The 70,521-nt window shown below is 43.6% G+C and overlaps 4 protein-coding genes and 2 non-coding genes across 9 annotated transcripts in view; 3 read left to right on the forward strand and 3 right to left on the reverse strand.

Annotated features, from left to right (window-relative positions):
- Positions 1–337: 337 nt before the first annotated feature.
- COG3 (component of oligomeric golgi complex 3) lies at positions 338–25,195 on the reverse strand. The gene is made up of 20 exons (XM_026040440.1): positions 25,064–25,195; positions 22,886–23,032; positions 22,314–22,375; positions 20,154–20,319; positions 18,874–18,948; positions 18,661–18,753; positions 18,237–18,362; positions 16,310–16,390; positions 16,087–16,130; positions 15,751–15,877; positions 15,121–15,212; positions 14,020–14,159; positions 12,948–13,108; positions 10,682–10,787; positions 8,547–8,671; positions 7,256–7,345; positions 5,255–5,375; positions 2,830–2,918; positions 2,595–2,729; positions 338–1,339 (listed from the first exon to the last, which is right to left on the reverse strand). The coding sequence occupies exons 1-20, from the start codon at positions 25,193–25,195 to the stop codon at positions 1,211–1,213; spliced, it is 2,241 nt and encodes a 746-aa protein (XP_025896225.1). The 3' UTR covers positions 338–1,210.
- Positions 25,196–26,056: 861 nt separating this feature from the next.
- SLC25A30 (solute carrier family 25 member 30) lies at positions 26,057–52,430 on the reverse strand. 3 transcript variants are annotated; one of them, XM_026040432.1, is made up of 11 exons: positions 52,364–52,430; positions 51,020–51,144; positions 34,301–34,379; positions 33,287–33,434; positions 32,623–32,717; positions 32,324–32,409; positions 31,175–31,270; positions 30,185–30,309; positions 29,521–29,656; positions 27,778–27,858; positions 26,057–27,019 (listed from the first exon to the last, which is right to left on the reverse strand). In XM_026040432.1, the coding sequence occupies exons 3-11, from the start codon at positions 34,362–34,364 to the stop codon at positions 26,978–26,980; spliced, it is 873 nt and encodes a 290-aa protein (XP_025896217.1). In that variant the 5' UTR covers positions 34,365–34,379; positions 51,020–51,144; positions 52,364–52,430; the 3' UTR covers positions 26,057–26,977. The 3 variants fall into 3 exon arrangements, with proteins under 3 accessions (XP_025896217.1, XP_025896218.1, XP_025896219.1); XM_026040433.1 differs by lacking the exons at positions 51,020–51,144; positions 52,364–52,430 and adding an exon at positions 37,476–37,537; XM_026040434.1 differs by lacking the exons at positions 51,020–51,144; positions 52,364–52,430 and adding an exon at positions 37,191–37,207.
- A 1,200-nt stretch (positions 52,431–53,630) lies between these two features.
- On the forward strand, positions 53,631–57,449 carry TPT1 (tumor protein, translationally-controlled 1). Its single transcript, XM_026040431.1, has 6 exons — positions 53,631–53,797; positions 54,070–54,143; positions 54,237–54,427; positions 55,181–55,286; positions 55,725–55,841; positions 57,256–57,449. The coding sequence occupies exons 1-6, from the start codon at positions 53,770–53,772 to the stop codon at positions 57,256–57,258; spliced, it is 519 nt and encodes a 172-aa protein (XP_025896216.1). The 5' UTR covers positions 53,631–53,769; the 3' UTR covers positions 57,259–57,449.
- LOC112948217 lies at positions 57,058–57,189 on the forward strand. Its single transcript, XR_003249564.1, has one exon. It is a non-coding gene; the product is annotated as a small nucleolar RNA SNORA31 (small nucleolar RNA).
- Positions 57,450–58,227: 778 nt separating the features above from the next.
- Positions 58,228–58,363, forward strand: LOC112948218. Its single transcript, XR_003249565.1, has one exon. It is a non-coding gene; the product is annotated as a small nucleolar RNA SNORA31 (small nucleolar RNA).
- Positions 58,364–61,678: 3,315 nt separating this feature from the next.
- GTF2F2 (general transcription factor IIF subunit 2) overlaps positions 61,679–70,521 on the reverse strand; it is an 85,108-nt gene continuing 76,265 nt past the window's right edge. For both annotated transcript variants that reach the window (XM_026040438.1, XM_026040437.1), the window contains 2 exons: positions 70,156–70,299; positions 61,679–62,105 (listed from right to left, as the gene is read on the reverse strand). In XM_026040438.1, the coding sequence (XP_025896223.1) occupies positions 61,986–62,105; positions 70,156–70,299 (264 nt within the window). In that variant the 3' untranslated portion in view covers positions 61,679–61,985. The remainder of the gene's footprint in view (positions 62,106–70,155; positions 70,300–70,521) is intronic.

Raw genomic sequence — 70,521 nt, forward strand, 5'->3', positions numbered from 1 at the left:
AGCTTCACAGTAGTCTCAAGGCCTCTACAGATCATAAACAGGCTGTGAATCTTTCCTCCTCTTATACACTCAGACAAGCTCGTGTTGCTTTACTGCTGAGTATTTTAATGCTTTTACAAGATCTTTCCTCAAAGAACAGGACAAATATATATTTCATAGCTTTAAATTCCCAAAGTTAACATATTACATTTTCTTCCTCATTTCTACAGTATCTAAATTTCATTCCTCCTACTCCCGCTTTCCAGACAAATGGCCCCAAGAAACACCACGAGCTCCGCTTACATCTGCTTCTACACACGTAATTATCTCCAAAGAAATGTTAAAAATACTCAGGAACAAGCCAGAAATAAGCAGGAGCCCAAGTGAGCCCTTGGGATCGTGTGAACCACGGAGCAGCACTGAATTATGAATGAATGTGGCTGGCTTTGCATTTTAAGAACGTGACACAACAGAAGGCTCCAATGAAGTAGCATAATAAGATTTCTCAGTGCCATGTGTCAGCATAACTTTGTAACATGAACAGTAAAACAATCCAGGAACATCTCAACTCGGCCACAGAACCAAATCTCCTATGGAACATTTGCATTTGATTTCTTAGGAAGAGGGAAGCAAAGCTGCATTTGAGACAGTCACTGAAAAACTGAAGAGGAAATGGTCACCGAATGTACCGACAATATTCACTGTTCACTCACTTTTTCCTATCAAAGCAGAAGATTTATCTTAATGTGATCACGTAATATCCTAAGTACATTATGTATTCAGTTATGGAAATGCTGTTTTCATGCAAGTACAGGCCCAGCCTGAGAAATGCTGAAGTCATTCATCTTCCCCACCAACTAAGTGCACACTCTGGAGTTCGCCAGATTTCATTCCGAGGAATCTTAGGGCATTTTAACTAGAATGCAGGTCAAAACATAACCCAAGACTTTCAAGAAAAAGATAATGCTTAGGTGTCAGTTATAGGTTTTTAGTTCTTACTCTGAAATTTCCACATCTCATTGTCAAAATCCACCCTAACATGCCCAACTTTTCAGATTACCGGCTTTTTTTTCAGAAGTCATGCACTGAAGTGACATTCTGAAATAATCCATCTCTATATAATGCAGCTCATGCCACTCTATCAAAAATGATGAGTGGAAGAGGTCTTTTTTTTTTCTTCCACTTCAGAAGAAGTTTTCAAGTCTCAAAAGAGTAAATGAGTGGGGCTTTATCAACACACAAGCATCCTGGAGGTAACAGAGGAAGGCAAAACACAGCAAATACCTGGTTGTGCCCACGGCTGCTGGGACAGGCTGTATTTGGGACCTCCTTGAGTGGCCATTGTTTTTAAAGCAGACACCTAAAACAATCACAATCAACAAACACAATCAACATTTATTAATTTGGGTTGAAATCACAACAAAAAGACCCAGTAAAAACTGTAAAAGCCTCTCAGACACTGCAGTTTATCTTACTGAATCCCCGCCTGCTTTCTCGTTTCTAAGACTTGGCTTAAGAATAAAGAGGGGAAGGTGCTTGACAGAAACGCAATTCAAAACCCATCACGAAACCCATCAAAACCCATTCTTCAAAGTAAATTCAAAATTGGTTCAAATTTACAAAGACAGACATGTGGGGAAACCTCAATAGGGATTTATAGTCAAGAAGCTTGGTTAAACTACCCAAATTCTCAATAAATCAAATGAAGATGATCTGGGCAGCTCTATCAAACCCCCCAGTTACTCATCTATATTTTAAGCATCTTAATGGCTCCTCACTCCAGTGCTACAGGGATCAGCAAAATTAACCCTGAATCTTCTGAATTCCCACAGGTCAGCAGCTGGCTTGTTTCTGGCACCCATGCAACACCACAGCCCCAACTGCTGAGATATCAAGCTACAAACCCACTTCTACTCAGTGCACAGTATCCACAACACACTTCTCATTTTCCAGAAAAGATCCTGCTGTGCTATTCTCTCCAGATGTCCAGGAATCCTAAATTCTAGAGCAGGTTCTAGGAACAAGCCTATTGGAGCCCGATGCTTTTTTGTTCCTGGTCCCTACAGCACGTGATCTTTCCAGCCACGTCTCATCAGTAACTTCTGTTACAAACTGGAGGTAGGAGGAAAGTCCTGTCCATCTCACTGCTCTGAGGCTGACTGAACACTGACAGGCAAATGCAACAACAGTCCAGCTCTAAAATCTTCCTTAAAAGCTGCATGACCTGAGACTGTTTTTGGAGACTTATAAACTCAGCAATAGGACAGAAGTCTTCCTGCAAACAGGAAAGCTTCTGTCAAATTTCACAGACATCTTTCATTGAGTTGAAAAGTTCTTAATGAAGGAGAATAAAGATTCACTGAAAACAAACAAACTGTGATTCATTCCTTTATTCCTTTAGTCTCAAAAAGGCCTGGACAATTCTCATTGAAACTTCCAGGGGATCATGATCTTACAATGGGAAACTTTCAAGGGATCATGATCTTACAATGAGAAATGTGATCACCTTCAGCTAGCCAGAGAGCACCAGCACACTCTTGTATCCAATTTAAGAACTAACTCCCCAGACTGACCAGTTCTTCAGTTAGGTGAATAAGCACAGAGCAGCTTTGTACCTTTGTCATGAACTCCTCCAGCTGTTCTATGAACTGTTTGGTCTGCTGCTGAATAAACTGCTCGCAAGCTGATTTCAGGTGACGATCTACGTCTTTTTTAGAGTCAATATAATGTTCTCTGATTTCTGGAGTACCCTTGAACAGAAGACAACAATTCTCTCCTTTTTATTTGCCAGAGATCACCACCCACTTAAACAACGAGTTTTTTCTTATGCAGTTAAAGACCTCATGTTACCTCCAGTAAGAACTGGATCAAGGCGTTGTTGCTGTTTAGCCTGAAGAATCTTGACACTGTCTTTGGGTTGAGGATTTTAAATGCTGCATCTGTGGAACAAAATCACTCACATTGTAAGTAGATGTGATTCAGCTAAAGGAACCTAAAATATTAATCACTCATTTATTCATTTAAATGGGACAGCAAGATCACCTCTAAAAACATGAGGGATGACACTGCTGCTAGGTGCACATGCACAGAAAGGCACAGACACTCATGCAGTTTGATCCAGGTGTACATCATCCTGGAGACAGCAAACCCAGCTCCAGTGGTTGTACAATCGTTTAAGGTAAATACTTAAAGTAACAGCTAACTAAATCATACTAAAGTACTATTAATATAGTGATATTAATACTAAAGTAACAGCTGACTGCTACCAGCTGAAATGCTACCAGCGGGAAATTCTGCAAAACCTTTTCATTTGTAACTCTACTTAAAAGTGAAAAAAAAAATCACTAAAGTAACAAACTCAGCAGCCTAGGGAAGGCAGAATTTGGCCCATGTGGCCTTGGAATACCAAACATGATTGCACAAAATCACTTAGAATTGGCACCATCTTCCTGTGCAGTTCATTTCTGTAGTTAGGACTAAGCAACAAAACGTTGCTTCTGGTCTCTGCAGACATCTCAGGAAGGAAAAGCAGTGGTGACTGCAACTAGCACAAGATACTCAAACTATTCCTGTGTGTCAGAAGCACATCATTAACCTTAAATCTAATCAAAGTGGGGGAAAAATATCAATAGTTATCAATACATTTTCAGCTGTGCTTTCAGTAATGCCTGTGACCCCAGTATCTTTCATTTGTCCTCCTACATCTCAAACTTTTTAAAATTTTATTTTAGAAGTAGTTCTCAGCCCCTGTTGCTGTGTAAAACCAAGGGAAGTGACATAGATACATGCCTTAAGAGAGTGCTGCCAAAGGCATTAAACAAAGAGCAAATACCGGGCACGTAGGCTTGGCACTAACCTAAGAGTCTATGGAGTTACAGGAGAGAGTAGAGGAAGATTCATTTCCTTCTCTGACTTAATTCCCAGATATTTCACCAATTCCAAAAAGAGTCTAAGTTCCCAATAAGGTGCCTAAGAGCTAATGAGTGTGAAAACCTCTCCCCACTATGTCTTTCAATTATAATACCTTAGTATTGTCATATTAAATTTTTTTTTTTTATTTCTTTGGAAGCTTGATGTCTACATTAAGGAATGTCCCTTTATCTATGAATCCCAAGTTATACCTATATGCAGAAAACTTGACTACAAGACAGTAAAACTCCTATCAGTCATGTTATTTTGCTTCCACAACTCAACACAAATATGAAGTCTTTAAAGCCCTACTGGCTTAAGCTAGACTACATTAAGCACAGCTTACATCTTTCTCAATCCCCATACTTAGCACAAAGTGTTTTCCATTACTTACCACCATCAGCAGCAAAACCCTGGCTGGCACAAAAATTTATTCAATTAAATAGAGAACAAACTTGTATGTCAGCCAGGAAAAGACACCAAAAGGACTTATTTACCCTTCAACCTCCAGGCAACTAGAAACTACTCAACAGGTAGGAGGTTTCATTGATGTTCAAATGCAATAGAGGAAATGGTTAGTGTAAGAATTTCTCAGTTCAAGGTTAAAACAGCAGCACAGCAGATAGCAGGTAAGAAAAGTTACTTCTTCAGCTTTCTCTTCTGGAAAGAAAGTAAAACCTGACAAGTTTCTGATTATTTTCCCTTTATATTTATAGACTTAAGGATTCCTCAACCTTTCAACTTTTCCACAAGAATTCTTTTCCCCGTGCATTCCACAAAGCAAGCAGAGTACAGTTTTAGAAGCCAGGCCATCATTCTTTATTTTCTCTTCCTAAAGAGGCATGCTTACTTCATAAAAATATTCAGTAAGGCTGCTTAATACATTTGCAACAAAAGAGCCCCTCTCCTAAACCAAAACTCACAGAAATTTTTGATTTATTCTATGCGAGTCAACTATAAATTTTTAAATTAACCAGCAGCAATAAAAGCTTTTCTCTTAAAAGGTCAGCAAAATGGAGAGACATCTCTGTGAAATGGAAATGTAAGGATTACTTGGCTTTTTTTTTTTAAAAAGAAGATTGCAAACACAAGTTAGCTCAGCAGCAGAAAGCGCAGGCAAATGCATTTCACTCACAAAGCAAGGAACTCATTAGAACCATCCTGAATTGCCCTTATACAGGTGCTTATTTTGTTGGGTTTTTTTTTTTTGGATTCCTTTTTCTTCAGAAAAGGCAAGACTAAAGCAAGAGATTAGAGCAAGCCCACAGGGTCATTGCAGGTGAACATAAAACAAACCCACAACTTCTGCTAGCACATTCAGGGAGGACAACCCCATCCCATCCTGCTGCCAGCAACTGTTCAGTACCTCTAGTTTTCTTAAGGTCCAGGGAAATTTCCTTAATGGTGAATTCAGTGTGGAAAGGAGCAATTTGTTCGCGAAGAATCAAAAGGTGTTTTATTAAGAAAAGTTGTCCATCCACCTGGGTCTACAGCAGAAGAAAAAGAACATGCATCACATCTTTAAAAAACATTAAATGAACAGCACAGTCTCAATCCCTCCACTTTTATCGGGTGCTTACTCTAACAAAATTGATTGCAAAAGCCTTACAAGTTTTTCCCATTAGTCTGCAACACCATTAACTGCACCCTGGGACCAACGAGCCCCACTTTGGGACTACTCCTAATAGACTGTTCTACTGAAGCAGATTGTATTCATGCTCCTTAGAAGAACTAAATTATACAGCAGTATTAGCAAGTCTACTTTATACATAGGTTTGAGAGATTATTTGAGATACAGCCTAATTCCTCATAACTTGGTTGCTTTGTATAAATATTTCTTGTATGTCACAACTTACAGTGGAAAATCAGGATAACTAATCAAGGTGACTGCAGAAACATTAACTGTACTATTGTGCAAAGGTCTTACAAGGCACTTCTCTCATATCTTTAAATATAAAGCTTAGTTAATCTCTAAACAGTATAGCAGAGACACACAGAATAAAGCAGGGCTAAGTTTTCACCACTGTCACAATCAGTTCTGGTTATTTCAGCTCTGTGGTTTATGCTGCATGCAGCTTTGCACCTTTAAAGTTCACAGCTTGCTGAGGTAAATGGAGCAGGATTCACAAACACTTATTTGCTTTGCAGGAGAACTTTTCCTGACATAATGTTACAACAGTAAAGTGATTAATTTTCAATCTACAGCTTTAATAAATAAGAGCGCTACTAAAAATAAATGGTGAAAGGCTTTTGAGTGCTCTTTTGTTCATTTTTAATTTTTACATGTGTGATTTCACTCACTAACATCAAATTGTGTCGAGAGCAAAGGGGCACAGACCCCAGTCTTGTGTCAACCAAGACAGAGCCCATTGCTGGGCCAGTTTCAGCCTTCACAGTCAAAAGCAACCTGATGTTCAGTGCTGCAATGGATAATTCTCTTTGGAGCTCTGGATTCCATATGACGGGGGCAACTGCTCAAGTTTTAAAGGAAATGTTTAGATTTTTCTTTAAATGATGATTTATCACATTATAAAAGGATTTTTGTAATCCTTTATTTAAATCCAGATTATTTAAAAGGACACAGTCAGAAGAAATAACACTTCAAAGCAATTTTTCACTTCTAATGGCATCTAGAACTTTTTTCCTCTACTAAGTATTTACTGTTTATATAAAAATCACCAAACTTAGCCTAATAAACCCGTTTTTTGGCTGCCAAGAATTAGCAAATTAGTGTTTTTATTAAAGAAACCACAACAGGAAAAAAGGGTAATTAAAAAAAAAAGGGTTTAATCTAATTAAAGTTACATTAAAGTTACGTTTCAGGTTCAAATAACTTCATGAAACTGCTTCAAACTCTGAGGAACAGATCAGAGGAAACCTTTTGATTTCACAGAGATCTAATCAATGAAAATTTTAAAAAATCTCCTCATCATATAATTGAAAACTAAATGTATAGAAATATTCATATAAAAATATGTATATATATAAGAAAAAGGGGTAACAAGCAATGACAATAAAGAAATACCAGGAGCAGAGATTTCTCTCAGAATTTCTCTTTAAGCATCACTTGCCTGAATTCTTGTTGGCAGCCTGTAAGCATGAGCTGCAATTCTGCTTTTCAGACGGGCTTATGTAGGAACTTCTATCTTGGTTTTATAATATCTTATTGTAACTAAGAGCTAGCAACTCCTTCAGAACGCTGGGGACAGAGCAATGCACTTTAGGAGTGATTTCAATAGAATTTAAAATAAAAAAACACTGAAATCGAATAGCTTTTGGTGTGTATATATATAGGAAATAGGAAATTTCATATATATATATATGTAGGAAATAAGGACAATCCCGTACGCAAAGCCCACACTCTGACCTTGTTCTTGCTGATGGCATCGGCGGCTCCGAGCAGCGAGTGGATGCAGGCAGACAGAGCCTCTTGCGACAGCCCCTGAAACACGGCCCTCTGCAGGGAGCAAAACAGACCCAAAAAAGGGGTTTGCAAAGCACGAGGAGACCCCAGCACACTGCCTCGTGCAGCCCGGGCTCCCAGCACCCCAAAGCTACGGACCCACTTGCCAAGAACACACAGTGAAGCAGGGAGGAAATATAACGTTTGCTCGGGCTCCCTGTGAGCTGGATGCAGGCAGGCACCTACCAAGCCCTATGTCATGATCATCACTCCAAATATTCACTCACCTTAACAAGGCTCGTGTATTAAGTAACCAGGTACCAGCATTTTCTAGTTTGCTTTTTAGCAGATAATACTGTGGCAACAGTTCACATAACGCCTCAAAAATATCTGTAATGCATTAATGGATTTAACACAGGAAAACAAAAAGTATTTGCAGCAAGTTTGTCAGAGGCTTGCTAGTCTTTTATGCTGGTAGATGACAAACTAAATCTGATTTTAAAGGGGAAAGTCAAAATAGGATGAAGCAAACACTACATCTGTTTATGTTTGATGTGCAGGTGAAAACTGGATAATGTGAACAGCTGCTTACCATCTATGTATCAGTTTCCTATATTTTTAAGCCTGTAATAACATGCCACAAAGTACTGAAGACCTCTCGAAAACACAGAAATAGTCATTATTTTTAATTCCAGAAACATCACCTTGTGTGATGGCCTGCAAAGCACAGAGCAAGCAGCAGCACGCTGAGACACTGGGTTCAGCAGCAAGTTTTCTCTGTAATGACCTAGAATTTTCTACTTTCTTCTGCCTCATTCTCTGAATCCACCATGACAAGCATCAGAAACTGAATTATCTGTATAATAACTAATACTTTATAAACCAGAGTCTTCTCTCCAACTCTACAGACACAAATTTGTCTTGGAAATCATGACCTGTGTTGGGCAGTTTAGTTGGTTTACATAACAACACCTGCAAAAAGACTAACAAGAAATAGCAGGGACAAGGAAATATCCATTATTCATTTCACAGAATCACAGACTGGTTGAGGTTGGAAGGGACCTCTAGGGATCATCCAGTCCAACCCCCTGCTCCAGCAGGGACACCCAGAGCACAGGGCAGCATCCAGGCGGGTTTGGGAGACCTCCAGAGGAGGAGACTCCAATTTACTCTAACTTAGCTTAAAATATTTAAAACTGGTACTAGATGCTTCACAACTTCCCTTGAAACACTAGACAAAGAAATGTTTGCGTACATCTATGCATCTGTAGAGCTTGGAGAGACACACCAGAGTCCTTCTGACAGTAGGATACCACATCCCATGCAGATCTGCTGGTGAAATCGTCGTCTGGTGCCTGGGATTGAGAGATTCTGCTGAACCTGTGTAAAAGTAAAACACACACGTGAAAAACCTATCCCATCTGTCCTATCCAAACCTATCCATCAGCCCTTCCAAGTGAAGGAGGCTGCAACATGGACTGCACTTTATATTGATCCCTACAGCAATATCACATGTATTATTGCACAAAAATTACTCAGCTTTTTCCTTCTCTGCAGGGCAGAACAAGATTCTGTGGAAGACAGGAATTTGCTTTCAGGAAATGTGCAGCCTTACTCTTTTCTAATGAATTAGTTTTACACGGCTGTCTCCAGTGACCCTCACCTACTTAAGCCCAGAAGCTGCAAATTGTCAGACAAACAATTACCGATGAAAGGTGTACAGGAGAAAGGGATATCCCCAGGGAACTGTGGAAGAGGCTCAGGAAAAAGAACAAATATAAAACGAAAAAAAAAAGAAAGAAACTCAGCCATTCCATCAATTTTACTTTCTCATACTTTTCTTTTTGCTGTGGCTGATCTTAGAACTGCAGAGGTGCACAGTTTAGGCATCATAGGGCAGAAATGATTCAAAAGTAAAATGATTCAGACATGGAGTTTTCAGTAAGTATTTAAAAAACATCCCAGCTCCTGGACAACTTTATAACATCCCTGTATGCTCAAAATGGATTTTTCCAGAAGACAACAGATAGATACCTTGTACTATTCTCATTTTCCCCTTAGATGCTGGGAAATGGCTAAGCCAATAGCATGATAACCTTGATCTCAATGTGCAACCACTCAAAAAAGTTTTACCTCTTGATGGAGTAAGTGCTTATGAGTTGATTATGTGATGTGGGAGTTGTCTAAAAATAATCCTGCAGCATCTTTTCCTGTTTTTCAATTAAGAAAAAATGTCAGAGTAATTGAAGGTCTGTCAGACCTTGGGTTTTCTGCCTGAATTTCCTAAGCTACTTACTAGGCACTTCAGTAACTTCTGCAGGGACTGAAAAGGGAGAGGCAGACACCCCTGAGGGGTGACCGACCCCAGTGGTCTGGGGCATGTGGAAATGGGATGCAGGATATTTAAGGAAAAATTTCGTAATGGTGAGGGTCACAGAGCCCTGGCACAGGCTGCCCAGGGAGGCTGTGGAGTCTCCTTCCCTGGAGATCTTCCAAACCCGCCTGGATGCCACCCTGTGTCCCGTGCTCTGGGTGTCCCTGCTGGAGCAGGGGGCTGGACTAGATGATCTCTAGAGGTCCCTTCCAACCTTAACCCGTCTGTGATTCTCCGATACCAGAGAGGTCCCTCCCTTATCCTGGAGGTTGGTGGGGCCTGTGGGACTTGTTACCTGCCTCAGGCTGGGCATGCAGTGGATGAGCCCTGCTCTTCACAGGGTTTGCCTGCTCTAACTAGAGGCACCAACAAGATCTGTGCCCGCCTTGCAGGCCAGAAGAAAGAGCAGGTAATGAAAAGGAATATCAGAACCAGCTGAAACAGAGCCAAGAAAGATGCTGCTGGGAAACACCACCATTCTGACAGGGGACAAAATAAAGGGTGATACTCCTTGTGGGTCTTAGCCATAAACTCCTAGGGTTGTAACACACAGTGACTGACACTAAAAGAACCAAAACTTGATGAAAATTGCTCCCAGTTCACTGTAATCTACTGGCCCATGGGCCACATATTTAAAAAGTCAAGGACTGTGTTTTGAGTTATTGCAAAAGCATGTAAAACTACTACATAGAAATACATTCTAAGGACAAAGTCATTTCTCCAAATAAAGGCCCAGACAAAAACTTCTGAATACCCAAAGTATTCATTTAAAAAATGGATTTTGTTAAATATAACAAGAGCCACACAAAAATATAAAATTAATTTGCTCTTCATTCCAAAAAGCCAGGAAGCCCTAGATAAATTTCACCTCTCAAAATCTCCTCTGAAGTTCTATAGAAAATGAACCCCTTAAGATGCATGCAAATTTCTCACTGATAAGTCAAGTTCATCCTCACTTGCCATGAGCTGTATGCATTAATTTGTCAGTGTGATAGGCAATATATTTCAAGGCATACCAGATTTAGCCAGGCTGCAGGACTCTGGATCTTCTAGCCGGACATCTGAAAATGAAGCCTCAGATGACAGTTTCTTCTGTTCATCTTTCAAGCTCTGTGCAATTTGCTGCAAAAGAAGAAAACTGGTTTTTTTGTTTGTTTGCTTGTTTTTGAAGAAGCATTACACTTCTGTTTATAATTAAAAAAGTACTAACAGAAGTCTGCTATACTCAGATCTCAAAAATTGAGATCTAACAGAGATATCAAAGCAGAGCAAAGACAGCTTCTAAAACAGCAGCAGAAACACGTTAATATCAATTTAAGACCTGGAAGCATTATACAGATCTGCATAAAATGCAATACTTTCCATTTTATCCCTTTTTACTGATCCGTAAAGAATAACCAGACAAGCACCTAGAACCAGAAGCTCAGACCTGGGGACCCAATTCAACATTTGGATTCAACCATTGCATATAGATAACCTCTGTGACGGCTTTATTACTATAAATACTATGTGCAGACAGTCCTGAAGTGCTCTCTCATTTACTCCCCATGGGAGTTCAACAAAAAGCTTTCTAAACAGTACTTAACATTTTTACATTTCGCCCTTATTGGTCTGCTTCAAAGCAACTACATAGAGCAAGAATGAGGAAAGAATTGCATTAACATTTGAGCAGAGCAGCGTAAGAAATGCCTCTGCCCTCTGCTTTCAGCATTTTAATAATTCAGTTATGCAGAGAAAAGGTCTCTAAATATAAAAGTTTGGAGGTTAAAAAGCAGTCATGCAGCAAAATGAATCACAGACCAGGTAAAAAAGAAAGAAAAATAAAGGAGTCTTAGGAGGACATACAAAAACCAGCATATTTCTCTCACTGGAATGAATGGTAAAACTCATTTCCTTTTTCTCCCTAGGAGTGTGGACATAGAACCCTAATCAGAAAACAAGGCCTGATGTAGACTAGGATGCTGCCCTGCTTGTCTATACAAGCATCACTAACATGATAAAATTCTCACTGTTTTTTATTTCTCCAGTTATATTGATGCAATAATAATAATAATCAAAACAACCCACCCTGCAGTCCTAGAAGTTTTAAGAATATAGCTTTTGATCTTCATCTATCATTGACAGAGAGATGACATTATCTGTCTATTCTGTGGTGGACTTCTTGATTACTTGCTGTTGCTTTAAGAATTTTCATTTGTCATTAAACTTTCATAAAAAAAAATTATGGATTCCATAAAACTCACTAGCTTAGAGATTATGTGCTTTCCTAAAAACCTATGAATTTCATTTACAAACACCAAAACATAAATTGGAACATAGTAACAGTTCTCTAAGTTTATAAAGATGAGATTTTAGCAATGTGAACTCGCTGCTGAGGAAGCTCTCCCAAGGCTTGTCAGGGTAGGAGTCAGAATTGCAAACAATAAGATACAGTTACATAAAGGCAATTTCTTCAAGACCACAGGCAACGCATAAAACAAGCTTTCCTATAAAACAAGTTTTATAGGAACAAGTTTTATATTGTTCCTAAAACAAGTTTTATAGGAAAGATACGCTGATTCTGAAATCTCTTTTTATGAAATGAATAACAACAGTTGCTGTTCTGGAGGATTTTTATTACATCTAATCCCTTTCATGTAACACTAGCTTTCAGCTGCTTAGCAAATGCAGTTTGCTCTGGTCAGAAACTAAAGATCTTTATTGACCACTGCTTTAATTCTGCCAGTAGTTTCTTTCTAAAATCTTTTATTGTTCTAGTTTTCACCATGTAAAATTAATATAATTGTTTGATTCTTTTCAAAAGGAACAAAAATTCAGAGGGCTTAGACTGACCACTAAAATGGCACTGTCTGTGCACAGAGGGCTTACCAACACTCCCTGACCAGTAATTCTGAACACACACCTGTAGCACAGTTATAAAAGTCTCTCTCTTATATATATATATAAATATTTGTATCCTGCAATAGTTACTACTCATGGAAGTAAATAAAAAATATATTATAGTGAGAGATAAATTCATGAAATGTGAAAACTATGGCCAGCTTGGCAGAGCTGGATGTAAAGTGTCCTTTGACACTGAGCGTGAGTCATAATTTAAATTCAGCAGATGTCACTGTGATGGTGGCAGTAATTCTACACGCAGATAAAAACTGGGGGAAAAAAAACAGCAGAAAAAAATCCACACATGTGCAGTGCACTATATGCTCTACTATATGCCTGTTTATGCTATCTATATTAAAAAAAGAAAGAAAAAAAAACAAGGAAAACAAGATGATATGATACCTCCATCATTTCCAACTTGTCAGGATATGCAAGGTCCCCCGGAGCAGGCTTGTAGCCTATGATATCAGTCTGAATGTAAATGTGTGTCCTGTAGACAAGACGCTCTTGAACATCCTCTAACATCTGCTTGACACCAGCAGCAAAAGCACCCAGTTGCTCAGCTGGAAAAAATAAGAAAACCAGAATTCATTAATGTCACTCCAAAAATAAATTTAGGGATGTAAAGGTTTCAGTAGCTCATACAGAACTGCCACAAAAGTGATCTGCTGCAGAAGTCAGAACATTTCTGCAACAGCAGCAAACAAAAAACGCACTTGCGACGCATCAGGAACTACAGAACTTCATTTTGCAGTCACGTCAGATCTCAAGCTTTCAGATTCAGGAAATTCAATTTCAAACTGAAAACCTCAGCCAGAACATTACGTATTTTGATTATTTGAAGGACTTATCAGAACTAGCAGCATAAGAGCAGCATTTCTACCTATACGCTTCTTTGTTTTCAGCCTACCCAGTGTTGTTAGGGTGCCTGTCAAGAGCTGGCAGTCAAACTCATCTATGTATCCCAAAAGAGATGGTGACCCAAAGCAGCTCAAGTCCAGCTTCAGAAATATTATATCAGCCTAAACTTAAGGAGTAGAAAGTGTCTCCTTAAGATGAGCCTAAAGACCATGCTACACCTTCTTCTTCATTCCCAAGAGTGCTACAATTGCACTCCAGGCAAATGAACAATTCATGATACTTCAAAAGATGCAGAGATGAGGTCTCTGCTGTAGGCACCAGCTATCAAGTATGAATTACTTTACATAAAGCTAAAACATAATCCTTGAAAATACAGACCTTTCTACTATAAACAGAGAAACAACTTAATGCAAATAAACTTAACATCATTGAGATGTTTAAGGTATTAAAAGGTATTGTATTTTTAATACAAGGTATTAAAAGGTATTGTATTTTTAATACAAAACAAAGAAGCACAAAAAAATTCAGAGAGTTTGCCTATGTGATTCAGTAACACTTTTTATCACCAACTAGGAAGACGGTTTAAAGCCATCAGAGTCCACCTATGAGTTACCATTGTTCTGTACGTGATCTTCAAGCATCTCATTCTTGAGAATCCCACAGAGTTCAGAGAGAGTCTCCAAGTGAATAACGTGGATGATCATCGGCCTCAGAACATCATACAATGAAAGACACAACTTCTCCAAGAGTTCACTGGGAAGAAAAAGTAAAACACAACCCCGTAAGCCACACTTTCAGGACCTCAAAGAGTCAAACTAAAGTCATATCACAGACATTTATAAAGTGAGGGCAATAAAGCAAAGCAACAGAGTATCATAAAGGTCCTAGAAAACAGTTGTTTAAAAAAAATACCTTCCTGAGAGGTCTTTTACAGAATACCAATTGCTTAAAATTGGGAGGGAGTTTTGAATTCATCAACAAAAAGACACTTGATCTATCACAATGGAAAGATGCTGCAAATTGATTTTCCTGGCTTCTTCATACAGGAATGTGCCTGCTAACCTCCCATCTACATCCCCATTCCCCCCTTGAGCAAAGTCTCATCCACCTCCAAGTATTCAACAGTTTAACAGAACCAGGAACACAGGAAGAGCAGCTCGGTAACCTCCTCGAAGTATTGTCAGCATCTACTGTAGCTATTCCTGGCATTCATCTTCCAACCTAATTCCAGTTATCAAACCAGAGCAGAACACACCAAACATTCCCACTCCCATTCACTTGTTCATTTGTTCATATTCATTTCTTGTTTTAAAGGAAGTTTACGTAAGGATATGGAATACTCTAGGTCATTTTTGTCATTCTGAATGCTCTGTTTACTAGTTATCTATCAGCTGAAATGCTCTCAATATTATCTGAAAGTTTAAATGACCTCCCTGTTTAAACAGGGCAGTATCAAACAATAAATTAAGTACTTGGCACTTTCATTTTTTTAAAAAAAAGTACAATTTGGTGCAGTTTCTATGCTTGAAAAAAGAACCCCAAGATCATCAAAATCTGAAACATAGTAAAAGTAACTTTTTTTTTCTTGCTGTGTCTCAACAGGCACCTACTGCCTGTTCAATACAGGTATATTTGCCATATCACAGTAACTGCTATTATCACAGCACAGTAAATACTAGATGCAGTAAAATAAAAACCAGCATGTACCACCTACTCCAGTTTTGGTGTCGGTTTTGTGAAGAACTCATTGTAAAGCTGGTGTTCATCTTGGCAAACATGGACCATAAAGGCACAACCACTTCGTACCTGTGTTCAGAAAAATACATATGCTTGATTACTACATGTTTTTCCGTGCAATACTACATGATTTTCCCTGCAGCACTACTAAGGGAAGCATTATAGATATTATCACTACAGCTGGAATCAAACTGAAATTCTATGAATTTCAGAATTACTGAGATAAGTATCAAGCTAAGGACTTAAAAGATTTTATTAGTCAAAAAGGAGCTCATTGTGCTTTTTTATGCATTAGGATAAAATTTAGGTAAACACAATTTACGTTTTTGCAAACACCCCTTTGTGAGGTTTATTTCTAAACAGATACAGAAGAACTTTCCACAAAAAAAACCCATCTTTCACAATACTGAAGATGTAATCTTCCAGAAAACACACAACATTACCTGAAAATACTCACAAAAAAATCACGTGATTTTAAGCCATAAACAAAGTTGACACTTCTATAATGATAAGTGTTTGAATTGAACACATGAATTTTGCTGGGAGAGAAACAAAACAAAACAAGAAATACGACAACACACCCAAACAAGACTACTGCTTTTCCTACCAGAGCACAATGATCCCTGTTGTTCTGACTGGTTAATTCTGTGACGGTGCTTGCGATACTTGGACCAAGTAGAAGCTCCCTCTGGTCAAGGTAACACTGATGGATTTCATTGAGAAGCTGTTGATACCTGACCAAAGAAACAAGAAATTACATTAAGAGGAAATTTCCTCTTTCGAATCTACAATTATGTAGACTTGATTTTTTTAAAAAATCAATTTTTAAAACTTTCTATTTATATTTTTTCTTTAACGAAGCACATGTTAGACACGATTTTTTAATAAAATATGAAGACTCAAAAGTTAAAATATTGAAAATAACTTATGTAGACATACTCACTCTGGCATTTTCTCAGATCTTTGCTCTATTTGCTCAATAAGAGTCTACTCAAAAAAAGAGAGAAAACAAAGAATCATCAAATTTCTCTCATCAGTAGAATTAGTTTGGAAAATTCTTTTTTTCATGAACAACTAATATGCACTGATCTTTGCACTCACTAGTAATGAATTCAAAATCCATTTTCATGCATTCCTTATTAGCAACTGGTTACCAGTTTACTTACTCTGACTTTGGGAGCAGCTGCTCTGAATTTTACATAAAACAGCGTGAAGGCATTGTCAGTATTTGGCACAGCTGAAGGATCCTAAAAGGAGAGATTAACAATTCATTAGAAAGGAAAAATGCTGCATTTGGCTTCTAGTTACAACTGACTGAGAAAATTAGGCTCTAAAACAGGAAATGGGTTCTTCACATTTACATTGGCAGCTGCATTACTCTTCCCTGCTTTCCGACCAGAAAGCCAGACGTGTTTCAGAACTTGGATAAAACCAGATGGAAGAACAAAGCCAAAAACTCAAGCAAAGGTCTCAACACCTTCAGTAATTACTAAGCACTTCCAGTAACTACCGAATTCTCTGCTAGAGATAACAGCTTTCCCTGGACCTGCTACATCACCACGTTAAACAGAAAAACAAAACAGTTGAGATGAAATATGGCAGAAATCTCTCTTTTATGCACCAGTCTCAGAGTTGAGAAGCAAGTTGCAAGTGGAGCACCAGGTTTTGAGGCAGTGGCCCCTGCAGCTACTCAACCACCCACTATAGCTACCCCTTAACCTTACTCAGCATACAGAGAAACCACATCACCTCCCTCCCTTTAAACACAGCAAGGACAGAAAAACTCCTGCACCTTCCCACACTCCTCCTTGCATCCTACAGTCCACTTGACCATTCCCTTCTACCAACACGGATCAGAATTCCCAAATGCTCACACGTTAGAAATAATAAAGTCAAGCTAACAAATGCCAACACCTCACCAGCCCCTCTGCAGTCCTCACCAGACTGCTGTTTTCCAATAGGAAATCAAATCACATGACTGCAGCTGACATCTTGCTTGGGTCAGTACTCCAGTTCCAGCAGAAACAAACACTGGATATTTCAATCCAATATGCAAAACCCATGTAGACAGCAAAGGGAGGGTCATCTGCCTCCTACGAGAGCTTTTCTCCTTGCCTTAGCAGCTAGGTAGCAGTTCAAACCCAGAAGTGAGAGGTTTAATTACTTTCTGTAGACATCCTTAGAGATATCCAGCCTCACCCGAACTCAACTCGGCCACAGCAACTCACTGGCATCAAGCCAAGTCCTGCATCTACAGCAGTGAGTTATTATATATATATATATTTTAAAAGTATCAAACAAGAGAAACATTCTGGGCCAATTAACCAACATCTTTAATCAAAGAGTATTTTTTTATCAATCGTTTCTAAGAATGCTAAGAACTCTTTATTTGTATCAGTGCTCAATTTTAGCACTTTTCGTTTTCACTGATTATCCCTCAGGACACTTTGAGTTTAAATAGGCCCAAACACAAAGTATATAATGATTTGTTGGGGAAAAAAAAAATAAAGGAAAGCTAGAAAGAGAACTCACTCTCCTGCTTATTCTCTACTAAGATACTGCAGCATGATTAATAAAGTTTTGAGGAGACCAAAAAAATCCCTACTCCCACTGGAATTAGTGGGAGCCAAGGACCTACCTCTTCCAAAGGGCTCTCAAACATCATTGTTACTATTTTACAACTCACTGAAAGATACTGCCCAAACCTGCAGGAACTTGCCACGCTCTGCACCCAGCACAAACCACTGCATCATCCCAAAGCACTTGCCATCTCATACCAGGAGAGTCCCATTTTGAAACAGTTCTTATCCTACAATTTCCCTGTTTTTGCTTTCATCCTTCAAGCATTCCCTGCAATGCTCCATGTCCCCTGAGCTGCATCTCCAAAACAGAACCCCCACAGAGCCACTTTTTTTTTTTCCTTTTGCACAGCATTTGGCAACACTGTGGTATGGAGGACAGGACTGACTCATTTTCACATGCAATTGCTGACATCTCCCTTCTTCCTCCCTCTTTCCCCCAGAAAAAAAAGAAGAAAACTGTCTGTACTGGAAGAGACATCTGAGAACAGCTCCAGTTCCTGACTTTCCTTACCCTTTTCATTAACTGGCTTGTGAGGTTCTGTAGTGTGTTCACAGTGTATGTCTTCATCAGGTGCATAGCTTTAGAAAGGCATTGCTTAAACTTCGTCAAATATACAGGATAGTCTTTAAAGTTTGGCTGAAAGAAAAGACGTAAAAACTTTAAATATTATCAGCAAAATATTGCTGCAAATTTTATCACAACTTCAGATACCTGTTTACTAGCTAGAAATGCTGTTTTGTACAAACTAAAAGTGGTATTTTGTAAATATCAAGCAGAACAAAAGCATATGCAGTTAAACACGTCAATGGTATATATACCAATACTCTCTGTATTTAACAGAGAGTATGTTACAGGAAAAGAAAAGCAAAAAATGTGAATATATGGTTTCAAAGCAGTATTAAGATTTAACTAAAAGCAATACAGAATTACTTACATGTGAAGAAATATATGCAATACAATCATCGAGCTTAGCCAGCATGGGAATGAATCCTTCACTGTTCACAGACAGCGTAGGGGAGTTCAATTTCTTTGGAAAACAGGACAATCCATCAATTACAAGGAACCAAAACAGCTTACTTTGACATCAAGTTTTAAAGATTGGCATATTTGCACATTTTAAAACTATTAAAAGTGAAATATTACTTACTGTGCTAACATTTTCCAGCTCATTAAAATAAGAAAGTTTTTGCTGGATGTTTTCAGCCAGGTCAACAAGCTCTGACTATTCAAAAACAATAAAAGAGATGATTAGTAACCCAGCAAGCAGTTTATACTTTAAAAATGAAGTCTTCACCCTCCCTCTCCTCAAACTCATGACATAAAAAGTTCTCAGGACACCCATGTTAAGTAGCTCTAAATAACCTGCATCCAAATAAATACAATAAATAAAAGTGTAGATTTTCAGGGACAGTAACTTTGAAGGCTTTGATTTACTCGCAGACCCTGCTTCTCTGTGCACCAGCACAGCCCCCCTGCAAGTGCCCAGCATCCAAAGGGTCACAAACCACGTAGAACAAACAGTGAGGACGGGCCAGAACTGTGGGGACTCTATTTTAGACTGCAGATTATTGTCTTAATAAAAATTCCTCCCAGCCTCCAAAACGAAGGACTTCACAGCCGATTTCAAACATGTAGCTAGTGTTTCTAACACTGACTTAAAAGTTTAAGGCCTTTCTTTTAGTAGCTAACGTGGAAAACTGGTGGTTCTTCCATAAAGATGGACAGTTACTACAGCAGCTGGGGATGAAGGCAGCACATACTAACAACAATTCACTTGTTTCCATTTTCCAAAAAGGCAACTAAAGTATCTTCTCTAGCACCATCCTATTATATTTCTTTCTTTTAAATATACATCTGCTCTGATTCCACTGTGGTTTACAGGCTTATTCCTAACTACTAAGAATGTGATATTTCTATCATTTATTAAGTGTATTTGTATCATCTTTAAAAGGATTCAATAGTTCATGAGTAAAGACAAAGATGACAACAAAGTCCTGTGATTCTCACACACACAGAGAAAAAAATATGAGTGATTTTGAAGCAGGATCTTTTATGATCACAAGCTCTAAAATGCTCAGATTTTGATACATGCTGGATCACGCTTCAAGAAACCTTATGCTACTAACATTTTGAGGCCTAAAAAAGTCATCTTTGTTACACTGCTGTTGGAACAGCTCATGAGGAGAAAGTATCTAGGAGAGATAAGCTGGTAATGTAAAAAATAAACCTTTCTTTCTGAACCAAAAAAACAGCTCAAAGTACTCCCATAAACAATATGAATTACTAATCTCAATACAATTTGCATATGTTGGTATAAATTAGAGAAGTCCTCATTCACTAGGCAGCCTTCTTGATTAAAGTGTAAATCAAAAGGTACTGAACATTTTATGTGGAGAAGCTCCCGGGAACCCTCCCAGCAAAGATTACCTGCTCCTTCAGAAGTTGTTCACAGGCTTCATGTAGTGTTCCTGTCTTTGTGGACACAAAGAGATACTGCTTCTGCAGTGATTCCAGGTGCTGAAGGGCACTATTCACGTCATTCAGGATAGCATCACACTGCTCCTGAAAGCCAGACAAGTAATCCCTCATCTGTCTAGAGAAAGAGAACCAGAAGGTAACAAAGGTCAAATTTCACTTTTTCTATTTGCAGCCTCAGTGGCCTCCAGTGACACCGACAATATCTTTCCCTGAGAGAAACCAATTCCAGGAAAATAAAAGGACCACGTGCATGAAGAGAGCCTGCACAATAAGCAGGCACTTCCTGACCTGCAGAAGTCACAGGGTTTTGAAGCAGCCACTGCAGTAACTCTGCTTCCCTGACATTCCTGATACCAAACCTGCCCAGAGAGAGGCAGGTGCCCTGTAACCAGTTTAGAGATCACTTTGTGCTATCTAACACTGACCACAGCATTGACCACTGCAGGTCACTGCTAACAGCTGAATTCTATCTGCTTTGCTTTCAATAGTTTATAACTTGGTTTCTTCTCCTATACAAGCCTCAATTTTCACTTAGAAATGACTTTTACTTTTCTTAAATAGCTATAATTAACCAGAGGGTTCAAAAGTTATCATTCGGATGGAAAGAGGTTGAAGTGAAACTGAAATCCTTCTGAATTAAGACTCAGTATATAATGTTACCAAGCCTGTCTAAAGCTCAGCGCAGAGACAAGCTCTAAATTCACAGATTCACAGAATATTTAAGGTTGGAAGGGACCTCTAGAGATCATCTAGTCCAACCTTCCTGCTCAAGCAGGCACACCTACAGCATTAAAAGTTTAAATTAAAGTTTAAAAAATGATTGTTAAATATTTGCCAAGCGAACATTTAAATATGAAGTACTATAAATTGAGTTAACTCCTACATGTCAGGTTAAACCACTGTGTTATACCTTGCCATGCACAAAGCAGCGTGTGAAACACAGCTCTGCCTTGTGCAAACCAGTGTACAACAGGCAGAGAATTAACTCATTTTAACTCATCTTACGCCTGTCCCTCTGGCCTCCTGCAGATGATTTCAGATTTGCCATCCTACAAACCAGTCTGCAGCCGTTATACAGCAAAGTATCCACATGCATTACAAATGCCAAGTGGCCTGGTGTCCCTTTTTTAAGGTTGCTCATGATCCAATGAGCAATAGAAGCTTTGGTTGGGGAAATACCATGTATGCAAGCATCAAAACAAGAGGAGAAGAGGCAGACTAGAGCAGAAAAACAGCACAGGGTTTCTTTGTAGCCAAGGGCAAGTTCTTAAGACTGCAAAATATAGGCCAGTTTTCCAAAAAGCCACCAGCAGATTCAGCTGGGCCCCTTGGCCTTGCTCACAGGGGACTCCTGAGGACCCACCCAACACAGCTGCAAAGGCCTCGCTGGCCGAGCGGAGCCGTGCGAGGAACGCCGGGAACGCAGATGGAGCCGGCGCTGGTCTAAACAGTGACAGTGGAAATCACTGTCACCTGCACCCGCCTGCCAGAGTCCCCATCAAAGGAGGCCACGTGGACAGCGGCCGTTGCAAAGGCACAGAATATCCCTACCTCTGCCTTTGCCTACAGCCCAACCCTGTGTCAAAATTAATTTCTGTTTGTCTTAATAAATCATCAGGTAGGTCAGAGAGAAATCTGTGTTCCTTTTAACTGCCCTGTCTCAAGGTCAGCAACCTCCAGGATGGGGGATATAGCTGTGGGAAGGAAATACTTCAGCTGCTCCAATACATTTCACAGAATCACAGACCAGCTGAGGTTGGAAGGGACCTCTAGAGATCATCTAGTCCAACCCCCTGCTCCAGCAGGGACACCCAGAGCACGGGGCACAGGGCGGCATCCAGGCGGGTTTGGGAGATCTCCAGAGAAGGAGACTCCACAGCCTCCCTGGGCAGCCTGTGCCAGGGCTCTGGCACCCTCACAGCAAAGAAGTTCCTCCTCACATGGAGATGGAACTGCCTGTGTTGCAGCTTGTACCCATTACCCCTGGTGCTATCACTGGCCACCACTGAGAAGAGCTTCCTGATGATTTAATTTGAACGTGTGCAAACATCATGCAGTCTCTGAGGTTTACATTGCCAACAGTGAAAGCGAATGAGGAAGAGCATATACCTGTACTTTGCACCTTCATCTTGATCCATCTGCGTCTGCAGTTGGGCAAACCACGAGAAGAACTGAAAGAGATTTTATGCAGTCAACAGCAATAGATCTCACATACAATGAATCAGGAAAAAATAAAATCAGATGTATAAAACAGAAATTTAGAAGATGAACAGCATCATTTCTTTTGCTAAATACAGTGAGATTTAAGAGCTTAATTGCTAAGCAAGAATACTGAAGAATAACTCCACCACTAAGCAAAAATAGGAAAAAACGAATTTCATTTGTTCTTATTTGTGCAGAAACAAGGCTGTCATATTAGGAAAAAAATGTCTATTACAAGCAACATCACACTGTCTTACCATGAGCAACATCTACTGAAGTGATGCCTTACGACTGCACTCAAAAAAGGGAAAGCCTCTCTTCCCTAAAAGCTTCCTCCTTTTTCCCCCCAAGTTTCTTCTTACACCTTGAAGACCGACAAAATAATTTCACTAACCCACCAAAAGCTAAGGAGGAGAGACAGAAACTCCTGCTCTCTCAGAATGGTTAGGGTAGCTCTGCGGGTATCGAGCACCACTCACCTGCTGGGCCGTCTCAATTCTCTCGCCCTCCATGCCCAGCGTGGCAAATCCCTTCAGGAGAACGTCCTCCGTGGAGTCCGGCAGCGCGGCCGTCAGCGCCACGGCGAGCGACGGCGCCGTCAGGCTGCCCAGGTCCTCGATGGGGAGCTGCCCGGGGAAACCCACACACTCAGTTACATTTAGATGGTGTTTTACGCCAGCACGTGTTTGCCCAAAGAACTGAGCCGAGCGCACGGGCACCTGGCACGCTGAAGTGAACATTCACCCAGACAACTGCACTAAAGTATCTGAATACATAAGAATTCACACCTCGTGTAGAACAGGAACCTGCCACTTGTTTGCACTGTGCCACGTCACCACAGCACAGGAGCTGTCACATGTTGCTGCTGGGTATTCAGAAAAGCTCAAGACTTAACCATGCTACAGTTTGTTCAGGATGTTCATGTTCCTTCAAGCATTTCTGAATGAAGAAGTTCAGCTAAAAAAAAAGGCTCTTCCAGAAAGGCTCTGCGGAGTGGGAGCTACGAGCTACATCATTTGTTTTTAAGCAGGAAAAATACAGCGAAAGTAACTTTCAAGTAATCTTGTTTTAATGTAATTAGAAAGGGTTTATTAGTTTATATTGCAAAAGAAATTTCATATTGCAAGAAATCAAATACTGTTACATAATTTTAATTAGCAAAATACTCCTTGGTTCCTTGACAATTAAAGGGAAATTTTCAGCATTGTTGAGAACGTTAGTAACAGAAAACACTTAAACCAAATGATAATAGAAAGAAATCTTTATATCTCCCTAGACAATTACACACTTTGTAAAATATTTGCTTAGTAAAATATTCATTGCCTAAGAATGCTATTCTGCTAAAGAAAGAACGATCAGTATTTCATGTATTTGAGTACCTGACCTATCTTTTTCAGTGTCCTTGTCTACTCCCCCAAAATGTTTCCGGGTGAAAAATAAATGAAGTCAGGATGAAGAATCGCCAGTAAGAACTGTGATTTCAGCCGGATTTCCGGATGCAGAAAATGAGCAGGCAGCACCCTAATGTGAAGCCAAGAACTGGTTGTCTTGGAAAGAGAGAAGCAGAGCTCGTTTTCTTCTGGAAAAGCCGAGTGCTGCCACCCCAATCCACTTCTGTGGGAGCCAAGCCAGGCTGCAGCCCTCAACATTTCCGACATTCCAGCTGTGCTAAGTGTAAACCACAGGGACTGCCCTGTTGCAGAGGTGCTTTAGATCCTTAAGGACGCGCTCCAGCGGCTGAACATCCTCCTAGGGTCACTCTGGGTGCTGCCAGCACTGACACACACAGGGACAAGTGGCCTGCAGCAGAAACTGGAACTCCTGGGGAGCAGGACAGGCTCCGGAACCACACGGATGTGTTTCCAGAAAGAAAGGCTTCACCCTGGCTATTGAAACTCTGAAACAGACCCTGGCATCCACCTTGGTTAACTTTATGGTCTGTAACTTACATCCTGATCCTATTCAAACAGGAAAGCTCTCCTGCAAAGACGCAAGTCACTAAGATATAAGGCATGCTTTCCGAAAGCCAATCCAGTACTTCCCGGAACAAGGAACTAGTGGATCTTCAGCACGCTACTGACAGCTTAACAAGCCTCTTTTTCTTTTGGTAGAATACTTTTTTTTTCTCATTACTGAATATATTCAGAGAGGGGTTTGATGAGAACTGTAAGTAATTAGTAATGTTTCACAACAAGATAGCAGGATATTCGTGGCACTTAAAGGCACTTTGCTATTATCTAGAGGAGCCAAAGGGCAGAGGAAATGCTTAATACAAACGCACACCTCGAGACTGCACTGGGCTGCTTAAACAAAAGCCGCTTTCCCCTCACATTCGGTTACCTCCCCGCTCGTCAAACAGGCGTTTCCCGGCCCGGGGCGCCACAGTGCCGCTATCGGCGTGGCTGCCGACTCGCCAGCGCTTGGCCGCCCCTCGCCGGCAGGCAGGACAGCGGGAGGCCGCATCGGTAACGCAGCAGCTCCCGGCCTCGCGTTAATATTTTATAACCGCGGGGCGACGGAGGATTCATCCGCAGCAACAGCGGCCGGGGAGGCTTCACCCGGGCTGCGCGGGGAACGCGGCGCCGCTCACGGACGGGGACGCGGCTGCGCGGCGGCCCGCGGCCCGGCACCGGGGGTCGCCCTGGCGCCGCGCTCACCTCGGGCGGCACGGGCAGGTCCTCGGCTGCCGCCTTCACGTCGAGCACGGAGCGGCTCTGGCGCTCGCTGAGCGGCGCGGCCGGCTGCGGGCGCCGCTCCCAGCGGCCCAGCCGCTCCGCCGCCTCCGCCATCATGGCGCGGGCGGCGGCCGCACTTCCGGCCGCGTCCAACGGCGCCCGTGGCGCGGGCGCCACGCTGCTTCCGGGGCGGGGCCAGGGGGGCGCCACGGAGGGGGCGGGGCAGCCGCGAGGGCGCCCCCTGGCGGCCGGGAGGGCCTGCGGCTCCCGCTTCCCCCCCCCTGCAACCTCCCGGCCGCCTCTCCCCCTCCCTCCCTCCCTCTATCCCGGTCTTCCACGGCCTCCCTTCCTTCATCTCAAAACGATTCAACGCCAACCACTCAGCGATTTGAGAGAGATGGTACAGAGCTTTAAAACTTTTAATAGGCTCCAATGCAAAAGACACCGTTTACATCCTGTACAAAAATATCTACAAATATTTCTATTAAAGCTTTTTCCTTGCAGCTGTTTCTATGCTAGGTGCAAAGGAGCAGAACCATATACATAGAAAAACTTTTTGTGCCTTAGAAAGTGCCCCGTGCATTTCAAAAACGTCACTGTGGGAATTCAAAATTAGCAACTAAGTGACACTATCGACTCTGAATTTGCGCTAAGATTAAATGGAATGTACAATTAAGCAATATGCTTTAAGAGTCACTTTAATACACTACAACAACATCACAAGAGTGCAAATCCATGCACCCTTTGCTCCCTCCTGCAACAGCAGGAGGAATATACCACATCGTGCACCTCATGTATTCCCTTGCCGGGCATTCAACCTAGTCTCGACAGTAACTCCCCAACCAGGGGGGTAGGAGCTTTGACACACACTTTTAAATCAGGTACTGTACTAAGGAGTTGCTCTTTCTGCAAAAGAAATTTATAACCTGCACGTAACAGCAACTTGAGCTTGCTTGCTAAAAAGTGCTTAAAACCCACCGGGTTTTTGGTTTTTAAATGCGAGAAGCCTTTGTATTGAACTTGCCTTTCTCTGGGAGTTTTAAGCTTTGTGTAGACACCTGCATTAGTCAGCCATGGCTACTCAGTGCAAAACTTGCATCTTTCAGAAGATACAAAACAGACATTCACAGTTACAGGATGTTTTTCCCAACAGAAGAAGCTCAGAAGGCTTCTCTGAGACAGAGATTTGAAGTTCTGACCAGTCCATACTCACTCTTAAATAACAATTTGAATACGAATGTTCAAGAACCTCTTACACTGAAAGCTAAGAGCAATGCGTTTGAAAACGCAACTTTCCTTGAACTGTACAAGACAGACAATGTTGCCACCACACTTGCAAATGAAGCCAGGTTTCTCCAGCAGATTATGTTGGTATCTTGGACTTACAGACTTTGCTCACAGCTCAGCTCTAAAGCCAGCAGCAGATTTTTTCTGCAGCAGGTATTTGGCTAAGCAAAGAGATGCCTTGTTACACATTCATTTCTAATCTTTGGAGCTTTGAAACAGCCGTTTTTACAGCCACAGGTATTACACATTCAGAAGACAGCAGTATCCCAGTTCCTTGGTACTGCTCATCTACCTTCGGAGAAACATTCTGTCCCTTTTAAAAAAGGCAATGTAAAAAACCATCAAGAACACTTTCGAGCTGCAATATTCACATCCAAGAGCACTTCAGGAGTTGTCAAAGTATTCCATCAGCTTTGGTTGAGCCTTGGAAGCAGTGCACATCATTCAGCGACCCGCAAGAGCATTGTTACAGGAGCCAGCGTTTGCCTGGACGTCTCTCCTAGGCCGTCCTAATTTGTAGCATCTCAGGCACTAAGAGAAGGCACTTGAGAGCAATTTAAGCTACTCTAAATTCATATAGTGCATGAGAATTCGAAACAGTTCAACACATCAGAAGTCCAACTTCTTCAGCTGTTCATATGTCAGGAAGAACTGGGGCAGTTCATTAAGGAAAAGTTCTCTGTTTATGTAACACTCGGTGCAGAGGTGCCACAACATTCACCAGAGGACAGTGACTTGTGTGTGAAATTCCATTCTGCTGTCACTTCCCTTGCAGATCACGTGGCCAGTTGACCATTTTTATTCTGCAAGACCCTGTAGACCAATGAAGCCTGCGCCAGGGCACTGCAGTATTTCAGAGGTTTCAGGGCTAGTGAATCCAGTTTCTTTTCCACTCCCTATTCCTATAGATTTTAGGATAACTGAGGCAGCCAGAGGCCATATTACGCAAGCACTTGGGCTCTGAGTCACTCTGCTTTACTAGCCAAAAACATGTTCACATACAGCAAGAACATTCTTACCATCAACTCACTTAGCATCCAGCTGCCTAGAGCCCCCAGGAAACAGATTAACACAGTAAAAATTGAGACACCTTGAAATACAAAAGGATTTTATGACAAACTGCCAACAGTTTTACTCACTCTGGAAATAAATCCTCTTCTAACTAGTCTGGTAGGAAATGGAGACAAAGTTGTTTTGCAAGGAGGTAATATCCCAAGATTTACCCTGTGGAATGCATTCTATGCACGGAATCTGCCTGGAAGCAGTTGACTGGGGAAACCAAATAAGTAAGATTCATTAAAAACAGGAACATTTATGGTAACATAACTTCCACATGAAACATTTTGCTCAATTATCTACTTGCACTCTATCGCTAGCTTGGAGTTCTCAGACACTTCTGCAAAGGATACAATAATATTCCAAGGACCAAGTCTCAGCCAGTTTGGCCAAAATCCTTTGTACAAAGCAAGGAAGCCTTCATTCTTCCATGTCTGGAAAAAGCAAGAACAAGTTAGCATTTACTGTCTAGATTAGTACAGAGTTCTGCACCATAGGTAAGAGGAAACTGAACCACTGAAGGAAGCACTAGAGCCACTAAATCTTACTGTACCTCGTGTCTACTCAGACAGGGAAGGTTTTCACTTGCAGTTAGCAAGCCCTGCAGCATGGGGGTACCCCAGCAGAGAAGCTGCTACCCAGTCTGAATTTGATACTCAGTCTCAATTTGTCCAAGTCACATCCTTGGACTCCTGCATTCAGAACCTTACACAGAGCTGTATTTAAGTCTGCTGCTTATGCTAGGCATTTGTGAAACACATTTCAACATTTCTTGTAGACTTCAGAGTCACACTGGGCAAGTTAAAACACTTACATCAATGCCTCTTCTTGTTTCCTAAGCCAGTCATTTCCAACACTCAGAGAAACAGTTTGTACACATTCATTCTACCTCTTGCTTTAAATCAAAGCAAAAAGGAAAGGACAGAAGGGGACAGCCAGGTCTACACATTCAGCCAGCATGAGAGTCTTAGAAGACAGGAAAATAATGTGTGCCAGCAGCAAGATAAGTGAATGCAAATTTGGTTTTGTTCCCCCCATCCCCAATCCCAAACTTGGCTCAGATTTTTTGCAGAAATTCACTGCAGCATCCCAGAGAAAGGAGACAGGCATCCAGCCCCTTCTTGCTATTCACTCTCCATTTGGCTGGCAGCATGCTACAGCACTGCATAGCCAAGAAACGCTATTGGCAAAGGAGTGTAATAGCAAATATCGGAAACAGCCTTCAGATCCCTTGTAGAACAGTGATTCTTCATATTCAGAGCTTTTGTTTTCCTGCAATTCAGCTCACTAACTGCCAAAGTCACAGTCATCTTCCTGGTAGAACTGGCCTCCCTCCACACCATCACGTAGCAGACACTCCCTAACCACTAACTGAAGCTCCAGCTTGAAACAGGAAGAGGTCCTGAGCACAACTTCCCCATAAAAAAGGCTTGAAGTTTGTGTTCTCTGCTGTGTTTCTAGAGGGAAGCTTCACCAGCAGGGTTTTAACTCTAGCCCAACTCCTTTACAAAAAAGGGTTTCCAATTTTCTCAACCAGAAACGGTCAGTTTTTTTGCAACTGTCTCCCCATAGAGTCCTAGATCTCTTGCTCTTCTTTGTCCAAACATTTCCAGCTTCCTACCCACTCTTTTCCATATAGAAGACCATCCTGCTCTCTTGACATTGCCTTTGTCTATACTAGGCTTTCCATTACCTAGAGCGCAAAAGAATGCTACCATATGCCCCAGACAACTGTTTCATACTTCGCTCTCCAACAACACTCTTTCAGTGTTCTAATGTTGTTTCAAACTAAGACAATACTACCCAGAAATTGTTTTCTTACGAGAGTACCAGAAGGAAATAAAATCCATCTGTAACACATGTGCTTCTTCATCTCTCTTCCTGCACTTCTATCAGGACAGTAGCTACATTTTAAGCTAAATGAATTATTGGCTCTATAGCTTGAGTGCTGGATAAACAGTAGTAATTTTTTTTTTTTTTCTTTTTTAGTTTACATGGATTAATTTCTAGAAAACTTTAAACCATTTCAAGTTCCACACAAATTCTTGCTTGATGGTACAAGCTTCCACTTCGGTTAGGATGCAGATGGAACTTACTTGTAACAAGCAATCCAGAGTACCCTTGTAGTTTGTGTGTGTCCCACTTTGTCGGCTTTGGTTCATCATGCGCGTCCTTACAACGTCAATTGGGTTAGATGCCACGGCTCCAGCTAACCCACAAGTAAAACTCGAGCTAGTGAGAGACAGCAGTAAGGAAGTTTGATCCATCACATTTGAAGTTGCATAAGAATTTCCCTAAACAATGCCATATTTTATGCTTTTAATACACCTAATTAAAAGTTACAGCACATAATAGTTGTTAAACCTATCTTCCATTTACTAGAAAGCATCATTCTGAAGCTTTGTTATATCCTGTATCATATGCAAAGTCTATATCGAAACAGATGTTTATGCATCTAAGAAAAACAAACATTTTAATCAAGCTTTCCTCCAAGCTCAATTTGTACAACTTAATGGTTCAGACCACCTATAAAACTAAATTTCATTTTGGATTTTTCAAAATGATTAGCTTCCCTGCTATTTCAGATGCTACTGTATTAAGAAACATCAGAACTATATTTATATATGGACTGATAAAACAGAAGATAAAACAGCAATCCAATTCCATCTTCTGAAGAGTTCAAAATTAAAAGATGCATCTTCTACAGGGAATTTTGAGCTATGCAACCAAGCTAGGTAGGCAGTTATAGCCATAACTTACAGGAAGTGAGTATACACTGTGTCTCCCATAAATCCAGACATGATTATGTGCTTCTTGGTAAGATCATATACTGGCAGCTCCACTCCAACGACAATAGCTGCTCTCTGTGCAGTCAGGGATACTCCCTAGCATAAAAGGTACAGCTGAAGATGAAAACTCTGTGCACTTTCGTTAGCTTTAATACAAATCAAAACATCACAAATGTTTTAAATTCAAAAACTACTTTAATCTAGTGTAGGTCTCGCATGCGCTCACTAAACATGCAGACTGAAATAGGTAAAGCTCCTTCCCCACACTGAATGGCCGAGTAGCATAAATAATCTAATGCTACCTCTCTGCTTAGGCTTAGATTTTCTTACATTAATGGTAAACTAAGACCTCACCCAGGTGCTACTTCCTCCCCTTACTTAAGTGACTTTAGTGATAAGAAAGATGAAAGGAAAAGCAAAATGTATCACTGAACTTCAGGGAAAAATACCTTAGAAAACCACTTCTCACTTGTTTCAAAACAGCATTCCATTACAGTCAGTGACCGTATGACAACTGAAGAGCTTTAATCGGCCTAAGAAAACCTATAAGACCGAGTATGAAAACTCCTGAGCTGTAGGGGATGTTCTCATCAGCATCTTTACTTCCAAGTATTCTTTAGTATTTTTGAAAAGAACAGAGCAGATAGTTTGAAGAATTGTGTATAAAACATCTCTCAATTAGTCCTAAAGATCATGACATCAATGTAAGTGTCCAGGTTTCTCTGTACTTTTTTGCTCCCCTTTCAGATGGGAGCAATACTTCAAGGCAAAGATTGACAGTAACCATTTATCAAAACAAAACGTGCTGAAAAAGATATCGGTAAGAGTCATGGGACACTAAATTCAACTTTGCTATTGCTCCTTCCACACTTTGATTGAAAACACTGCAAGTGTTTTAGTTGAGCAAGATCAAAAAAACTATAGAGGATAATACTTTAGGATAAGTAATGCAAAAACTTGCCTTCCATAATCCTTTGGTGCCTTCGTTTTGGTAGATCTGTATAAAGTTGCCCATCATTCCTCCTTGTATCATACTACCTTGCGCTTGCATTCTGATCTGGGAGACAGTTGAAGATCAAAACAGAACATAAGTGCTTTTCTAACGTAAGGTTAGAAATAGTTTAGCGTAGTTGTATCATTGTAACTTGCTAGCTTAAAGCCAGCTTTCCACTTGAACACAAAGTGATAGCTGGTATTACCATAACCACGATGCAATCTTTGCAAGCGCCTCAACTATCCTCTGCTTGCAGTTACTAGTTTTCTACGTGGATGTGGTGTAATTCTTGGCTATATTAAGTCACTTCTATTTCTGTATTCATCCTCATTTAGACTAGATTGACAGATAGTTTCTGCAGTGTCCTTCATAATGTTCTAAGAGGAACCTCTTAAAATGAAAGGTTAAGAGATTAAGGTTTCAGCTAGTAAGAACCAACTTCTCCCATCTCTCAGATATCTGACACTGTCCTTAGGAAACTGTCCTTTTAACTACCAAAAATATCCTTTTGATGACAAGCAAGTTGGCTTGGGAAGGAACTATGGGAAATAACCAGTTGAAGCCATTCTTGAAACGGAAATTATAATACAATTAGGAGACAGACACATAAGTGATATGATAATTTTCTAAGTTAAATACTACTAACCCTTTCTACTGAGGAGAAAAAGGTCCAAGTATTATTAACTACTCTGAAGAGGCAATGGTTTCAGATTCCATTAAAATGATTGGTAACTTGCTAAGCACTACTCTACAAAACCTCTAGCAGAAGCAACAAGATCTTGACCCATAGGATTTTCAAGAATCATACAACCTGAACACCAGTCACTGAAATTCTTACCTCTGAAGTGACTTTCACATATTTAAGCTCTAGAATCATTCTAAAATAGCAGTATTACAAGAAAATTAAACTCCCCAATTAAAATGCACAGTGGTGTTTCCACATACACTATAGCATGAACATTATAATAACTGTAGTCTTAAATGATTTTTTTTTTTTCCTCCTTAAAAAAAAAATCCACAGATCTAACTCCTTCTCAAGCCATCAATTTCCCAGGACATGACTACATTTTCTAAAAGGTAGATGAAACAAACTATAAACACGTAAAGCATAGTTACCTTCAAAACATCTGTAGGGTTGGCAATAGCTGACGAAACTACTCCCGAAAGAACACCACATAGAACATTTATCATCAGGGTTTCATCTATGCCATGAACAGAGGAAAAAAGTTTAGCTGCAAGTGTACAGAGCATACAAGGCATCTTAGCAGAAAGCTTCCTCCACTCCTACAACTAGAGACAGTTGACTATAGAAGTTTTAACATGCCCTGACACAAGCTTATTCCAACCACTGCAGTAAGATAACAAATGCAAAGCGCCACCTTCAGGCAAACGAGCCTAAGCTGCCAAGCCCTCACCTTCTGGATGTTCAACAAACATTCTTTTCAAGCTTTGATAAGTGCCGATTTTAATAGTTCCATATGAAGCTTGGCGTAGCATTGCAGGTGCAATCCTGTAAAAATAGGCAGTATTTACAACTTAAATAACAGTATTTACAAGTTAAAATTGTCAAAGTGAACCATTAGCAAACAGTTTAGTGTGGGAGAGATTGATCACAAGGTATCTACCACTGAAAGCTTTGATCATTTAAATTTTCAATTTAAAAAAAATCACTGTGGACAAAACAAGGCCTTTTACGTACAGACTGCAAAAACATGTGTGAACAGTAGAAGAATTATTTTAGAGCAAGTCTCAACTTGTGGTCTATAAAATAGCACACAAATTTGCTCAAAATAACTGCAGCCTAGTTAATACCCTGCCACGGTCTTTTGGAAGAAAAGCACAAACTTTTTTCCCCTAAATAAAGTCAGAATGACTGTGTAGAGTAAGTTCATGCTTAGCTAGATACTTTATTCTTCATTTTAAAATAGCTCATTCTTTAAAATAACACATTATCTGAATTTCTTTGGTGAGAAAGTGTTCTCCAAATACCTTGTACAACCCCAACTTAAGAGCTGAAATACTACAGTTTATGCTCATTATAAACGCACTGCTCAGAAACCACTATGCAATTTAACTTACCCTGAGTACAATGCTTTCAATCCTTCTTCTTTGAATATTCTCACTAGTGCATGCATCATCCCTCGGTAGCGGATCTCTCTATATTTGGCATCATTAACTTGACCTTGAACTTGTAGACGTGTTTTGGTCAGGTCAATTGGGAAAGTACCTTAAAAAATAAAATTGGGGACAAATTCTAGTAAGTTAAATGAACGTTTGCCAGAAAAGTATGGCTTCTGTAGATTGTACATCTTTCACGGGAAATTTTGCACTATTGGCCACTATCAAATAAGACAGAGGTCACAGTTCAAGTTTGAGAACGATTCATGAGATGAGGTAGAAGACAAAAACATAATAGTGGTCTTACTTACAGAATAGGTGCAATGTAAATTATCTCAGGGACTCCATTTGTGAGTCTGACATCAAGTACCAGAGCATTTACAAAACTAATTATGAAGTAATTATGAAAAATACAGAAATATAGTTTTCTTTATTGTCACATATGTCACAACTAAGATTTAAAGGACGTTAGTATTTTAGGTTAGTCTGTGTATTAAACACAATCAAATGCATTATTTCACCAGAGTAACTGTATTATGCATTGCACTAAATAGATGTAATCATTCAAGGTGCAGCAGACACTAACATTCAAAAAAAAGGAATGTAAACTGCAAGACAGATACTTGGAAAGCTAAAAAACAATTTTACTAAAGAGTTTAGCTTATTATTCTAGTAAAACAAAGTGTGTGTGTAGTGTGTCTATTACAAGCACTGTTTAAAAACGGATCAAACACTGAACAAGAGACAAAAGCCAAAGGACAGTTTGTATAAAATCAAGAGTTTACATAAGAGTTCCAACAATAAAACAAGGTTCTGAACAACTTCTTAATCTGCAGCACAGAAAAAACTCCAGTGCTTCACCCTGAAGACAATCATACAGTACAACAGCACTGATTGACCTGATGGAATTAGGCTTGTTTTCAAGGGGACTTTCCAAGTTATAAAGCCATGTACACAATTAAAAGAAATGCTTACCACATTCTGCAGTTATTGATGCTAAACCTCCATAGATAAATGGCTTCCAGTTCAGTGCTGACATTATTGATTGGTCTTTCTGTGAAAGACAAGAGCAATTAAGACTTCTACATTAAAACTATTTTTACTCAAACGCATGCATCTGCAACATTTGCCACCTAAAGCACTAGGGGAGGATGCATATGCAAGCATTTAACACAAGCTTATGTTTCATCCTCTTAAGGTGGATTTTCCGAACATGCCAAGGGTGAGAAGCCATTTAGTACCTTGGACAAAGGTAACGCTGCATTGAGGGCAGCTGGGTTCAAATTGGTGACTCTGGGCAAGTGAACTGTCCGGTTCAATCACCTGTTTGGTTCAAATGTGTTGTCTTGGACAAACTTTATCTTCCTTGCAAAAGGTGAATGTGATTATCTTCCAGACATGATCTTAAGGAACACTGCAATTAAGAACTTCTGAGAATTCTGACCAAGCTTGAATTAGTTTGACTACATCCTGGAACCAGGCAGCACTTCAAGACATTCATTATTAAAACTCTGTTCTCTTTCTGGCATGAAGATGAACAGAAAATATAGGCGTACCATACATTCTTCCATTAAGGTATCAATTCTTGCTAATGTTACACAGAAATAGTATATACTCAGCTGCATAAGCCTTTTACAGCAAAAAAAGTCTGCTCCAGCACAGAAGTTAATGAAACAACTTTGACAAAGAAGTGACTGCAAGCAGCAAGTATTCCATGATACACACTTTGCAAGAGGCAAATCCAATAACGATCTCAGAAAGAATTGCATATCAGACTAATCTAGCCTATTCAAGATTACACTTTGCCAAATGAGGTCTCTTCACAGCTTACCTCTTCCCTTACTCCTAAGCAAAGACTCTGCTTCATTTTCTAGAATATCTTCCTAAACCTCTGAATTCTACAACCTCTTATCCATGAGTTGCATGAATAGCTGCATTTAACACCATACTTGGCTTGCACTTCCACTCTGTTCATTTGTTTATCCAGCTATCCCACCTAGTTGAAAAGGGGTCCCAGATATATTCACCATTTATTTAGCATTGCTTACTCTATAAAGATGAACCTTCTTGGGCCATTCCCTCTATCCAGAATTTCTAATAATATAGTGTCCAAAGGGAGTTTACAGAAGAGGCACATGTTGAGCCTGCCTGCTGAATAGCTGCTGTACTGCTACTTTTCCTCTGTTGTCTTTATTTTATGACAAAAATTACCTAGCAGTCTGACACAAAAAGGGGAGAGAGAAAAAAAAAAAAAAGAGAGATACGGGAACTCAGAGCACACATTTCAAACACTCAGATAAAAGAAATTCAGTTTCTTAAGAAGAGATCATTATTATAAGAAAGGCAGGAAGGGCAAGCAAGGGCACTCGCTAAATTTCCATGACCTTCTGGCAATTAGGAAGCACTGGCACAGACTGCCAGCTTTTCAATGTGAAAGCAGCAGCAGTCACATCATGCGTGTGACACTGCACTCTAGGGAGGCCACATGCAGCCTGAGGTACTCCAGTTCCTCTGCTGTCATGATTTACGGCAGAACCTGTGATTAATGGAGGCAGGGCTAAGCTCAATTTTCCCTACCACAGGCCACACATGCTCCTCTGCTTTTATTAGGCCTTGCTACCCAGATTAAAAATACCAGCTAACTTTCAGCTTCCAACATCCTGAGATGCATTTTATAGCTAACATAAATAGAGCTGTTAATACAAGGCTTTAAAAGACACTTTTACCATTGCTTATATTTTATATTTGATTCTATTGTTTATATTTTATGTTTCATTCATCTCAAGCAGTGTAAACCGCTCAGCTTTCCCCTGCAATTCCAGGGCAGTAATGCAACACTGCAATGCATTCACTCTGGGAGTAAAGCTTCCTTTTAGATGCATTTACTAGTACCTGCTGAATGAAGTTTGGATACACACTGGGTGCATTGAGACTTTTTAGAGTGCTTTTCCCTTGACATAAGTGAAGATTAAAGTCTTGGCTATTTGGTGTGAAGATCTGTACCTCTGAAGGGATTACAGTACCGGTCTCTGCCCACTGTGAGGGCCAAATCAGCAACTCTGAGTCTTCCCATTTCTACTTTCCAGCCCTTCCACCTTTCCATACCTAAAGTACACAGGGACATGGCAACTTCTTCCACCTCTTACCCCCAAATTTTTCTCAGCACTGGTAAGAAAAGAAAGTAAACAACTCCTTAAAAGAGCTTCATATTAGATGTCTGAATTACAGCAAGCTTTTTAATACTATTTTGATTGCTTTGACTTGACAACATGACAGAATTAAATTCAAAATGTAAATTTAGTAAGAGACCATGTTACTGAAAGCAGGTCTAAGTTCAATTTGGAGGCCTAATACCACATTCTCTAGTTAACTCTAGGAGTCACAGTATCACTCATAAAATGCATGACTGAATACACTCCAAGTCATAACAGCTTTAACCTTTTAAAGCTTTTTTAACGGATTTGACCATTGTGCACTACCAACACTTACGTTAGATGATTTATTACTCCTAGAGAGTTAGTGCCTGCAATACAAGCAAACCTGTATAAACGCAACTAAGGACTGCTCTGTGACTGTGCAAATGACACTTCCCAAACGCACTTCAACATCCACAAACACGATGCGGGCAGGGCTGAGACCAGCAGCCACTGTGTTAATTCCGAGCAGAACTCCATGAAGACAATACAATTCCCCACAACCAAAGGCATCCCTTGATAAATAATGCAAGTCCATAGTTTCCTGTATCGTGAAAGACACAGCAACAGTAGCTAGGAAGGACAGCAACAACTAGCACACTAATTAAGTACTCCTCGGTGACAAACAACCACAAACAAAACAAAAAGAAAAGAAAAGATGCGCGAGCTACCTTCCTCCAGCCCAAGTGTATCAAGAGCATCAGGAAAAGCAAGCGAAGGCGCCAGCAAAGGCGCAGCACGTGGCCGCCCGCGAGAGGAGAGGGAAACCCTGCAAGGTGCCAGGCGCCCCCCGCCCCGTCTCCTTCCCCTAACGGGGGCTGCGCGAGGCTACCGCGGGACGCGCGGGGCGGAGAAACGCGCCCGCGCGGGACGAGGGGCCGCGTGCGCGCCGCTCCCTCAGGGACACCCACCCCGAGCCGGACCGAGCTGAAGGGCGGCCAAGCTTCCCCACTCACCGGCGAGCCCGGCCACCACCGCCTAGAGCAATCCAGAGCAGACAGCGAGCGGCCGCCTCCCGCCGTTTATAAAGCAGCGCCGCCGCCGCTCGCCCGCCGCCGCCCCGGCCCAACCGTCACCTCGGCCCCGCCCCGCCCGGCGGCCGTTGGGGCGCACGAGGCCCCGCCCCGCTCCGCGGCCGTTGGGGCGCTCCGCGGACGGTTGGGGGGCGGGTTTAAAGGGGCCGCGCCGGGAGGGCGCTGGGCTGTGGGCGCCATGCGGCAGCTCCAAGGGAACGAGGCCCCTGGGCGGTGGGAAGCGCTCCCTCCTCCGCGCGGGGCATGAGGGGCTCGTGCCCATGAGAAAACCCTGCGAGACACCTTCAAGTGGCATCCTCTCCCACAGAGAAATAACGTCGGGGGCAAAAATAACCTTCTAGTAGTTAGGCGGTAGCTGCAGGTGTGGGAAGGCGCAGGTGGAAAGGCCGGGAGGTGGTTCCAGCCGCGCGCCGGGTGACCGCAACAGGCACGTGGGGCACTTCAGCGCCGCCGGGTTAATGAGTAGGTCACTCACCCCTCAGGCTCTCTCCTTATCATTAACTACAATAACTGATGCTGTGCCATTTTCCAGGTTAAGCTTCCTTCAGTCCATGTGGGAAGCACGGATGTAAGTTCTGCAGAGCGCAGGTTTAAACGCTGCTCCTTTGCTATTAGGATGACCCCGGTGGGTATTTTTAATTAAAGTCTGCGCACAATCTCTTGCCCATATGCTGCATCCATTAATGCAGTTATATATCCAGTTCTCTCCTGCAGAATCCTGACGGGCTTTGTACAGCACATACCACTGTGCAGCCCTGTAACGGAAGGAATGTGGAAACTATTCCGGACACCTCCTGAGCCGCGGCCTGTTCCTGATGCCATGGGCAGAGAAGCAGTGCTGGAGCCCCTGAGAAATGGTAGGGATAGCTCTTGTCCCGCTGCCCCAGCCCTGCTCCAAAGGCACCTCACTGTGGCCTCGATAAAACTGTCCTTATCAATAAAAGCGCCAGCCTGAAATCCGGCTTGCAGTGAGGGAACTGCCTCGCGCAATGGAAACAATCTTCTCCTTTAAAGGAGGACTTCGGCTCCAGCTTGACCTTAAGTTGTCAGCGTTTAGCCAGCACCTTCTGTTGTTTTGTCATCAGCTTAGATGCTAACCGGTTCCTGCACGGTGCAACTTGCATCCAGGCACATTTCTCAAGTACCAACTAGTACTCCACCGTACTTAAATTCCCCCAACAAAAGAGGAATGCAGGTCAACTTCTGATACTTTTGGTGACTCCTGTCTGGGTGCCCTGAATAGCCCCGTTCCCCGCACTTCCAACGCTGTTCATGCCACGAGACACCTGGTAGTCTTATCAGCAGCCAGGAAAACCCTGGCAGGCCGCCCTGGAGCCCGACATGCAAGCCGCGTGGCTATTAACTGCTCATGGGTTCACTTTGGTGCTCAGCAACTCCTCACATGCCTCTGTGCAGCTGTGTGTGCACCGGTCACACAGTCCTGCAGCCGTTTGCCCCCAAAGCCTGAGCTTTTCTGCTGAGATGTGCAGGGCTAAGGTTTGATTGCACAGTTCCCAGGCCCCTCATCTTACAACTCCTAAGTTTCTGCCCACATTTTTTGAAATCTTTTTTTAAAGAAAACAGGGCTGTCTTCAAACAATCCCACCAAAGAGCTCTGCTTTTTGTGCCTTGATTCTTGCTTCACTGTTTTTCCACTGCTGCCTACAATGGAAAATATTTCTCTTCTGCAGCACTGAAGGCAGTTTAGTCTAGTTGTCCTGCTTAGTGCAGAGATCCAAATGGTTACAGCCATCATTCCAATTCGCTTGTCATTCTGTCACCCACTCATCACCACCATCTTTGTCCCATGGAAACTTCAATAAATCAAGAGTCAGAGAATTTGTTGCCTTTCTTCATGTCACACTGGCTGCACAATGGAAACAAGCCTGGCCTGCGGAAATCAAGCTCTCCCTGCCCCAGCACGGCCTTCCCATCCTCTGTGTTTGCATTTTCTGCCTCTTGTTCGGGCCAGCCAGTACCTACCAAACAGCCTTTCTGTTCTGGAGCTGACTTCCTGCACTACTCCACATTGTCAGTAGACTTTGGCATCCTAGTATTTACTATTCATCTGCCAAGAGTTCAGAATCTCGGGTAATCAGCGTGTCGGTATAAAGAATATTGTCTCTGGGTCATAAGCTCTCCGTGTCTCACACTGGATCCTCACCAGCCTCGGCTGAGCCTTCGCGGCAGGCCAGGCGCCAGCAGCCTGTGCTGCAATCCCGCTGACCATCCAGGCCTCCTTGTTCTTCTTCAACCTTTAACCCAATTGACTGAAGTCATCATTTTATTACCTAGGAATAACCCCAGATGATGAAACACGAGCATTAGCACAGAGTCCTGCAAGTACTTTCTTTTATGTTTACAAACATGGCCCACTTCCCTCACCTCTATGTTCATGATTCTGTATGTTCTGAACATAGTGAGATTCCTGTAAGGCAAGAGAGTAACCAACAGTCATTTCATCATCACAAACATAGCTGTCTCCCTCCACCACACACTGGTGGAAGATAGAAAAGCTAACATGTAGGGAAAATTCAGAAGAAATGTCAGTTCACACTTAGATAAGAAAGGAAAATGCAGAGACAGGACAGGGAACAACTGGTTAAAGAGCAGCATGTAGGAAAAGGTTTAATCTGATGTTCAGTAATGCAGCAGATGATGCTGTTGGAAAAAAAAAATCCCCCACACTCAACATACTATAAAAATACAAGACACATTAAATAATGTTTTTGCCACGGGCAGTGTCTCAGGTGGAGCACTATGTCCAGTTCCATGTGATGCATTTCTGCAGCTGGAAAAATTGGAGAGAGAAGTGAGGAGGATGAAGGCCCCAAAACAGGATCTGTGAGGAAAGGATGAAAGGAGCCTCACTTACTTTGAAGAAAAGACTGAAGTGAAAGGCAGGCACATGAAGGAAAGGCCCAATTCACTCCCCACCACATAACAGGCATTAGAACAGATTTCCCAATGATATGAGCAGAGAACTGCTAGGGGACACGGGCTGGGATGCTCATGGAGCCTTTGGCATCATGGGCTTTTAAAAACTGCTCAGGCAGCTTCTTATCAGGAGTGCCAGTCTGGATGAGCCTGCCCAGCATACGGACAGACTCCCAAGGACTTTTCCAGCCTTTTCCCCCGCAGTAATTCAGTGACATTTCCTACTCAGGCTTCTAATGCATGTCATGAATATTGTCTCATAGTTTCTAAGCTAACAATGGGCTCTGCAGGCAACATTGAAGAACAGTAGAAATGCTTGTTGTTGCTAAGTATTTTTGAAAATCTTATTTGGCCTCTTGCATTGGCAAAGCCTTTACAATACCCGAGTTTTGTGGATGCAGAATGAGCATGGTGTTTGCTCATAATATTTAGAGGGGAAGTGCATGCAATACATAGTTGAAAGAACTAAGGCTAGTTCTAGGCTTTGAGTGGAAAATAGACTCGTACAGCATGAGTTCCCAGCGAGGCAATTCCAGTTAATGCAAACCTGTGCTCCAGCTGAAATTTTCTGAAAGTGTTGCAATTTCCCAACAGCTCCTAGAAAATCGATTTCCCTTCATTTCTGACACTCTCTATAAGAGATAATGATTTTGGTGTGTCAGGGAAACGCAGAGGCTGTATCTGAGTGAGCAAACGAAAAGCTGATGGAGATTCTTCAACAGGAAGGCAGTGCAGACGACTTGCAACACTTACTAATGGCAGGAGGTAGTCTGAAAAGTCAGCCCTTGTCCTTTGACTGTTAGTCAAATAAGGAACACCCACAGTTGCTCCACAGAGGCTTTGGGCCTGCACACCGCTGCGGCTAAGCAAGTGGCAGTTTGGAGCAACCAGGCCAGCCTGCACGACTACAGGTACATACTGCGTGCTTTCCATCACTCCCAGTACACCTCAAGTTCCTTACTTGGCAGTACTCAACAGTTTGGGATAAATGGGGGCATCTGCTGGGTGCAATACACAGGCAAAAGAGCCTTGCTCTTCTCCCTCCTGATTTCCAACATTTGCTAATTTTCTCATGGTGCTTTTGGCATATTTTGTACTAAATCATTACACAAATAATCGGGTTCTTCTGTGTACCACAGCCTGGTAAGCCAAGTTTTCCTATTCACATTTGAATATTGTTTCCTTCTTTCTTAAATTTAAAAATGCACTTTACAAAAATGATGCAAAATGCCACATTTACATCAGTAGCATCTTTTGCAAATAAAAAGACAGGAGGCTTTTCAGAGAAATACTTCACTGCTTTACAGGTGCGCTGGTGCACAGCGTGGGGACAGCAGGGTCCCACAGCTCACACTATTTGGCCAAGACAGCCCTTGAGGGAGGCGGGCAGGAGGCAGCCCCATGCTGCACGCCATGGGAGGTGCCGTTCCAAGTCCATGGAGTGTGGGAGCACCTCCCAAAGCAGGAGAGTCCCAGAGGATGGTCTCTAACCACTATGTGCACTGTACTTGGGAAGAAGTGGGGAGGTGCATGAGCCAAGAGAGAACAGTGAGGTGTGCAATACAGATGCCTCATTTTACTCTCCATATGGAGACTTAAACAGTGTGGTTAAGGACTAGGCAGGGAAACATCAAGGCAGAGTTTAGACCCCTGCAGCTCAAGCTGGTTTATCTGCAGAGGGCTTATTCAATTAGCTCAGCAAGTCTCTAATCGACAGGGATCTTGGTTTAACCACTGCCTGCGTCACTGCTGCAGGAAGATAGAGCTCCCAAGCCCTCTCCTTGGACCATGCTAGCACACAGCTCCGTGTCAGCTAAATGCTGCTATCCCCAGCTCCAAAGGGTATCAAGTGACAGATTAGTTGTGTGTGAAAAGCATTATAAGCTTATCCAGGCCTTTGCACTGGATACCTGCCCAGAAGGGTTCTCAGAATTTACTTAAGCTGCCATGGCCACTGCAGCACTTCTGCACTGCGGTCCCATACAAGAAGTGACACAAGACAGAGCTGCAAACAGTACTTAGACCTCCAAAGCATCCCGTGCACACGGTAGGAGGTGGGTGCTCAGCATGCCGTTACATGCGCAGCACTCCACAGCAGGAGCCAGAATCGAGACTCTTCCTATGACTGAAGTCACTCTGTGCTTCTGTGCCATGGATTTTTGGTTTGCTGCTTTGCATTAGAAACAATGGGAACAATCTTATAAACAATATTCTTGTTCAAACTTGGTTTACCCAGCAAATTCAGCTGTACAGCTTTGTAATTCTTGCTGCTTAATTCTTCTAAAATGCTTCACACATTGCAAAAGACCGAGCTGAATTTATAGAGCAGCTGATCCTTCCGACTGTACATGAAGCCTAGAGACATGGTGTTAACTCAAAGAACAGCACTGTAAAAATAGAAATGCAGGTTCAGAGTTTGCTCTGAGCTTGTGCAGGTTTTACTCAGACGATTCTAGTTTACTGTGGCCACTGAGGCGAGGAGTCAAAGACTGCAGCACATAACAGTAGTCACTTTGCACTCCTGATGACAGACAGTGGCAGGTTTCCTTCATGGTAATGCACTGGGCCATCTTAGCTCCAGTATGTTTCCATTTTAAAACATTCTCAAGCATTTGCTGCCATCACTGAATGCCAGCTACCCAAGCATACTCTCCACCTCACTCCCAACCCTACTCCATACTCGAAGAGGTGCTTCCAAACGTGAGCTTTAAAAGATTCAGGCTTCGGAGAGCACTGAGGAGCTCTGTGGGATAGGTAAAAGTATAGTGTATCTCCCTTCTCAGAACTGCATCTCATTTCTGTCTCCTCATGGTCAGAGCCCAGATTTGAAGGTCTGAACTTTTCCCAGAGTAGCACATGACACATCAACTTTGTTCCAACTTCCTAAACCGGCTTCCAGAGACCTCTCCTGACCAGGGATGGGAGCCAGTGCAAACGGCATGACCTCACTGAGGGTCACTCTGCACTGGAATATTAAAAAGTAAACCTTCTGCTTACCCCTCCATAGTTGCATTAATGGTTTCATGGGTAAATTACTGCAAGTAATACAAAGAGAAAAAATACAGCACCTACAAAATAGAAGTGTGATCAGACATATATGAAAAAGAGTGCAAATTAAAACTGTTTCTACTCTTGTAGAGAAAGCACAAGGACCTGTAGCAAATTTATCGTGATATTTTGATGTACAGTGCTGAACATCAACTGTACCTGAATCATGAATACTTTTTTAACATAAACTTTGCCTGTGGAATACAAACTTACTAGCTCTAACATTTTCCATTCGGCTAAAATGCTCTTCCTTGCAGAGCAAGCATTGAAAACAAAAACAAAAAACAAGCAGGAAACCATAGAAAACTGTATCAAACAATTTTCATGTCTTCATTTGTTTGGCTGGTTTCCTATGATTATACTCCATTAACATAAGAATATGTTTGAATTCAGTCAAAATAAAGCCCTGGTGTCACTGTTAGAGCACACAAAGTAAAACACTGCATTGTAAACCTCCATCCTTGTCCTTTAAGCTGCATGATTAAGTAATTTCACAGCAACACAAACGTTACTCAGTATGTCTATATCATGCACAGACCAAATCAGAACACAGATATTCTCCATTCCTTATCTCTAAGATTTCTACTACACATTTGCATTAAATGCTTAAAGAAAGCTGCTCACCAGCACGTTGTCATGAGTTATAAATGCAAGCCCACGTGTGCAATACATCCAGTCTGCAGCTTTCATTTTCTAATGTAACAGAATTACCTATGAGCTAACAACAGTTAGCACTGGGTGTGCATTAATAGAATTTCTAATTCTATAGATCTGTGGATGGCAACAGTGTTGAAGTATTAGGCTGCCTCTTTCCCCTTTGTATCTCCCAGTAAATCTCTAGCTATTCCTAGCTGAAGTTGCTTAAGTTAGTAGGATAAATGTGCTGTTCCCACCTGCACAGCTGGGCTCAGGAGGGGGTGAGCAGAGTTCTTAGGTGCTTTGCAATGCACAGCCCTCCTCTCCGGTGCTTTGGGATGGTTTCAACACATAACCTGCACTTTGGGGCCCTTAGTTCTGTGTCTTCACAACACTTTGGTGTGGTCAGGCTCTTCTGCTACAGGCCCAGTTTAAAAATAAAGGGACTGAAACCGTAATACTGAAGCTCAAATTGAGTGTGAAGATCAAGACCTGAACATCACAAGAGGCTTCTACCATCTCTGCAAACCAGATCACTAGACTTATCTAGAGTCCTAAACACAGATTTATAAACTCAGTACTGAACACTATGGAAAGCAACAGTGCTCCAGGGGGGCTGGGGCACGGGACTTCCAGGTTGTCAATCCAAAACATGACCCTTTTTCACACTCCTCTTCTGGGGTTCACAGTCTGAAACCTGGCTGTGCAGGCCCAACTGCCACACTTGGAAAACAGACCTTACAGCCCTGAGAAAATGCAGCTCTTGCATTGGCACCACCGACATTCTTTGTCATGGTAGTATCTCAGGTTCTCATTATCCTTGTTGAAAAACTACAATCCTCTCCATATCTTTGTTTCCCAACCTGTGGGAAAATCTGTTGACAATCTGTCACTACCGTATTAAATTAAAAGAGAGGCTATAAAGGAAAAAGCATATGTGGTCATATAGCTACCAAGTGTAATGGCAATTTTCGGAATGGAGAATATCAGCAGGAATCAAGGAAATGATGAACAGCAATTTCCACAATATTAAGTGGTCCACAAGAACCAGAAAGCTTCTGTGTTTGGGCTTTTCATGGGAAAGTCTCAAAGATGAATTACATGTAAAAATCACTGCCTCTGAGCTTCTGCCTGTGTGAAGCTCCAATTAGCACAGACACATTGTACCTACAAGGCTGTTTTGCTAGAAAAGCTGACCCTCAAGGAAACAGCTTCCCTGTAAGCCAGCACTCCATGCAAAAAAGTCCTCAAATGAGACCTTTTGTGTGGTAGTACAAGGACTGCTCAGCCAAGCAAGGTCTCGAGAAGCTTTTCTTTCTGTCAGCACTAGCCTAACATGAAGCATGCAAGTGCAGGCCTTGAATAAGAGCCAGCTCTTTAAATAGCACTGACTGCCTGCAGAGGAAGCTAAAGAAGTAGATACAACACTCAAATTAACAGGAGAAATATAAAACGTTTGCATTTCCATGGCATTACTCTTAAGCAACTTCTCCCCCTCCCTTGGCCCTACCAGACATGAGACCTTCACAAGTTTGAAAGCCGAGGCCAATCTCTATTTTTGCTCTCCAAGCAAAACTCCGAGCAGCACCGGCACACCGAGCTCCCTCCAGGCTCTAAACAGGGGTCTACAACACCCACTGCCACAAAAAGCTGCTCCTTCAATTCTCTGGGATATTAAGTGCAAAACCAGTCTGAACGATGAGGAAATGCACCCAAAGACAAGCAATGTAGATACATTCGATGTTCAGCATACTGCACCTGGTGTATATTTCTGTACTTCACATATATACTGTTGCAGGATCATGCTTTATGATGTAAAAGCATATGCCCCAAGCCTCCTTCTTCTATGTTCCCTTTCTCCTGTCTATGTTCATAGAATCATAGAATGCTTATGGTTGGAAGGGACCTCTAGAGGTCATCTAGTGCAGCCCCCTGCACATGCAGGGTCACCCAGAGCACAGAGCTGCATCCAGGCAGGTTTGGAAGATCTCCAAAGAAGGAGACTCCACAACCTCCCTGGGCAGCCTGTTCCAGGGCTCTGTCACCCTCACTGTTAAGAAATTTTTCCTTAAGTTCCTGTGGAACTTTTGGTGCCTCAATTTGTGGTTGTTTCCTCTAGTCCTATCGCTGGCCACCACTGAAAAGAGGCCGCCCCCTCCTCCTCACTGCCTCCCTTGAGGTATTTATAGACACTGATTAGATCCCCTCTCAGCCTTCTCTTCCTCAGTCTGAACAGGCCCAGCTCTCTCAGCTTTATGTTCATAATTTCCATGGGATTTCTTCCTGTCCTCCCAATCCCAAGGAATAGCAATAATCTGTTCTATCAACCCCCACAACAGGTGGATAAACATTTCTAGCCTCTTTTCATGCATGGGGGATGTGGGACAGACAGTGACTGCAGGCACTGAGAAGAGCGGCTGCAAATGCCAGGCCTGGCATACAGGAATTCCTTTGTTGCCTCCCAGGTACATGCTGTGCTCCTGCCAGCGTTTGTTGAGCTTTTAAAAACTGAAGGACAGCATAACCTTTAAAGGAAAAAAAAAAAAAAAAAGATAACAAGAGAAATATCAGCCACCATGTGGAACATAACCATGGTGATTTGCACTTACAGCAGAAAAATAGGTGGGCTCAGTTTTGGCTGTGGGAGTGTGTCTTTCCCAACGCCTCTGTGCTCTGCTTGCTTATAGGCATGTAAATGTTTGCAGGTAGAGCTGTGCACATATGTGTGGATGGCCCTGACACAAATTTTGCACAGGCAGAGGAACACGGGACTAGCACATACTATAGAACAGCTTAGAATTTAACACAGACAAGAGGGGTCTGCTCAAAAAGACCTTGAAGGGTGGATGTGATTTCTTGGCATGGTCTCTACAAAGCAGCCTGATCTCGCAGCACCTCTGCAATCCTTTGCTTATCCAGGGATATCCAACACTGCCTTGGCTGGGCATCTGGTCAGCAAGGAAGCCAATGGGAGCAAAGGCACCTGGACTATGTGGGGCTTTGCCTGCTCCTTCAAATGTCAGAACCAGGTCAGAACTATGAGACAGCAAAATTAGGCTGGGAAAAATCCTCACGATGGCAGCTAATGCGATTAGCATAGCTGGGAGCTGGTGAGGCAGAGCGGGCAGAAGTCCTCCCTCATCGCAGCTTCCCAGGGTTACTTCAGGCCAACAGAGCAGATTTTTCTGCCTCCTCACAGCCTTCTTACTCCCCTCTTTTCCAGAAATTCAAATGTCCTTCCCTGCCCCCTGTACTTTATTCATAAGCTGGGGAAGGGGATTCAAGGATACAGGAGACTGCTTCCAAACCTAGTACCACTCTACAGATCTGTGAAGCAGCAGGTAAATTTTGTCAGGCTCATGTGTGACCCCTGCGCTCTTTGCTGCTTATTTGTGTAGTGACAGCCTCTATCTGGGTTATTGCAGACTGTAATTCAGTGATGTCTGTAGGATGCAGGGAGGAAAAGATCAAAAGCTCCTGCCTCAGGCCATGCTCTGCAGCAGAAGTATAAAGAGGAAAAATAAAAGGAATAGGTCAAACGTGGGAATATTTCAGTATTGTAGAGCTCAACCTCCAGCAGTCCGGGCTGAAGGGCTTTCTCCTGAACCCAAAGTGCTTAGCAGCCCTTTTGGCATTTTTCTGTGCCTCTGTGACTGCTATTGCAATCGTCAAAGCTTCTGGCATGCAAGACATCCTGAAGCAGTAAGTTCCACACACACTGTGTGAAAGGGAACTTCCTCTTGTTTGTTCTGACCTTGTCATCTCTTTTTTTTTTTTTTTATTCTTTTAAATGTTTACATAATTCCTGTAAGCTGCAAGACAGCAAAGTAGAACAAGGCAGCCTGAAGGATAAGAATCTAAGCACGAGACAGAAACCATGGAAATCCACTTCACTGTAGGTTATGATCCAGTCCAACTCTGCAGCACTCACAGGGGGATAGGAGCGGCCAGGCTGCAGACCCTGTCCCAGGAAATGTTTGTTCTGCAGCACTTGGGGGGAATCTCCATCACTGGAGGGGTTGAATAACAGGGTGGACAAACATCTCCCTGGAGCAGTGCATGTCTAACTAATCCCCCCACATCACAAACCCTGACTGATTGACCTCTCAAGGTCTTTACATGCCTAAGATTGTCAGCCCTCTCTCTCACACAGACACCCCCCCCCCAAAAAAAAAAAAAAAAAAAAAAAAAAAAGCCTTATTTGCCCTGAGCACTTCAGTGGGAGGCATCTGGAAGGAGTTTCTGCTATAGTCCTTCCCTGTTTCATCACATTAAACTGAGCAATCCAAAATTCCAAAATCACTCTGGCGCTGGATGATACATCTTAACCCTCAGAAATGTCCTTTGTCACTCAAGTCCTTTTAATTCTCATGGAAGCGGGGAGGATAAAGTTGTCAGCAAATCCTTAGGAGAAAAAATAATAAATATTATCTGTGCTGGGATCTGACCTTAAAAAGAACAGCAGGTTTGTTTTGGTGGCTGGCAAGTATTAGGAGCTTTGGTTACCACACTGCAGCTTAGGAGGCTGTTTTCCAAAATGACATCTCTTAGTGTTGTTGCCTGCCTCCTCAGCAATATTTTAAATAGTGTTTTGCACAGCTGGGAGGCCAAAAAGTTGATACATCTATTTACTTATAATGACACCTTTATTCCAGCCATTCACCTGCAATGTCTGCAAAAAGTTTCCTTTTTAAGCAAAACAGCAGGGACTCCTCATTTAGTGCCTGATTCTGCTGGCTGCCATAATTTTAAGAATGACACTGTTACATGCCTCATACTCCAAAGATTATCTTTTCTATTGACAAATTCTCCTAAGGCTCTCATCTTGTTACAGCAAGCTAGAAGGCACACACCAATGGATTAAGACTGCAGAACTCGATTTCAGACTTCAAAAGTTTTGTGGAGCAAACGTTAGTGTGAAAAATGGTCACAGAGTTGATCATGACAGGATTTGCAATTTTAATGATTAAAAACTCAGTAGACACATGCTGCTCACGTGGGAATGCTGATTATCTGGGGAGAACAGAGCTTGCGGGCAGCCCCAGACTGGCCAGGAGCCCAGAAAGGCTGTCTCAGTTACCAGCCTGCGCTGCAGCTTTCCCTGCAGCGGCTCCGGGGCATTTCAGGTAACACAGGGATGGCACCATGGAAGAGTTCAGGCCTCTCCCAGACACAGCCAGCAGCTCTAGTTCTGCCACCTACTGGGACACCTCCAGACAGCACAGACACCCAAGCACTCCTGCCGAAAGCCACAGAGTTGCAAGGTGGGGGAATCTCTCTCTCTTTTTTTTTTGAGTCTAATCCACAGCCACGCTTGGACCCTTCACTGGTGCCTGCAATGCCTCTGTTTGTCCCTGCACTCACTGATCCCAACCTTGAGCCCGGCTTGATCAGGGCCCAGCCTCATCTCGATGGGCCAGTCCCTGGGTGCTCAGCTGAGCCTGGCCATGGTGCCTACACTCACACTGCTCACCTGGCATGGGACAAGGTCCCACTGAGAACTGGTCAGCCTGTCGTAGGGCAGCATCCCAAGGCACTACACCCTCATACAGCATCCTTGCTTTGCAGTTCTCATCTCAGCAGTTTCAGTCCTATTTTTCCTGAAAAGCAGCAGGGCTCTTTTGTCCTTGTATGTCCCCCAGTGGCTGGGCTCTAGGTGAGCCAAATAATACATAAAATGTCACCAAAACCATGAGGTTTGGGAGTTGGTTTTTGTTTTTTGGCTGCACAGCGACCTCTCTGCCTGCCAGAAGAAGCGCAGTCAGCTCTCCTCAAGAGAAGAGCTGTGGGAATGAAATGACAGAAGCAGCAGGAATCCAGCCACAACGGGAAGAATTGCACACGCTGTAAACAGTAGGGTGTCAACATCTCCATTTCTCCTGAGGAGCAATTTCTAAGCTAAAGACCTTTCTTCCCTTCTCGAAAGGGATGCCTTCGTTTGAGATATTTTTTTAATCTATCTAATGTGTTTCATTTTTTGTAAATAGCTCAAACCTGAGCCAGCCAGGTGGGTCTCTCAGGCAGGTGGCCTGGATTCTCTAGCCCTTCTAGCAACCAGCAACTGTCCTGCTCTCTGACGCACACACAGGCCTAGCCTCCAGGCACTTAACCTGCCTGGTGGCTAGTCCAGCTGGGTACCTGCCAGCCCTCACACGTGACGCAGGCACCAGCGCTCGCTCCAGGCACAGCCCTTGCGACCTGACTCCAGAAACCAGCACGGAGACCTCCACACGCTCAGACAGACATGGAAGAGCCCCTCACTTGGAAAAATACTTAAAACTGTTGAATTTTTAATGACGAGATGGGATCGACTGCACTGACGAGGCACAGAGCGTGGCCAGACAAGCGTACTGATGAGCAGCCTTTCATGACCAGACAAGCGTAATGACTAGCAACCTTTTCACACATGACCAACTCCTTTTATCCCTTTATCCTTCCACTTCTCCATGCTGATTCCCGATCAAACCACCTTGATCCCTCCCTTCCCACCCTTTTGCTTTGGTTCCTCCCTGGAACACTCGATAAGAACACTTGCTAAGAAGCCTGGTGCAATCCCCAAATGCTCTTCCCTTGCACCCCACAGCCAGTGGCACCCTATAGGCAGCATCTCCCTCAGTGTGCAGGGTGCTCCTAGATGCATTTTCCTAGTGACAGTCTGCAGGCTCATGCCCAGAAAATCCTGCTGAAATGATATTAAAACCTCCCTCTGTCTGGAAAAACACGTGACTTCCACCAGCCCATGGGGACTCACAGAACTCAAAGATGAGGTGTGCTGTCAAGAGAACCTGCCACAACATTTAAATGTCAACTGGCATCTAAAACGCCCTCTGCTGAAGAGGAACTACCTTATTATATAAACAGCCACGTTGGAATGAATTAACCCTGGCTCACTGCAAGAGATGCTTGAAGGGACTGTGTGTACAGAAAGCACTTGTAGAGCACCACACTTCTCTTCAAATTATGCTGCTTTCTGAAAAAGAAGAAGAAAAGATTTTTAATTTATTTCCAAATCTATTCTTTCACAAGATACAAGTACAGGTCATAAGATAGCATCACAGGAAACCCTCAGCAAGAGTACCTCAGAGAAGTACTTCTTGCAAAGCCAAAACCAATTAAAACACATCCAAGATTAGTCCTGGGATTTATTCAGGGTTGTCTGAGTTTAAATCAGGTTTAAAGGCAACTCATTAAAGTGGTGCCAAAACTTTACATGACAACATTCAAAACTTCCTTTAAAGGTTTTTTTTTTTAAAACTGGATATTGATTTAGCTTAACTCCAAAACAAATTAGTGTTCAGACAGCAGCCTTGACCTATTTAACTCACACATTTCTAAATAACATCTCCCATTTCACGGCTGCAATTCTGAATACGGAAAAGACCAAAAAGCAAAGTGACTTTAAGGGCCATCTACCTTACCAGTTGTGGCTAAGGGTTCCTGCCCTGATCCCAGGAAACAGAATCAAGCACTTTGATATTTAAGAAATTTCAGTATTACCACAAATATTTTTTTCCTAGAGCAATCTCTTCAAAATAAAACCAAATGAAGAAAATCTACGAACAGGGTGTTTTTAGCTGCATATTATACTACAGAAAAGGGAAAATGTTCCCCTGTCCCCTGTCACTCAACCCACTGCTAAAGACGTAAATTCCCCTTTCCCCACAGGATCAAGGCTTGTAAGCAGAGAAAACATCTTTTATCAGGCTAGATGGTACTGCAAAACAAAACAAAAATCCATATGGTTTTGGGCAGAAGCCCCTTCCTCAAGTCTGAAATAGCAGTAACAGTCTTAAAAATGAAACTTTGTAGAGAACTACACTAATACAATTAGACTATGTAACCAGTTAGACAGACTGAGAGAATAAAAAAATAAAAAGGTCACTGATATCTATGGAGCAAAGGAGAGAACAGCAGGGGAGGTGGAGATAAACCATTAGCTTCTCTGGCATACATAGAGAAAGCAACAAATAATTTATTGCCAACTAAGGGGCGAGGGACAGAATTGGATCCTGTTTCCCAAAATCACTCTGAGCTCCACGATTCTTAGAATCCATTATGTATTTTAGGTCCCCCAAAGTCTTTTGAAGGAATTTTAATCAATCCCCCAAGAATCAGGGTTTAAGGGAAGACTATCTTTATTCCCAATTGTAACAAATTGCTGCAGAAGAACATGTGAAAAAAAAAGTTACCTAGGATATTATCTTCTTTACTGTCCTGCTTTCACCTCAGCCTCATTGCTGGGTTTCTCCCAAATCACTGTAAAAATAAATGTGATTTTCTTTTATGCTCCAGTCAGCCCTTCAGCAGGCACAGGCCCTACCCATTTTATCTCAAGATCAATACAGGGCTCTTGCAGCTTAATTCTCTTTTAAAAGTTACAATATGCCCGGAGAAGGCACAAATGTCATCATGACAAATGCACATATTGCCCATAACTACAAGACATCAGGACTTACTCTGTGTCCCAGTCTTCAGGAGACTGGGAGCACAGGCAACACTGCCATCCTCCTTACAGAGGATGGAGCTCACAGGGAGTTTCCCTGCAGGTGAGCAGGCAGCAGCTGGAAGCAGCTCAGGGTTGCCAATATATCATGAGGCTGTTAATAGCGTGAACACAGCGGATGACACTGAGGCCTGAGGACACCCCTGGCGTCAGCAGGGGAAAGGGAAGGGGAGGTGCACAGAGCAGCGCTTAGTAAAAACGCCTGCGAGAGACTCAGAGCTCTTCCCCTTGAGCTGCAAAGTCACGTCAAGGGTAGTAAAAAGATTCATGCGTAGATCGATATAAGATCGGCAAGAGAAAAAAGGCTGTGGCTGCTGCTGTGCATATCTGTGAGCTGGAGCACGTGGAGCCCGGCCACCCTGCTAAACCACCACCTCTCCACGCCAGGCCTTGGACACTGCACAAGCAGGGTTTGCCCTCACCATCAGCAGCTGCACGTTCTGGAGCCGCCTTTGCAGTGTTTATGCTGGCTGCTTACAGGTCTACAAGTGGTGCATTCTCCGGCAATCTGCGGGGTTCCCGGCAGATTTACCTTTTCCCCCTCTCCCCCAGCACATGGCCGCACCTCTCCTTCAGACGAGTCCCACTGTAGTGGGAGAAGTCCCTTTCCTTTAGGGCAGCAACGCGGCTCCTGCCAGCAGCCAACTCCCCCCGCGGGCCCGGAGGCGCCTCCGGGGCAGGGCCGGCCCCGCGCAGCGCTGCCCGTTCCACCAGGGAACTCCTTTGTTCGCGGACGAACGGAGGAGACGAACGGGGCGGCGGAGAGGTGCCCGAGCCGGCGGCGGGGCGGACACAAGGCCCGGCTTTCCCCGCCCGTTCGCCCTGGGGAGGCGCCGGCTGCACGCGGCGGCAGCGCCGCCCGTTACCCCCAACGGTCGCCGCCCCCAACGGTCGCCGCCCAACGGCGGCCGCGCGCGCGCGTGACGTCAGAGCGGCGCGGCCGGCGGCGGCGCCGATGACGCGCGGGGCCGTGCCCGCTATATGAGCCGCGCCGGGCGCTGACTCGGCCCTTTCCGCCTCGCTCCCGCCCGCTCTCGGGTCGCTGCGCAGAGACCAGCGCCGCCGCCCCCGCCGCCCCGCGCCGCCGCCGCCATGATCATCTACCGGGACTGCATCAGCCGTAAGGGCGGGCGGGGGCGCGGGGCGGCGGGGAGGAGGGGGCAGGCAGGGAGGGAGGGAGCAGCTGCGCGGGGCCGCCGCGGCCGCCGGGCCTGGCGGCGCCACCGCGCATGTGCAGTGGGGCGGGGTGGGGGGAATGCGGGAGCTGCGGCGAGCTGGAGCGCCCGGAGCGGAGCGCGCGGAGCGGAGCGGGGCAGCGCGGCCGGGGCGGCCGCAAGCGGCGGGCCCGGAGCGCGGAGCGGGGCCTCACGCGGCGCTCTGTTGTCCCCGCAGAGGACGAGATGTTCTCGGACATCTACAAGATCCGCGAGGTGGCCAACGGCCTGTGCCTCGAAGTGGAGGGCAAGGTGAGTGGGGGCCCGTCCCGCGTCCCCCCTCGGCCGCCGAGAGGCGCCGCGGGCGGGCAGAGCCGTTAAGTGTCTCGCTGTCTCCGACTCTAGATGGTCACCAGGACAGAGGGTCAAATTGATGACTCTCTAATTGGTGGCAATGCCTCTGCCGAAGGTCCTGAGGGAGATGGAACAGAAGCCACGGTCATCACCGGCGTGGACATCGTCATCAACCACCACCTGCAGGAGACCAGCTTCACAAAGGAGTCCTACAAGAAGTACATCAAGGACTACATGAAAGCGTGAGTGCTAGCACGAGTGCACCTTGGCTTTCTGGTTCTCTTTAAACCAGATTGCAAAATATCCAGGTCATCAAGATTACTTTTCTAACAACATCTACTGAGAATAAAGTTCACTTCTCCTGCTGCCCATGGCCAAGCTGGCTGTGAACTTCAGGGCTTGTCCTAATACCTGGCCAAGCAGCAGCAGTGAAGAGCTGATAGGGGGATGTCCGAGTTTGTCTTGGCTGAATTGCAGCACGGGGCTTGGTCAGGGCTGTTATTGGTAACCTGGCTGTTGTCTTCCTGATGCCTCCTGTGCCAAAGCCTCTTGTGGAGAGGGATAGCGTGGGGTGACAAAGCTGCCCAAAACTTGCCAGCTTGACACTGAAAACGTTTGTGTGTAACATCTGTGACTGGATCTTTTGGCTAATCCAAGCACAGTTTCTAGGGCTGACCTTTTATTTAGAGGGGGGTGAGGGTACCCTCTCTGTGACCCTGCTGGATCAGCACTCCGGCTTCTATGACAGTGGCTTCCTAAGGTCTGTCCAGCTCAAATCTAAATGGAAAATGAGCCTGGTGCAAGTGGAAAAGGCAGATCTGCAGGTTATCTCAAGGTAGAGTTAAAATTTTGGCCCCTCTTAGAGGAATGGGGAAGCACAGCCAGACTGAGCAGTTTCTCTGCTAGCAACTATTTCTGGTACAAAGTGATGCTGCCCAGTCAAGCTACAACAGCCTAGAAGGTGTTTTCAAAGAAAACTCTTTTTCTTCTCCTAGAATCAAAGCCAGACTTGAGGAACATAAGCCAGAGAGAGTAAAGCCTTTCATGACGGGGGCTGCAGAACAAATCAAACACATTCTTGCCAACTTCAAAAACTACCAGGTAAAGAAACTTAGGTTCACTTACAGCAGAGTATATATGAGCTGAAATTGGGTTAGTTGCTCGGATAGTTTGTTGACTTTTGAGGGCTCCTGTTGTAAGGACATCTAATATACCCTTCTCTTAGAGTATCAGAGTGCTGGGAGAGAAGAAGAATACCGAGTGGCTTAGAAGTTTTAAGGTTGTCTTTCAAATATAAAGTTGAAAAGACTGGGTAGGCCATGTAAGTCCCTGCTCTCTCTTTCTGCTGTTTACAGCAAGGTGGTGGTAACACTTGTTGAAATGGATTTGAGGCTGTAAGTTGCAGAAGGCAAAATCCCTGCAGCTGGTCAGGGTGACCACCCCTAAACTGCACTCAGAAATGTGGGAGCTTCTGTGTATGCTGGGTGCTGTCTCCTGCAAATAGCTCATTGGATGTCTCCCTAACTTGTTTCTTTGAAGTTCTTTGTAGGTGAGAACATGAATCCAGATGGAATGGTGGCTCTCCTGGATTTCCGTGAGGATGGTGTGACCCCATATATGATTTTCTTTAAGGATGGCTTAGAAATAGAGAAATGTGTAAGTACTGACCTAAATCTAGCTGTGGTCATGACTATGGCTGACTTTCTCAGCACATCACTTGGTCAGCTCTGTTCCTGTTGAATTTTAAAGTATTTGTCAGTTTAAGAACATTAAGTACAGCCTAATTACTGCTGTGTGCTCTGCTATGTAGTGGAAACTTCCCTTCCATACTACAGAATGATACTAAAGGGGAGACACTTTCACTGCAGTGATTCATAGTGACCTAATAGTCAAGAAATGCAGGAAGAGCTGCCTTGGTGAGAGGTGTGTATTTGGTTCTGAATTGTTAGTTTAAAGACAACAACCTCCAAATTGAAGTACTTCTGCTTTGGAGCCCTTCCCTGTGGGTTAGGGAGCACCTTAAATGATGGTTTTCCATCCTCTTTCACTTAATCTCATGATGGCCTTATTTTATTACACGGGAGCAGTCTGTTTAAATATTGCCCTAAATTTGAGCACAGTGATTCATGACAGGATGCTTAACCTTATTCTATCTCCAGCTGTCTGCCTTGTCTTAATTACTCTGGATTTGAATGTGATTGCAGTGAACCAGTGTGCAGGTTTTGGATGGTTGAATGTTCACATTTTCGATGTGAATGTTCTTGCCTTATTTTGGAGAGCTGTGTGATTCACTGGTGACTAGCAGTGTGGGGTCCCCAGTCTTGCCCTGCCCAGGTTTTGCAGACTAATGAGGCCTGTTTATAGCCAGCTAAATTTATCCGTCAAGCCTCTTGCAGGCTTTTTGGTATGCATGTCATCTAAAGATGAACCAACTTGCAGTTGGGCACAATAAGCCGCTAGAGGAACACAATTTTATTGGCAAAAATAGACACACCAGCTCCTGCAGCCTGACTTGAGTGTGGTATCTGTCACGGTCCCTGAAACATGCAGTAACCTGGAAGCAGCTCTTTTGAGCAGAGCATATGGGCAGCTCTCATGCTTGGGCAGACGTTTTGGCTGTGTAATTAGGATAATCACATTTATTTCTGGATGAGTTAATTACAAGTAGGCCATTTCAGGAGGGAAAAAAAATGTGCTACAGATTCATGATTCAACTCGTGAGAAACAGAACGTAAGTCATAAGCGTTAATACCAATTTAGAACGTGCTGTTATTCAAGGGGAGAAGTAAAACGTTGTGTCAGGCAGGCAGGATGTGAATGCACATTCTCTCTGGCTTGACCAAAGGCTGGTGTTAGTGTTCTGCTTGGTGCTCAGCATCCTCTGATAGACCATGAGCAATTGTCCTGTTGCTCTCTGGTTTGCACTGAGATGCAAAAATAACTTCCTTGCGCTTTCTGCCTGCCTGGCTGTGTGGCAGCTCAGATTGAATTAGGGAACACACAAATGAAGTTACAGAAGTTTAGCATGACCGTCGTGGGCCCCCACTAACTACTGCTGCTCTCGTTACAGTAACGAATCAACAGTCTGAATCTTGGATCACCTGTCTTCATAGCTGGCTGCTGTTTCTTCTTCATCAGCACAACACCAGGACTCGGCAATGTCTAACAACTGGACTGATGTCATCTTGAGCTTTATTCACTTATTTTGACCCTGATTTGGAGTGGAGGCATTGTTTTAAAAAGAAAACAAAACCAAACATCTGTCATGTAGGTTGTCTAAAATAAAACTCATTTAAACCCATTCTAGGTGATGCCTTTTGGTCTAGTGTGTTTCTTAAGGTGACTTCCCAGGACAGGTTACTGCAAGATGTTTACCCAAGGATCTAATACTGCGACTAGTGTAGCCTGGTCCTAGGTCACTGCAACTTGGCTGTCTTCAGATCATGCAGTTTCTACATGTGGCCCTGGTGTGCAAGAGCAGGCTGAGGTGAATGAGGCAGAGCTCCAAGAAGTGCCATCAGAAGGAAGTGGACCTTGTTCATCTCTCTCAATTGTACAGACTTCTCTCTCTGGAAGAGGTATCAAAGTTAATTTTTTAAAAAACGGAATATGTGCTAATCAAGCTGGGTGCTGGCTGAGCTTCTTTGTCAGACAAGGATCTTTGAGCCTCTCCACAGTTACAGTATGGCTTCTTCAATCTTTCTGCCTTAATCCTGGAGCAAGAGTCCACCAGCGGCGCTCTGCCTCTGAGCACAGCTAGTGGGAACATAGTGGGGGGAAATATGAGCTTTTCCACTGCCTAAACCACATGCCCAGCTGTGGTACCAGTTCCTTTGGAGTTGGCAGTATTCAGGAGTGGATTAAATAAACTCGAGTCCTGTAACTTCAACTCTCTCCGTGCTTTTAATTCAGGGAGAGAAACGGCTGAAGAGTATGGACCTTTCCTGGGATTATTAATTGTATAGAAGGGGCATGTCTGGGTTTAAGGTATACCCAGATGTTTGTGATTTGCTGCTGTTCCAGCTGTGTTTCACCCTGGGCAATGCATCTGTTTGACAGACCTGGAGCAAATGTCCGTTGCTCTTCTGGTTCTTGAAGTGATGCAACAGTAACTGGTTCCTTGCGCTTTCTACCTGTCTGGTCTCGTGGCAGCCTGGATTGAATAAAGGAATACAAATGCTTTTGTAGTGCTTGTGTTAGGGAAAAGCAGGGTTTGCTGCTGGTGCACGACAATAAAGCAGTGGCTGCCTGCCCTGAGCAAAGCTGGGCTTATTTAAGGGAGATGGCTGTGAACTCTCTTCCCCATTAGCCACATCTCCTATAGCACTACTGCTCTATCTAAAATGGGAAGGGCATGACCCACACATCGTATGTTGATAGAGGCTTCCAGCCTTAGACTTTATTGTATTTTTAGCAGCGTGTCAGGGCTGCGTGAGGCATTTGCCCTGCCTGAGGGCTGAGGTAGAGGCAGCGGCAGGGGTGAGATAGGCTGGAGGCAGCGAGAGGGAGACTGTCTGTGGAGGTGGCAGCAGAGGGTGCCCAGAATGGTTATCTCTGAGGTTGCCATCTCTTTTAAACATACCCTCTATTGGTTCTGTGAGGGCTCAATCTGCGCGTGCATTTCCTTAAGCTGCCGCAAGGAAGGGTCTTGAGCCAGCTGCACGTGTGCGGATGAAGGCTTCCCTCTGCGGAAGCAGCAGGAAGGAGGGAGGCGTCCTTGAGTCCGGATTAATTCACTGGGAGTCTGTTCCAGCCCCGGGGAGGAGGCCTGGCTTAACCAGGACAGAGTGACTGCTCTGTCCCCTTTATGTGGCTGCTCGGTGAGTTAGGCCGGGACTGCAAACCTTGCCAAGGCTTCAGGCAGCAAACGAGTGCAGCAGCTGCTGGGCTGCACCCCATGCTGAGCAGAGGGGTCTTTGCACCCCTGTTTAACAGATCTATAAATGAGCCTAACGAGCAGGTCGACAACGGCAAAGGGCCGGTGTGGCCGCTGTGCAGCGCCAGGCCGCGAGCCCCGCTCCAGGGAGGCTGGATGGCGCCGCTGGGCAGCCCTGGAACTCTGCTTGCAGGGGAGGGGAGGCCGGTCCATGAGGAGCACGAGGACCAGGAGGCCTGGAGAAGGCCATGAGGAGGAGCACGAACCGCGGGGCCGAGAGGCCTCCTCCCCGCTTGGGGGGCGCCCTTGGTGCGTGTGAACACAATGCCTCGGGGTACGCGTCCTGCTCGGCCTCCCTTTTGGCTAACCCTCCCTTCTGGCCCTCTTAAACCTCCCTCTTTGCCCTCTTCTTGCCACCTCTTAAACCCCCCTCGCTAGCCCACGCAGTCGGTGCGCGCCAGGCTACAAGCTGGTGGCCACAAAGGCCACATGCCCCTGTTAGCCTGTTTATGCACCCAGCTGTGCAAGCTGGAGTGCTGGGGATTTTATTTTATTTTATTTTATTTTATTTTATTTTATTTTATTTTATTTTATTTTATTTTATTTTATTTTATTTTATTTTATTTTATTTTATTTTAATTTTCATGTGGCTTAGGTCTAGGACAGGCAGGGCTTACCATAAACCTAAGTCATACCATAAACCATAAATGGTGGTTGCTAAAGAAAGAATTTCAAAACCAAAAAAAAAAAAAAAGGAAAAATGTTTAAAAAGCTGCAAGTTGCTCTGCTCCCATCACTAAGTCACCGATGGTTGAGTTGTGCTGGACTGACTCGTGGCGACTCCCACCCCAACTGCAGCCACAAATAGCTTCTTCCCAGGGCTATTCCTGGCTGGGACATGGGGTACGGCTTCCCATGGAATCCACACTTGGGTGTATGGGAGCCCCTTTGCTAAAAAAAAATAGATATAAACCCCTTGATTTAGCCCTGTTAAGCTCAAGGCACGGGTGGCATCACAGGTCAGCACAGGGCCAGGAGCAGCTTTTGAAACCGCTCAAAGCCCAGTTCCCACTAACAAGTTACGAAGCCTTCAAAATCAGTTGATGATGGCCTGAAGTTTGATAGATTCCTTTGCAAAGGAGTTTCCTCATCCTCCTGCTTCTCATTTTGTCCCGAAAACCAGTAATGTTGCCTGCTGGGAAGCCTGCAAGAGGTACTGCAGGTTCCTCAAGCGTTTTCCTCCTTGTTGGCTGACTCCACTGATAGTTTACTTCTAGTATTCTCCATGTTTTCAATGATGTCCATAAAAATTCATTTTAGATAAAAGAAAAAAAATGCTCTACGCCCTTTCTTAATACTTCCAGGGAAAGCTTCTTTCTTCTGTCCAAAGGCAGCCAGCAGGTCAATGAAACACCTATTTCTACTTAGGTATTTACGGCACTATGTGATATTTTGACTAATTATGTCTGTCTCAACTGAAGACAAGTTGTGAAGCAGTGAACTTGCACAAAAGCAAGATCTATGTCCAAAAAATGTGGGTTTTACGCATAAAGAGGACCGGGTTGGTTGTTTTACCAATCTTCCAAGGCATTCCCATCCCCTCCTATGCTTTTCTTGCTTCAAAGTGCACCAATAGTGGAATATTTGCTTTGAAAATACTCCCATTATTTTATTACCATGCGCATAAGTGACAGGCACATCTGAGGGACACGAGAGAAGGTGACGGTCGTGTCCTAAAATCTCACTATTTTGTTGGCAGGCTTAGGGCAGTACTGGTGCCTTCCTCACTGTTTCTTATTTTTTTCAGCTAAAAGTTTAAGGAACTAAGTCATCTCATCCCAGTTCCTCCCTTCCCTCCCCCTCCATGAGGGGCTGGATACAAGACCCCTTTTGAAAACGAGGAAAACAGACACATGGAACTTCCTCAAAGATGGAACCTTTCCCATACGGAAACCCAAGTGCAAAGCCACGATAAAAGCAAGGTTTTAAAAAGCTTCATACCTCCCTTATCTAAATCATAACGTATTTTCCATCAATAACACAGATCATGACATGGTACAAATTAAAATACCGCTTTTATTCATATGCTGAAACATCGGTAACATTTTAAAAAAGACAAAAGATGTATCTGTTCCTCCATGCACCTAATAGGCAGAAAATTAATTTATTTTTTCTCCGCAATTACATGGAAGAGATCATCTTCCTCACTGACTCACATGTCAAAGAACCTTTGCTTTTTTTCCCTTTTTTTCCCTTTTTTCCTCTTTTTTTTCCTTTTTTTTTGTATGTGTTTTCCTGTGTTCCCATGACCAAACAGCCTTTTTTTTCCCCCCCTTTTCTCCCTTTTTTCCCCCCTTTTTTGTATATGTTTCCCTGTGTTCCCATGAAGCCTGAGGGCTGCGGTGAGCACCGTGGCTTTTTCCCAAAGCCTGATCCGCAGTGTCCATAGCTCCCCAGCGGCGCGGGCAGGACAGGGCAGCTCCGCGTGCTGCCTCCACGGAGCCTCCGCAGGTCACAGCAGGAAGGAGCAAATAAACCTGGTACCACTGGAATGCGAAAGCGCAAGGTTATGGCTTCCTCAGGGACATGTTTTCCTTCAGAGATACCAAGGCTTACAGAAAAACCCACAAAGCTACATTAATAAAAATATCAAATCAGAACTCAAAAGATCTCTAGTAAAGATAAATCTAGTAGCTGTTTATTTTATAAATATTTCTTTAGTCCAAAGACACTTATAGAAACTTCCAAGAAATATTCCTTTGAAAAAAAATGAAGCTAGAGGAAATTACAAAGTATCAGTCGGTTTAATGTAAAGGTAATCCGGCAGAATTGAGCTGTGCTCAGTCCTGTCTGTAAACCCACAGCGGTTTCCTCAGTGCAATCACACTAATCTACAGTTCTCTTTTACTTCATCAACAGTTTCGTTAATCGCTCTTGTCTTCTCCTTGATAATGTCTGTATTCTGGCTTCAGCTCCCATGTGTTTTTGTGGGTGCCCTTCACGTTGTAGATGCCAATTTCTCTCAAAATTTCTTTCAAGTATATCTGAAAGGAAACAAAATAACAAATTATAATGACAGGCAATTACCACAGATGTTACTTATAAGCTGATGCCACAATTTGTCATTCCACAATCACATTTACTGAATCACAGAATCACAGGATGGTTGAGGTTGGAAGGGACCTCTAGAGATCATCCAGTCCAACCCCCTGCTCCAGCAGGGACACCCAGAGCACGGGGCACAGGGTGGCAGCCAGGCGGGTTTGGGAGATCTCCAGAGGAGGAGACTCCACAGCCTCCCTGGGCAGCCTGTGCCAGGGCTCTGTCACCCTCATAGGAAAGAAGTTCTTCCTCATAAGGAGATGGAACTGCCTGTGTTTCCACTTACACCCATTGCCCCTTGTCCCGTCACTGGCCACCGCTGAGAAGAGCTTGGCCCCATCCTCCCTACATCCCCCCTTCAGGTACTTATACACATTGATCAGATCCCCCCTCAGCCTTCTCTTCTCTAGGGAAAACAGGCCGAGCTCACTCAGCCTCCTCATATGAGAGATGTTCCAGTTCCTTAATCATCTTTGTCACTCTCCGCTGGACCCTCTCTAGGAGCTCCACATCTCTCTTGTCCTGGGGAGCCCAGAGCTGCCCCCAATACTCCAGGTGCGGCCTCACCAGAGCTGAGCAGAGGGGCAGGATCCCCTCCCTTGACCTGCTGGCAACATCCTCCTGATGCAGCCAGGATCCCATTGGCCTTCTTGGCCACGAGGGCACACTGCTCACTCATGGTTAACTTGGTGTCCACCAGGGTTCCCAGGTCCTTCTCTGTGGAGGTGCTTTCCAGTAGGTCAACCCTAATCTGTACTGGTGCCTGGGGTTACTCCTCCCCAGGTGCAGGACCCTGCACTTGTCCTTTTTGAACCTCATGAGGTTCCTCTCTGCCCAACTCACCAGCCTGTCCAGGTCCCTCTGGACGGCAGCACAGCCCTCCGGAGTGTCGGCCACTCCACCCAGCTTCACATCGTCCACAAACTTGCTCAGGGTGCGCTCCGTGCCCTCGTCCAGGTCATTGATGAACAGGTTGAAAAGCACCGGGCCCAGTACTGACCCCTCTGGGACACCACTGGCCACAGGCCTCCAACTAGGTTCAGCCTCATTTATCACCACCCTCTGAGCTCTGCCATCCAGGCAGTTCTCGATCCACCTCACTGTGCACTCATCCAGACCACTGTCCCGGAGCTTCCGTATGAGGATGTTATGAGAGACGGTGTTGAAAGCCTTGCTGAAGTCAAGGTAGACAACACCCACGGCTCTCCCCTCGTCCAGCCGGCCAGTTATCCCATCATAGAAGGTATCAGGTTGGTCAAACATGACTTGCCCTTGGTGAATCCATGCTGACTACTCCTGATCACCTCCTTCACCTTGACATGCCTAGAGATGCTCTCTAGGATGAGCTGCTCCGTCATCTTACCAGAGATGGAGGTGAGGCTGACCAGCGTGAAATTTCCCGGCTCCTCCCTCTTGCCCTTTCTGAAGACTGGAGTGATGTTGGCTCTCTTCCAGTCCTCGGGCACCTCCCCTGCTCTCCAGGACCTCTCCAAGAGGATGGAGAGCGGTTGAGCAATAACCTCGGCCAATTCCCTCAGCACTCTTGGGTGCATCCCATCTGGGCCCATAGATTTATGGGTGGCCAGTTTGCCTAAGTGATCCCTAACCCAATTCTTCTCAACCGGCGGAAGGTCTTCCTCTTTCCCATTTATTTCTTTCACCTGAGTCCTTCCAATTCATGGGGACCAGCCTTAGCAGTAAAGACAGAGGCAAAGAAGGCATTTAGTAACTCTGCCTTCTCGGCATCCTCTGTCAGCAAGGCACTCTCCCTCCCCATTCAGCAGCAGGCCCACATCTTCTCAAGTCTTCCTCTCGAATTTCATTTGCAAAATCCCTTCCCGTTGTTCCTGACATCCCTTGCTAACTCTAATTCCAAACGGGCCTTGGCCTTACTCACCACATCCCTGCATTCCTTGACAATGTTCCTATATCCTTGCCCTGTGGTTGGGTCCTTCTTCCACATTACTTAAGCTCTCTTTTTCTCATTAAGCTTTCTCAAGAGCTCCTTGCCCATCCACACAGATCTCCTGTCCGCCTTGCTTGACTCTACTTTGCAAATGAAAACAGCACCGAACGTGATGGGCAGCAATAACATGTCCCTCGGTACAGCTGAAGTGCCATAACTCCTGACACGCTACCTGGTTAGTGGGGCGATAATCACTCTCTGCTTACATTTTGAGTGAACATGCAAGATTTTCATTCCTGAGATGATGTTCCAGATTAAAGGAGCACTGGTTTAACAGTGGAACTGGAGGCTGGGAGGGGAATGCCCGAACCCTGGGCCTGCGTGCCGGCCACGGGCATGGCGAAGAGACACATCCTGGAGCAAGAGGATCACCAAAAAACCACTCATTATCTCTCACAGAATCACAGAATCATTATGCTTGGAAAAGACCTTTAAGGTCACCAAGACCACCTGCAAACCCCTCACCACCATGCCTGTTAAACCCACATGCGAAAGTGGATTTCTATCTAAACGTTTCCTGAGCATGCTGGGGACCACCACTCCTCCGGGCAGCCTGTTCCAATGCTTCACCGCTCCTTCTGTGAAGAATGGTTCCCGATATCCAACCTGAACCTCCCCTGGTGCCACCCAAGACCCTTTCCTGTTGTCCCATGGGTAGTTACTGCTAACACCTCACACCGGGGCAGCAGAGTGGCCTCTCCACCTCAGACCTTCTCCACCCTGGGCCTCACCGACTCATTCCGCGCCCAATTCCAGGCCCAGCAGTCCCCAGGCTCTCGGATTTTCCGCTGCCTCGTAGACTTTAAGCTTTTCATTATCGCCTCCTTTTTAGAGGAATGCTGAGTCGATGCCAGAGAATCCTCCAATGTATTCATATATTCAGGCCAGTTTTAAGTGAAAAAAGGGGGTGGTGGAAAAGCCACGATAACCAGTAGTATAACCTTTGACACGAGACAGCCCACAAATATCACTCTTTATCATAAACATCAGTTAATTTGCCTTTTTTTTTTTTTTTAAGAAGCATTTGCCTGTTTGTTTGTTTAAATATTAATCAGCACGGGCTTCAGCGGGTTGCCATGGCAACCGCAGACCACAGTTGGAGAATCTCAAAATTAAATTTATAATTGCCTTAGTTTGGGCAATTGCTTTATTTTGGGCAATTTAATCCCCTCCGAGAGCCTGTATTGGGCTGGAGCTACTGGAAACTTCGTATTTTCTGTATCTACAATTGCGCTAAATGCTATTAGCCCAACTGATACAAAAGCAGTTATTTCTTGATGACATAATGTAGAAAAAAGAAAAAAGGCAGATTGCCCAAACTCTTCTTTATACTCTTCTCATTTTCACCAAATAGCAACAGTGCAAAATAAATTTAATTCTAGGAGGATATGTTTTCAGTCAGCAAAAAAAAAGTTCTCTTTTAAAGAAACTCATAGCTGCTCTAGTCACTCTGTTTTTTTTATATCCTATCATTTATACTTGCATAGTGAAACAACTCTTAAATCTTAATCTTGAACTCTTACGTCTCACACCCGCTTGGACGCAGCCCTGTGCCCCGTGCTCTGGGTGACGCTGCGTGTGCAGCGGCTGGACTAGGTCACCTCTGGAGGTCCCTTCCAGCCTTAACCATTCTGTGATCCATGAAATGGCTACCCCATGTCAGAGAGGGCTGTTTGAAGGATCCCTTTGTCTTTTGGGTAGGGAAAGCCAGCAGAGCAGGCTGCACTTGCGGACTGTTTTGTGCTTCAGGCTCTGAAACCTCGAGGGAACCTGGAGGGCCAGGGAGGCTCCTCGCGCCTTCGACACCAATCCGGCAGAGGGCAGCAGGGGATCAAGATGGAGAGTTTTAAGGCGCCTTAGAGGCTGCTCTGCCCTTGGGGCGCTGTCACCGAAACCGGGACAGTCCCTCCGCCCCGGCCAGGGCCGCTCACGGAGGTCGCGCGGGGCCCGTAGCCGCGGCCGCCATCTCAGGCGCGGCGGGAACGGCGCCGCGGCGCCTCCGAGGGGCCATTCCAGGGAAAAGCCGCCAGCCTCACGGGGCAACGGTGACCACGACAGCTCCAAGTCGCGACATTGCCACTCTGGCTGGACAGCAAGGCCTGGGGTGGCCGCGGTGCGTGGCATTTTCCTGCCAGCTCTCCCAGGAAGCGGGAGCTCCACGGCAGGCACGAGGGCACTACTCCTGCAACTCTTTTAACGCTATAAGCAAGGGGGTTGAGTTTTTACCCCTTTTGGGGCTTTTTTTTTTTTTTTGCCTGTAATGTCATCATAAGCCAGCAGAGGTCAAGACTGTGGGGATCATTTTTGAAGGACACGCTTGAGGGTGTCCAGTTTAACGCACTTGGCCCGCTTTAAAGTCCGCTTTAAAGACTGATACTGAAACGGTTACAAAGATACGTCAGCAAATTCACTGCAGCATTGCAAGAAAAAGAACTGAGGCATCTTATATATACGTGTATATATGCTAGGACAAAGAAAGATGTGTGGGCAACAGATAGTGTTTCAAAAGCATCTTGAAGTACACTGCTCAGTCGGGTGCTGTGATAGGAAATATTGTCTTTCCATCGAGAGAAACTGCTCATTTCCACTTTCTTCACAGAAATGCTGCATTTTGGGCTCTGCTGAATGCTAAAGAGGGAGCCACGATCTCCTCTGGGAATGGGATTCTGTAACATCTATACACATGTAGCTGTAAGACAGAAATGAAGCCTGGGGATAATCTGTGGGCCTATTTAAGGCATCCTCTGTTCTCTCACACCTCTCCTTATACCATATTTAGGATAACCAACTAGTCAAAGCTTAAATGTAAGAAAAAACTGCAGGCAGACACTGTTTTGAAAACATGCAGTTCATATTAGACCACTGCTTCCATTCTTTATAAATATTTGATTACTCATATTAAAAAAAGCCAGTTCTCAGTCCAAATCCAGAATTACTGCCATGATTTCTATGGAGGTCTCAGCATCTACCTCCGGGCAGATGACAAGAGATTCGCCTGCCACCACAAATGCTCATTTTTTTTTTGCTAAAAACACACAAAACGCATCTTCCCCTGATAAGGCTGTGGTTTGCATGCAGAACAGACTTATTTTGTGATTGCAGGATCTCAAAGGAACGACAACAGTTCCTTCCTGTGTAACTTTCAGTATATTCTGTAGCAAGGATTTCATTTACTATTTACATTTACCATGATGCAGGAAAAAATGCCCTCATTTATTTGTTACTTCATGAAAAAGATTTTATCTCCTTTAGAAAGTGCATTTTAAATATCACTAGCCAGCGGTGCAAGCACCCAGAACTTCACTGTAATGGGGGCTGGAGAGACAGCAGCAGCGCTTTTATTTCCCCCTCAATTCTGAAAATAACCTCAATACTCAGAAAATCAGAGGAGAAATTACATACCCAGGAAATCTTAGACACTATGACAGAAAACAAAGCAGAGAACACTTCAGCAGAGATTAATTAACAGCCAGGCCTTTGCAGCATGGGGAAAACATGCATATTCGACCATTTGGCATTTTATTATTAGATATTTTTTATGAGGTATAGCAGCTCTGTGAACAATAATGTCAGCGGGGGCATTAGGAGCAGATACTTTATTCTCAGAAAAGAAAAAGTTCTATATACCAGAGGATAAAGTCTGCAGCATGAAGAAACCCTGTACCCTGAGTGAAAACAGGCTACACTTCAGGAAACTACAGGTAGTATTTTTTAAATGGAAATGAAAGCCACCAGCAGCTCCCCATAGATGTTTTTTAAGGGGAACCCAGTTTTGTAAATTAGGGTAGGTTTAGATGAGTGGTAGGTGATGCATTGAGAGACAATTTTGAATTCACCACCATATTGGCTGTCAAATGACCAAGGAAAGACATCAGGAAGAGGATTTAGTTCATTCATCTTCTCCCAGTATCTCATTGTGAAGAAACTAGATGGGCAAAAAACAAACTTGGGGACTTACCAAATGAGAAACCGAGATGCAAAAATATGGCCTGAATACAACATAATATTGGGTTAAATTAGTATATGATTTCCTTTTAATGTGTCTGAATTACTCTAGTGGTTGAAAGTAATGGTTAGGGTGGCTAAGATGAAAGTGCATAAATCACAGCCATGCTGCTACGGGCAGAATACGCCTATTCAGGAATGTATCATGAAGGCGGCAGTGAGCACTTGGTATAGATTGAAATGGAAATTTATCGTAAATGCAATAACAGCATTAATGTGAAGCATTTTATAAACACAGAAGACAAAACTACCCTATGCTGTCCAATCCCCGAAGGCAGTGAAGAAGACAAAAATTTGATTTGTTTTGCCCAGCTCTTGGTGTTAAAGAAGAAACTTCTGTCAGAGGCCCATTTTTTTCCAGGCTCCTTTTGAGTCAATGCAGAAAGACAAGTATATCCAAGAGGCAAATCACAACACAGGAGAAAAAGATTCTTTTATTCCCCCTTGATGGCTTAAGTGGGAGTTGAGGGTGACAATTTTTCTAGCTGGTGGCCCTCTGTTATTTTAGATAAGATAAATCTGCACCTACATACATCAGGATATTGACTGTAACACATATCTTCTATTAAAAAAATTCTGGAATTTTATTGCCATTCCTCTATAGGTTCCTCCTATTCCTTCTTCCTCCTCAGCTTCCATGTCCTACAAGCCTTCCCTGCCACACAGATAAAGAGCTGGCTCTTTAGGTAGATAAATGAAAGAGATAATACATTATTTGACAGTTTATGCTAAAGTACTAGAGCAAAGGGGACCTACAAGTATCTGAATTGAGTAATATCTTTGTGCAGCTTCTCAGGCGAATGGATTACATGTTTTATTTAATTAAAATCCTCTGATATAGATCCACTTCATCCTTAATATGAATTTGAGCAAAACTGGTATTTCCATTTTTTTCCTATCATTTCCAAAGGAATCAGAGTTTCTGTAATCCAGTTGTCACTGTTCCTTCATCTGCCTCCCCTCTACTTTGAAATTGTCAGTTAATTTAAACTCAAACATAATTAAGTTTTCTCAAGACCCCAGCTGTGTTGTGTGGCTAGATATCAAAGTGAGTAGTGGGAAAAAAGTCAAAAGCAGCAATGATACCAAAAGCACAGGAGACAACAAGCCAGCCCAGCTCATACAAGTGCTGTTCAACAGAAACCAGCTGACTGATAACGACGAGGCCAGTTTCACTCTGGATGCAGGAGCACAGGAAGGGAGCTGGGAGATGAAGGTGGAACAGGTTTAAGGAGGGTAAATCTTTAAATCTTTGGAAAACCTGGTCTGCTCGAGGAAGGCTGGGTGGGAAGGATGGGAAAGAGCTGGGAAAAGAGTGTTTGTGGGCGAAGGGCCTGACAAGTACTGCAGGTAACAGACCCATGACATGAGCATGTATTATACACATGTAATACATGCATCTTCCAGCTCAGGTATCAAAACAGGGTTTAAAACCAAAACAACACAATTTTCCTGAACATCAGACTCCAAATTTCTGCTCCTCAATTCCTTCTATCTGTAAAGGAGATCTATTGATCTGGAGGGTCTTAGCATGATGCCTGAGCTCCTGGCATGGATAATGTGTCATTTAATACTCATTTTATGAACTCTGAGACAGCACCAAAGTTTTCCAGACCCACAGATGAGAATAACCCCTTTCCCTGTGCCAAGGCAAAGGCCAGACCCACCTGCCAAAGTACTCACATGATGACAGCAGGAGAACCAGGTAATTACTTCAGTAAGGGCACAAGTAGTATTGGACACATTGGAGCACTAGAGAATTTCATTTCTACTATTAAATAGAACTCAAATAAGATAAAGATCTTTCAAGTTACTTAAGCCTATTTTGCCAAGAGACAGCAAGCCCACTGCAACAAACTATGCATCCTATCACAGTGCAGAACGTTGGGCATTTCCATTCGGTGCAATGTTTAGAGATTTATTTCAAAGGCATGAGATACGTATTAAACTATGTGTTAAACATGGAAAATACACATAATAATAACTACTGAAAATTATATCACAAGATTGCCAATACATACCACCGGCTGTTTGGTTATGTCCACCAGGTCTTTAATGTTGTAATACTGATGTTTCTCAAAGGCCGAAAAAAGCATGTCCAGCACTTGCTGTTTATCAGCTCGAGCCCGCTTGCCATCTTCTTTCTTTTTCTTTTCATATTCAATCTATCAATTAGATACAAAACACGTTTTACAGACATTCATATGTAACACTAGATAATTCTCAGTGCTGAACAGCGAGACACAAAAAAACTCTTTAATAAAACACTACTTAATGACTCAGTGCTTTGCATCTGGAAAGTTTTCTCTTGGGTACTCACATTCTCTTTTATGAACATAAACTAAGCATTTTGTGCTCAGCACAATGAGCTTTTTGGGTAATTCCTC

This window comes from Nothoprocta perdicaria, unplaced genomic scaffold (genome assembly GCF_003342845.1).
Source record: "Nothoprocta perdicaria isolate Ctin4 unplaced genomic scaffold, notPer1 scaffold_257, whole genome shotgun sequence".
In the NCBI taxonomy this organism is placed as follows: domain Eukaryota; kingdom Metazoa; phylum Chordata; class Aves; order Tinamiformes; family Tinamidae; genus Nothoprocta; species Nothoprocta perdicaria.

Coding starts and splice junctions, on each gene's coding strand:
- COG3 (XM_026040440.1), bottom strand. CDS start 25,195: ATGGCGGAGGCGGCGGAGCGGCTGGGCCGCTGGGAGCGGCGCCCGCAG. Junction 2,919..5,254: donor GGACCTTAAGAAAACTAGAG/GTACTGAACAGT, acceptor TTTGTTCCACAG/ATGCAGCATTTAAAATCCTC. Junction 1,340..2,594: donor TGGAGGAGTTCATGACAAAG/GTACAAAGCTGC, acceptor TGATTGTTTTAG/GTGTCTGCTTTAAAAACAAT.
- SLC25A30 (XM_026040432.1), bottom strand. CDS start 34,364: ATGTCAGCACTGAACTGGAAGCCATTTATCTATGGAGGTTTAGCATCA. Junction 27,859..29,520: donor CTCTGGATTGCTTGTTACAA/GTAAGTTCCATC, acceptor TGCTTTTTCCAG/ACATGGAAGAATGAAGGCTT. Junction 27,020..27,777: donor TTGGTCCTTGGAATATTATT/GTATCCTTTGCA, acceptor GAACTGCCCCAG/TTCTTCCTGACATATGAACA.
- TPT1 (XM_026040431.1), top strand. CDS start 53,770: ATGATCATCTACCGGGACTGCATCAGCC. Junction 53,798..54,069: donor CTACCGGGACTGCATCAGCC/GTAAGGGCGGGC, acceptor TTGTCCCCGCAG/AGGACGAGATGTTCTCGGAC. Junction 54,428..55,180: donor ATCAAGGACTACATGAAAGC/GTGAGTGCTAGC, acceptor TTCTTCTCCTAG/AATCAAAGCCAGACTTGAGG.